This window comes from Dendropsophus ebraccatus, chromosome 7 (genome assembly GCF_027789765.1).
Source record: "Dendropsophus ebraccatus isolate aDenEbr1 chromosome 7, aDenEbr1.pat, whole genome shotgun sequence".
Lineage (NCBI taxonomy): Eukaryota > Metazoa > Chordata > Amphibia > Anura > Hylidae > Dendropsophus > Dendropsophus ebraccatus.
Window position 1 is genome coordinate 8809927 of NC_091460.1, and position 72089 is coordinate 8882015.

At 45.2% G+C, this 72089-nt stretch overlaps 2 protein-coding genes across 2 annotated transcripts; both read right to left on the bottom strand.

The window, feature by feature from the left end:
- Positions 1-24309: 24309 nt before the first annotated feature.
- Positions 24310-35233, bottom strand: LOC138796419 (vomeronasal type-2 receptor 26-like). The gene is made up of 5 exons (XM_069976019.1): positions 35180-35233; positions 34977-35099; positions 31337-32377; positions 28390-28513; positions 24310-25217 (listed from the first exon to the last, which is right to left on the bottom strand). Exons 1-5 carry the CDS (start codon positions 35231-35233, stop codon positions 24310-24312), a joined length of 2250 nt encoding a protein of 749 aa, XP_069832120.1.
- A 27714-nt stretch (positions 35234-62947) lies between these two features.
- LOC138796420 (vomeronasal type-2 receptor 26-like) lies at positions 62948-66335 on the bottom strand. The gene is made up of 2 exons (XM_069976020.1): positions 66332-66335; positions 62948-63855 (listed from the first exon to the last, which is right to left on the bottom strand). The coding sequence occupies exons 1-2, from the start codon at positions 66333-66335 to the stop codon at positions 62948-62950; spliced, it is 912 nt and encodes a 303-aa protein (XP_069832121.1).
- Between the last annotated feature and the right edge of the window lie 5754 nt (positions 66336-72089).

A 72089-nucleotide genomic window follows, 5' to 3' on the forward strand; every position in this document is an offset into this window, starting at 1 on the left:
CACACAAGTGGTGCACTTTTACCAATAGCTGTAAAAAATTGGGTTACGTTTTTTAAAAACTGCTGTACCACCAAATTCAAAATGTGGGCCAGGCATGGTACGTGTGGAAGTTCGCCAAGCTCCAGAGCCATTACCAGTTTGTGGTCATTATCATACAAAACCATGCATGGTCCTAGGCACAGCAGCGTGAGCCACAGATTGGTCTGCTGCGTTATGGTGTTCAGAACCTCTGAGGTGCTGGGCTTCTTTTCACCCAAGCTTATAAGCTTCAGCACGGCCTCTGCACGTCTCCCCACGTCAGTGCTGCAGCGCTTCCAGCTAGTGGCTGAGGCAATGGCAGATGAGGAGGTGTTGCGACCCAGTCCCCATCTCCACAATGTTCACCTAGTTTGCCATCAGGGAGATTAAGCGTCCCTTGCCACAAGCGCTTATCCATGCGTCGGAGGTCAAGTGGACCTTTGCGGCAACTTTGTTACTCAGATCGCTCCGAATGTTACGGGACACATGCCAGTGAAAGGTGGGGACAGCACAGCGGAAAAGTGACAGGGATCCATTAATTTTCAGTTTAGCATACGGGGCAGTGTAAAAGGCAGTTAAAAGGGTGTGTTCCATAAAAAGCCAATTCACTCAATCAATCAAATGCCTTCTCGGCATCGATGCCGAGAAGGACTAGAGAGGTTTTGGAAAGTTTAGCGAAGTGTGGGTTAGCTATCATGGCCATCACGACCTGGGACAAACCCAGCTTGCTCAAGGCCTATGAGGTCTGGAAGAAATGTGATTAATCTAGAGGCCAAAACTTTGGGCCACCACTTCACACCTGTGCTCAGTAAGCAAATAGAGCGATAGCCTAAAAGGTTATTACCTTCTTTCGTAATAATAGTGATGTGGACTTCCAGGTCCTGACCAGGGAGAGGGGAGCCTAAAGGAAAGAATTACAATCCGTCGGGGCCAGTGGCTTTCCCAGATGGGATAGAACTCAGAACCTTCTTGACTTCCTCTACAGAAATGGGGGCTAAAAGAGCGGTAATGTAATAGAGATTAGAGATGAGCGAATACGATTCGATCAAGATGGTATTCGATCGAATATTGCAGTATTTGAAAGATTCAAATTCAATCGAGTAGTGTGACGAATATGCGGGAAACATTGGAAAGCCCTTCCATCGCACTTGGTGCTTTTTTTAATCCAATCACCATGCAGGGAGGCCGTGAGGGACCCTGGGAGTACGCATACAGCACGAAAACGGCATCTACCCTTATTGGATGGCTGAACCACATGACCTCGAATATTTAATAATTGACTTTCGTCTCTCGACCGCAGATGCACTTTCAACCTAGCCAGGGAGAAATCTTGGAGCAGGGAGAGATAGGTTTTAGTAGCGTTTTGGTTAGGCAGGCTTACTACACAACCCAAAAGTCCTTTTCAGGGCTAATATCCAGCAAAAAAGTCATCTCTGAATCCAAAGCACTTCTCAGTGCTAAGACATAGATGATATAACAGCACCATCATCATCAGCATCAGCAGCTGTATTCATTCCAGTACCCAGTTGCCTATTAAAAGGCATGTGTAGCTATTGTTCCAGTAGCCTAGTAAAAGCCTAGTAACGCTGCGCAAGAAATACGAAGGAAATGTGTGAACATTGCCGTAAGCATTCGCAAATATTTTTCATTCGCAACAGCGGAGAGTGGCATTATACTGCGATTTTGGGGTGTTGGATGCACCCAGGCATGTTCCCCCTGATATCACAGTGTCATTACAGAGGTGTTGGCATCATTTAGGGAGGTTTCATGGAGGACTTGGTGACCTCCAAGTGGTCCAATTTGGATTTCCAACGAATATTCGAATCTCGGTGAGTATGGTTCCACCGCAATGGAGTGGTCACCCCCAACAATACTAACTAACTAACAATACAATACTAACTAACTAATTGCTAACGTACAGAAGGAATGCAGTGTGGTGCAGATCCAGGGAACTGGGTCAATATTAGACGCATACAGGCAGGCTAGTGAGTACATTTCCTGTGCTATTTTGCCTTTCAAGAAAAGGAATCTACCTTGGGTCTACTTGCTGAGATATTAGTATAAAGGGGAGGTGTTTGGAGACACCAATGCTAACACCGCCGGCTGCTTTAGTGGGGTGTGGACTATGAAACCAGTAGAAGTTGACATTTTGGGGATGTTAGGGGCCCTAAAATGGGTCTCTTGCAGGAATAGAACTGAAGCCCTCATAAGACCAAGAGTTTGTGAATGTTTTGAGGTACATTCAAATTCTTCTTATTGTAAGATACACATTTGATATCAGCCATTAAAAACACTTAAGGGTGCCTTCACACACATACCGACTCGCAGCAAAAAACTCGCTGCGAGTTTCTGCTACGAGCCGAGGTCCTGGAAGGCCCCTATCACTACATACAAGCAGTGGTCTGAAAGACCACTGCGTGTATGTAATGCAGCCGCCCCCTTAACCCCTTCGGCTCCCGCACCAGTCCCGCACCGATGTCTCCATACATTACCTGGCTCTGGCTGCATAGGGTCCCGGGGTCCTGCTCTGCTGTCCAGCCAATCGGTGGCTGCGGCTGGGCAACACACTGATTGGCTGGGTGGCAGAGCAAGACGCCGGGACCCCGTGCAGCCAGAGCCAGGTAATGTATGGAGACAACGGTGCGGGACCGCTGCGGGAGCCGACGGGGTTAAGGGGGCGGCTGGATTACATACACACAGCGGTCTTTCAGACCACTGCTTGTATGTAGTGATAGGGGCCTTCAAGGACCTCGGCTCGTAGCAGAAACTCGCAGCGAGGACCTCGGTATGTGTGAAGGCACCCTAAAGGAGACCCAGATAGCCACAAAACGGAGGTTGCCCTATAGCTCATTTGTTGGAAGGGAAACAAGGCAGGGAAGCCCGGGTATGGACTAGACTGAGAATTCTGTAATGCCCAAGGAGGGGATATGGATGGGAGAGGGAAGTAAGGAAGCAGAAGGGGAGGGGGAAAGGAAGGAAACAACGAACAAGAATAAACAGAAAAATATATACAAAAAACCTTGTGACCGGTATACCGGGAGAGGAATGCCTGGGGTACAAAGGAGACATCAACACACCGGGAACACAGGGTATCACTGGGGGGAGATGACATAGTAGTTGTCAGGATTGTGCTGAAAACTGGTGTGAACTAAACCTGTTTTTGCTTCTGTGTGCCTCACCCGCTTGCTTCTCTGCTACCTGGCAATGCGGGAGTTAATCTGATTTCCTAGGAGACTTGATCTTTCCAGCTGAGTAGGTCTTTAGACTGACAGGAATCTCTGCCTATCTGGAACCTGGATATCTGAGCGCCGGTCCAATGGGGGATTCGGACTGGGCTCTGGTTCAGTATAAATAGGAAGCTAAAACAGAGTTCCAGTGCTGGTTATTAGCTTAATACCCTGATCCCAGCTTCCCTTGTCTACTCCTGCGATCCCCACTCCTAATCCCTCTGTTTTGCTCGACTTGATCCCTGACCTCCTGCCTGACTTTTTGACTACCCGTTTGCTTGCTGATTTTGTACTGCATTGCCTGTTTGGATTTTGGACCCGGCTTGTTTGACTATTCTTTTGTGTTGTTTGTCCGTCTTGTTCCGTGTGCACGTATTTAGCGCAGGGAACGTCAACGTGGTTGTCCACGGCCGCCTAGGGCCGACTCAGGCATGTATGCAGGTGACAGTGGGTGGGTTCAGATCTAGGGCCCACTGTCACTTGTCTTGTCTACGCCTGCCAGTTCTGACAGAATAACCAGCCAAAAATTGCCTTGGGGTAATGGACGCCCTGACAACGATAGTGGACCGTATGCAGCAGCTCAATACCTCAGTCCAGGAGCTTGCTGAACGGGTCCAGGTACAAGAGACGGTTCCCCGACAAATTACCATGACCTCCCCGATACCTCCTGAGCCTCCCGTCCAGCTCCCAGAGAAATTCCAGGGGGACAGGAGAAGCTTCCAAGCCTTCCGGTAAGGTTGTAAACTATTTTTTAGACTGCGTCCTCGCTCCTCAGGTAACGAGGCTCAGAGAGTGGATATTGTTATGTCCCTTCTCCTGGGGCCCTCTCAGGAGTGGGCTTTTTCTTTGTCACCTGACTGCCCTGACTTGCAGACAGTTGACCGGTTTTTCTCTGCATTGGGACTGCTTTATGATGACCCGGACAGTGCAGCCAATGCTGAGCGATGCCTGACTATGCTACGGCAAGGTGACCGACCGGTTGAGGACTACTGCTCAGAGTTCAGGCAGTGGAGCGGTCCTTCCATGTGGAACGACTCTGCCCTCCAGTTCCAATTCCGGGCCGGGTTGAGCGACCAACTTAAAGACATGTTAGTGGCCTACCCGACGCCTGGCACCCTTGAGGAAAGCATGACCCTGGCCATTAGGGTAGACCGACGATTGAGTGACCGACAGCAGGAAAGGGGTACTTTAGACCATACCAGACCCTCCTTCCCTAAACCTTTCCCACCTGTGATACCCACTCTGGGAGAAACCATGGAAGCAGATGCCAGGGGGTCACTCAGGCGCACAGGTAACCTTCACCAAAAAGAACAAGCTCTTATTGCCTATTTCTCTGATGTAGGGGGGAAGATGTATTTCTGGGTATGCCCAGGTCGATTCTGGGTCTTCTGCAAATTTTATTAACCCCATTTTCTGGTCAGGTTTAGAGGTATGTCCCCTGCTGCTCAAGTGTCCAGTAAATGTCACTGGAGCAGACTCTGCCCCGTTTGCTCAAGGGAATGTACAGTATGTTACCCCCTGCCTTGAAGTTAAGGTGGGGTCTGTTCATGTTGAAACCCTGGATTTTTCTCATGCTAAATCTTTCTTCTGATGTGATTTTAGGTTTACCCTGGCTGGAAGCACATAATCCTGTATTCGATTGGTCCAGCAGGGAACTTGTTCGATTGGGACCTAAGTGTGCCTCCCATTGCGTTGCTGTGTCTCTTGCAGAATGTTCCCCTGGGGAGTGAGAAATTCCTGAGTTCTTGTCTGATTATGTGGATGTGTTTGATGAAAGTGCAGTGGACGGATTGCCTCCCCACAGACCATATGACTGTTCGATTGATTTAATTCCCGATGCCAAATATCCCAAGGGTCGTATCTTCAATCTGTCTTGTCCTGAGAGGGAGGCTATACGGGAGTATATTAAGGATAGTCTCCATAAGGGACACATTCGCTCATCCTCCTCTCCTCTGGGGGTGGGGTTCTTTTTTGTGGGTAAAAAGGATGGTGGGCTTCGGCCCTGTATAGACTACCGGGAGTTGAACAAGATCACTGTTAAGAACTAACACCCGCTACCCCTAATTCCTGACTTGTTCAACCAGATAGTGGGTGCTAAATGGTTCTCCAAGATTGACTTGCGGGGAGCATACAACTTGATAAGGATCAAGGAGGGTGATGAATGGAAGACTGCTTTCAATACCCCTGAAGAGCATTTCGAATACCTTGTTATGCCTTTCGGCTTATGCAATGCCCCAGCAGTCTTCCAGCATTTCGTAAATGATGTATTCCGAGAGTATCTGGGTAGTTTTTTACTTGTGTATCTTGATGATATTTTAAGTTTTTTCTCCCAATTGGTCCTCACACATCCTGCATGTCCGTACAGTCATGGAGCTTCTGAGAGCCAATCACCTTTGTGCAAAGCTGTCAAAATGCCAGTTTGGTATACAGGAAATCTCAATTCTGGGGTACAAAATAACTTCAAACTCGTTTGGTATGGACCCCCTTAAGGTCATAGCCATCGAAAACTGGGAGCGTCCCAATAACCTGAAGGCTCTGCAGAGGTTTTTGGGGTTCGCCAATTATTATAGAAAATTCATTAAGGGGTTTTCGCTTATAGCCAAACCCCTCACGGATTTAACCAGGAAGGGATCAGATCTGGTAAACTGGACCCCAGACGCTATCAGGGCATTCAACAAACTAAGACAATGTTTCTCAGAGGCTCCAGTACTGGCACAACCGGACTTTGAGCGTCCTTTTATTGTGGAGGTGGACGCATCTGAGGTGGGGGTAGGAGCGGTCCTGTCTCAAGGGTCAGCTACTCTTACCAACCTCCGGCCCATTGCTTTCTTCTCTAGGAAGTTCTCTAAGGCAGAGTGTTACTATGATATTGGGAACACAGAGTTACTAGCTATAAAAATGGCATTCGACGAATGGAGACACTTCCTAGAGGGGGCAAAACATAAGGTGGTTGTGCTTACTAATCACAAAAATCTAGTATACTTAGATAAAGCTAAACGTCTCACACCAAGGCAGGCCAGATGGGCCCTGTTTTTTACTCGCTTCAACTTCGAGATCACCTATCGGCCTGGCTCCAAAAATGTCAAAGCTGATGCTTTGTCTCACAGCTTTGACCTCGAGAGCACTCATAGGGACCACCCCGATACTATTCTGAACCCTGGTGTAGTAGTGGCCGTCTTACAACCTGACCTGGTGACTTTGATTGCAGTCTCAGTCCCTTGCACCCCAGAATACTCCAGAAACTCTATTGTTTGTACCCCCGAACCTTCGTCTCCGGGTCTTGGAGGAGATTCATGGTTCGGTGTTGGCTGATCACCTGGGGGTGGCAGGAACTAAGTATTTGCTCGCACGTCATTACTGGTGGCCTTCCTGGGCCCGAGACGTAAAGTCTTTTGTTGACGCTTGTGAGACCTGTGCTCGGTCTTAGGTTCCCCGTAGGCCACCTGGGGGTCTCTTACGTCCTCTGCCGGTGCCTACGAGACCTTGGACACACATTTCAATGGACTTTATCACTGACCTGCCGCTGTCTAAGGGTTGTTGTGGATAGATTTTCTAAGATGTGCCATCTCATCCCTCTGTGTAAACTGCCTAATGCTCGCACCTTAGCTACATTGTTTGTTAATCACATTTTGCGCCTTCATGGTATCCCTGAAAATATTGTGTCTGACCGGGGCGTTCAGTTTGTAGCGAAATTTTGGAGAGAGTTCTGTGGACAGTTGGGAATCTCCTTGTCCTTCTCGTCAGCCTTCCACCCGCAGACGAATGGGCAGACCGAGCAACTCAACCAGTCTCTAGAGCAATTTCTAAGATGTTTCGTGGCTGATGTCCAAGACAAATGGAGGGACTTTATCTCTTTGGCAAAGTTTGCCTTAAACAATCAGGAACAACGTTCAATTAAAATGTCGCCATTCTTTTGCAATTACGGTTTTAACCCTAGGTACTCTTCTACTCACTCCGCAGATTCAGTTAACCCTTCGGCTGAAGCCTTGTTCATGAAACTGTGCACAGTTTGGGCCCAAGCTCATCAGAGCTTGGTTAAAGCCCAAGAGTTATATCAAAAACATGCTAATAAAAGACGCATACCTGGCCATCAATACGTACTGGGGGGAAAGGTCTGGCCCTCTACCAGGAATTTAAGGTTAAGAGTACAGTCTGCTAAACTAGCACCCAAATATATCGGTCCGTATACCATTGTGGAAGTTATTAATCCTGTGACTTTTAGATTAAAACTGCCTGCATCACTTCCAATTCACAATGTGTTTCATAAGGCTCTCCTAAAAAAGTATGTTAATCCGGTGTCTCTGTCATCTCCCCCTGCTCCACTCATCATCCAGGGTGAGTTGGAGTATGAGGTGGAGAAGATTCTGAATTTTAGTTGGGTACAAGGTTCATTGCAATATCTAGTCCACTGGAAGGGCTTTGGGCCAGAGGAACGAACGTGGGTTTCTGTCAAAGACATGCATGCTCCTCGCTTGGTTCAGCGATACCACGTACTAAATCCTTCCAAGCCTGGTCCATTGGATAAGGGTCCTGAGGCCCCTCGTAAGAGGGGGGGTACTGTCAGGATTGTGCTGAAACCTGGTGTGAACTGAACCTGTTTTTGCTTCTGTGTGCCACACCCGCTTGCTTCTCTGCTACCTGGTAATGCGGCAGTTAATCTAATTTCCTAGGAAACTTAATCTTTCCAGCTGAGTAGGTCTTTAGACTGACAGGAATCTCTGCCTATCTGGAACCTGGATATCTGAGCGCCGGTCCAATGGGGGATTCGGACTGGGCTCTGGTTTAGTATAAATAGGAAGCTAAGACAGAGTTCCAGTGCTGGTTATTAGCTTAATACCCTGATCCCAGCTTCCCTTGTCTACTCCTGTGATCCCAGCTCCTAATCCCTCTGTTTTGCTCGACTTGATACCTGACCTCCTGCCTGACTTTTTGACTACCCGTTTGCTTGCTGATTTTGTACTGCATTGCCTGTTTGGATTTTGGACCCGGCTTGTTTGACTATTCTTTTGTGTTGTTTGTCCGTCTTGTTCCGTGTGCACGTATTTAGCGCAGGGAACGTCAACGTGGTTGTCCACGGCTGCCTAGGGCCGACTGAGGCAAGTAGGCAGGTGACAGTGGGTGGGTTCAGATCTAGGGCCCACTGTCTCTTGTCTTGTCTACGCCTGCCAGTCCTGACAGTAGTAACATAAATATGAACACAGAAACAAGGGGCACAACGAATTGTGAGGAAGAAAGGGACATAATGTAACGCCCAAATGAGGCGAAACAGTGCGAGTAAACAGACATGGGTTACCCAGAAGAAGTCAAATTGACTTCAGACAGGCCCAGGGGTCTTAGGAGCCCTTGGGGATAGAAAGTTTCAACAAGATGGTGGATGGCTCACGCTGGTTGGTGCGATATCTTCAGTCTGAGCGACCAGGTCCCTGGATCTGGAAGCTGGGGGAGTCCAGAATGTGGTGGCAGAGGTAGCAAGGATGGCACGTCAACAGGTTCCATGTCTAGTTTGTCCCAGACTGAGTCTCTCACTGGCCATCCTATGGAAAGGACCAGACTTTTGCTACTTAGACATGATGCTGTTATTGGTGATATCTTTGACAGAAAATGAACGTAATATGCCTCTGTGGGTTTACCCAAGATGGCCAGAAACTACGTTATTTATTAATAAGACACTTATGACAATGCCAAAATATATCCAAACAGGCAACAGACATAATGTTCCATGTGCCTCAGTGGGTTATCTTCACCGAAGATAGCCAGCAAAAATGTTGTTGGGAACAGTGACACATTAAGCACAGTGCCACAAACATGGAACTGATGTAACATGCAAGTTCCTCAGTCGGTTAAATGAAACACTGAGTGACAGCTTCTACACTAAAGAAGTCCTGCCTCACTGCAACCGACTCTAAATCGCCCTGCCTGAACCTATAATGTCCCTTTTATCTCTAACACCTGAAAAACGTTTTACATCGCCATTTTGACAAAGGTTCGATCGAACTAGGACAAACGTTTGGCTTAACAAATCGATCTTTTGAAGAAGTTTGAAGAGAACCTGGGTTTAACGGGTTTGCTTCGTTTATCCCTATTTCTGAACAATGGATCCTTTCACTATGTTTTTGGAGGTTGGGGAAAAGAACAATCTTAAGAGGATGTACCACCAGTTCCATCCTTTTTAAGCTGAACCCACGGTTTGAACGGTGCGGTCACGGGGAAGCCGTTGCCGCGGTCCGTTTTTCGAACCGCAGCCTGGTTCCCGTGTGCTGCGCCGTTTTATGCATCAGAACAGGCCGCTGCTCAGGCACTGGAGGCCGGCCAGGCCGCCCCCAGTGGGAGAGAATTCCCTCCCCTGTATGACGCGATCCATTCATTCTAAGGGAGCCGCGCCATGGAGGGGAGGGAATTCCCTCCCACTGGGGGCGGCCGGCCTGCCTCCAGTGCTTGAGCACCGGCCGATTCCGGTGCATAGAACGGCGCCGTACACGGGAACCGGGCACCGACTTCCCTGTGACGGCGCCGTTCGATCCGTGGGTTCAGCTTAAAGAGGATGTACCTGGTGGTACATCTTCTTTAACATGAAGGAATATAAAAACCCCATTTACATGTTGCAGTTGGTCAGATTTGAACACTGGGACCCTCAGACCCCATACAGGGCCGAATTGCTGTCCACTGAGAACACATGATACTGCTTGGGGAAAAAAAATGTAGTTTTTGATTTATTTCTCTCTTTAGTGCTTCCCCAGTGCGGATTTGTAATGCATAGATTAAAAAAAAAAAAAAAACCTTGGTAGCCCGAATAATACGAGTCAGAAATATAAATATCAGACATTTTAGTATGTTGAAAAAGGATGGAGGATTTTCTATGCCTGTCCTTAGATGATATACAGTACTTTATACTGTGCTACACTTCTTTGCTGAAAGTGCTATACTCATGACATGGGAAAAATGATCCCACCGTGGCCCACTCATAAAAACTCTACCCATACTCAAGCAATATGAAATGAAGACACCAATCCCTAGTTTTTTGGATAATTTCTGGCCACAGCAGCCAATCCTATTAACACAAATAACATACATATGAATAACAGTAATGTAAATATATAAATAGAAATAAATATGCTACCAAAAACTATCCCGAACTTTCTTAAACGGGAAGGGGTCCATTAACCCTTAGAGGACCGAGCTGAGCTGCTCCTGTTAACCCACTATGTTCCATTTTCCCTGTCATGCTGGCCTCCCTTAAACTGCGTTACGTCCAGCCTTCTCTCTACTGTCCAAAACTTAAATACATTTCTTTTTCTGACTAGTGTTATCCCTTTCTAGGAAACAAAGCAGAACAATCATTGTATTGGCAGGAGTCCTGGATCCACTGTACACCGCTAGCAATAACTAAGCCACACCAGGGAGTGGAGTCTAAGGTGCTGTTGGCTTTCACCAGTGCCTACCGCAGGGTGGAATGGAATTGCTGCAGCAGGTGGCACCCAGGTCGCTACCACTGACTTGGCTTTCTAACGGTGGTGGGTGAGGTGCAGCCAAAGACAAGTAGACAGGCAGGCTGTCAGAAACACAGTGGGACTCAAGGCTGAAAGCAGAGCTGGTACCACGAGCAGCTATCGCAGTGCAGGCACACTGACGGCAGGAACCACGGGAGGGCTGGGACCACACACTATGGGAAGCATGCAAAGGCTCCATTTCTAGGGTCATAGCAGAGCAGGAATTTATGGTGAGGTGTCAGTACACATAAACCAATAAGCAACACACTGTCCCTTTAAATCACAGACAGATTATCTGCGTGCACACTAAAAGGCAGGTGTGGTAAAGCCCTCGGTAGATGATGTGTCAGAGGATTGGCCGGTCACTTGCTAGGGAGTGAAGTGTGACTCCACTCCGGTGGTGGTTGGCCGAGATATAGCCGGACCTTGAGGTTTTACTTTGTGACGCCAGTGCCGGGTAGGCACACAGGTGAGATGACATGCCTGCTTTAATTTTACAAGGCCGGTTGCACCTTTCCCCCCTGTGGTTAGTGTCCCTTGGGTTAGTGTGATCACGGATGGCCAGAGTGGTATAGTGACCTTCCCGGACTATCAGAACCACCACCCACAGAAAGGGGAAGTTTCCCAACATTGTGTGGTATACTGTGTCGGTGGAAAGCGAAAGATCACAGAGTCTCTTTAACTTACATAAGCTTGTTTTACTAAGAAAGTACATGCTTAAGGCAAGCTTACATGACTATGCGGTTTCTCTTGATGAAGCACATAAGCACATAAGCACACAATAATACACTTGACAATAGTTACAGACAAATACTTGCAAAACACAGTAATCACTGAACTCAAGGAGATCAGTGAAAAAATTTCAATGAAGTACTCAATAGTCAATAGTCTCCACTAATGCGCCTAAAAAATTAAATATGCAAAACAAGAGACCCTGGAGCCTCTGTTGCGAGTCTCAAAACACGGGATAGCCAGATATCTCTAGCCTGTTGCCACGGGGTGTCTCCATGATGGGGAGAGCACCACACCATCCTGATAGGTAGCCCCTTAAGTCCCATTTGGTTGTGAGTATTGGAACATAAATAGAGAAACAGGGTGGCCCCTTCTTGTCAACGTCTAACTCAAGGTGCGAGTATTGCAATTGTGACAAGGGCTTGCCAAGGCAGGCATCCATCCACAGACAGCTGTTTTGGGGTATTTGCCCCTCGTCAGTGTGGAGCAGGATTCTGGCTAGTTGGGGCAATGACAAATCAACCAACAAAACACAGTAATCACTTACCTCAAAGAGGCACCCCGTGGCAACAGGCTAGATATATTTGGCTATCCTATGATTTGAGACTCGCAACCAAGGCTTCACGGGCTCTTGATTTGCACAGACAAATACTTGACAATACAGCAACCGAATCTGCAGTAGGAATACAGCATAAGATACAGTCGTGCCGACTGAGAAGCGTACTGAGTGATACAGAGTAGCAGAGAGCAGGATGTCGTGGGGCGGAGCCTGACCGCGGCCATGAGCAGTCGCATGCTAGCTTAGCTTCGTCTGCTACAGGAGAAAGCTGCCGCACAGAATCTCTTTATAGCCTACAGCATGAGCAGAATCGGCAGGGATTTGTTCAAAGAACCCTACAGCACCCCTGGAAAGGGCAAACAGCGCCAGAGAGACCTTAAAAGCTACCTTAGGAAGAAGACGCACTCTCCTGCAGACTCATTCAAGATGGCGCCGGGCTTAGCCTCACGGAACGAGATGGCTGACGAGTCTGACCGAGAGAGCGCTGCAGACAGCGAGCATGGTGAGCCGCTGACAACCTCCTTCTTGAAATCCTTCATGAAGAAAACACTCTCACAAGCCCTAAAACCTGTCCTGCACAAGCTGGCTGATATTAAAGCAGAAGTGCAAGCAATTGGACACAGAGTGGACTCGTTGGAGTCGGCGGTCTCAGACGTTACCACCCATGCTGCAGCGTTAGCTGACAATATACACCTACACGCCGATCAGATCAATAGAGCCTTCACCCTCCTTGAGGACCAGGAAAACAGGAGCAGGAGGAAGAACTTAAGTATCAAAGGACTACCTGAATCCTGGGCAGCCGATGCGCTCCCTAAAGTTGCGGCTGACATATTTTCTAACCTGCCGGGTGCTGATAGAGCCCAATCAGTCATCATTGAAAGGATCCATAGGGCTGTGAGGCCGAAGCCACGGCCCACTGATCCCCCTAGGGATATTATATGCAGCCTACACTCATTTGTGGACACAGCGGCCATCTTAACCGCAGCACGAGACACCTGACAGCTCCTGTATGGTGAGTCTGAGATCGCTATATACCAGGACATTGCTCCCTCCACGCTAGCCAAACGGCGCACCCTCAGGCCACTTCTCGAAGCTTTAAGAGCCAATAACCTACAATACATGTGGCTTTACCCTTTCGGCCTAGCAGTCATTAGAAATGGGAAGCGCATTGTCATACACACGCCACGGGACTTAGACGAGGCATGGCCGGCACTGGGCATCCAACCTATAGCGGTACATTCTTGGCTTCCATTCACCGAAGGATCCACACTTCCCACACTGCCGACCTTCTCGCCATGGATCGTCTCTACTAGACAGAAGACGCCGAAAGTGAAGAAAACACCTGCCAAACATGCCCCACATCCATCTTGACTGAAATCTTCCCACACTCAGAGATTGCTGTTTAATCTTATGGTCTGAGATCCAAGTCAATCTATTTCTGCACTGTTCTCTCATGTTACCTTATTACTGACCCCCACACGACTACACCTATACCATACCACAAGTAGTAGTCTGACCCCCTCTCCCTCCCTTCTTCTGAAACATTTGCCACCATCCTGTTTCATTGATGATCCTGGGACAACAGGAAAGCTCGGATGAGTGATGGTCGAATGACTACTGTACATGTTAGGCCTTTCCCCCTCCCCCCCCCCCTCCCTCACCCTTCCTCCCCCTCTTCTCCACCCTCCACCTTCTTGTTTATATATTACCTAATGTATCATTTCCTTCCTTACATTTTAAACCCTATGTATGTTAAAAAATTTTATGTGAAAAATCTTAATAAAACTTATTGAAACAGTAGTAGTCTGGCACAACAATTTGGTAATTGTATTATTATAGTTCAGGCATATCTAGTTTACCTACCAGTTTACCTAACCAGAAACCAAGACTAGCTAGCCAAGACAAGCCTCTACAACGGGCGGAAAGTATACCCATAAGCTTAAGCTAAACTCATTGAAACACGCATGCAAGGTTAGGTGCTACTGTATTCTCCGGATGTATTGAAATCGTTACTTAATGTTATGCAGTTATTTCTGGTTATATCTTGCATTGTTTCTCTTGTTTTTTTTTTGCCTACATACCCATAATACCCTGCTGATGATGCTCTCCTACCTTTCCCCCTCCCCCATCCATCACCCCCCTTACCTTACCACCTCCCTTTCTCTCTCCTCCCCCCCTACCTCCACCCGCTTTCCACAAATTTTCTACCAGAACACTAGGCAGATCTCCTGTCTTTCATGTTACAGGTCAGCGCTTTATTTTCCAGCTTTCCTACCCCCCCCCCCCCAACCCACCACCACCACCACCACCACCGCATAGGCCTTAGAGGATCTCACCTAGTGGGATTATCACACGCTCAAAACACTCACTCATCAGCATAGTGGGAACTTGTACATATGTTCTACATTACTTATGTAATTTGTTCACCTGTCCCCCTCCTCTCCCTCTACTCACACTCCTCACACCCCTCACCTTTAATCCTAACCCACTTTTTCCTTAACCCTCCCCCCTTACCCATACCCTCCTCTCCCTACCTCCATATATCCGTCTCTCTGTCCTCCCTCTCTCATTAGAGCCCTATCATATAACCCCTCCTCATGCCCTCTCCCCCACACCCATTCCTATCCAGAGTGTTCCAGAAGTACTGAAGCAGACAGGTAGCCATGGCAAATGTAGTACGCTAAATGTTCAATGTCAAGGGCTTCAATAGCCCCAGCAAACGTCATCATGTCATTGCTCTTATGCGTAAAATTAAGACTTCTATTCTTTTTCTCCAGGAGACGCATTTTAAACAAGGGAAGGTCCCTAAGCTACCAGAGAAGTACTTCTCCGGATGGTTCCACTCGTGCCACCCCTCCTCAGCCTCCAAGGGTGTCTCAATTGCTTCACACAAAGACCTTCTCTATCAGATCCTGCAGCAGCACACAGATGCATAGGGTAGAGTCCTCTTTCTGAGGGTCAACATTGCTTCTCAGACATACACTTTAGCCAATATCTACATGCCCAACACAGGACAGGTTGCTTGGCTCCTTAAGGTTTTGGATGACTTAAAAATATTTGCACAGGGCCAGATTATTCTAGGCACGGACCTCTGCACGAATACACAAACAGACGTTGTTCCTTCTCAGCATAGATGCCGAGACGGCATTCGACAGAGTCGATTGGGCATTTATGAAGGCAGCCCTAATGAAATTCGGTTTCCCCCCTCCCTTCATACAAGCAATATTTACATTATACAACCAATTACATGCTAGATTGAAAGTGAACGGCCTGCTGTCCCCAGTCTTTACTATATCTCATCTTTCAAAAACTCATCTTTCCCTTGGACCCCCCACGCCATAAAATATCTAAGCATAAAAGTATCCTCGCAGCTATCAGACCTATATCAACTAAACTATGTCCCCTTAATCTCCTCCATCACCTCTCTCCTTAAAGAATACGACATTCCTTTAATCTCCTGGCTGGGTAGGAAGAATCTCCTAAAAACCTACATACTCCCTAAGATCTTATATATCCTCCAAATGGTCCCAATAAAGCTCCCAGCCACATTATTGCATTCAATCAGAGGCATCTTTTGCCGCTTCCTCTGGAAAGGTAAACGACCACGCACCGCCCACGCTCTGCTCACCCAGCACAAGACCAAAGGAGGCATTGGCCTTCCAGACATCCATGTCTACTAAAACGCAGTTCAATTAAACAACCTGGTTAATCGTCTCTACCCTTTACCTCCCACCCCGACACACAATGCACCCCTAACGGCACCCTCCGCAGACATAGTGTCAGAAAGAGCAGATCTATGGGATATCAAACCTCCACTCGCATCAACCGTACCTCTTAACCCCTTACATGCGGGCATTAAATCAGTATGGAAAACACTTGCCCCCTCCTTAGCACCACATCTATCTCCTATCATGCCGGCGGCAGTAGCCCCCTATTTTGTCTCCCCAACCCCCCCTATGTACACCAACATTTGGGCCCGACTAAGCATAACAACAATAGCGGACATCTTTACAAAGGAATCCTCCCTTAACACAGAACACCTATGGAAACTACTGGAGCCATGCGGCTTGTCCTACTTACACAAAGAATACATAACCCATGTCTTCTCAGTGCTGCTCTCAGATCACAAACCTCTGAGAGACATCACGAAATTTGAAAAACTTTGCACTTCTATGAAACCGAAACAACGATCTATCTCAGCTATCTACCATCTTCTAGTAGAAAGCACTTACAGCTCAAAACCAGGTTACATGACCTCCTGGGAGAAGGAACTACATATCCAACTTACAGACACGGAGGTAGAAACCATCCTTCAACACTCTCATGGTCATTCGCGCTGTGTGCTGCTGCAGGAGAACCACTATAAATTGCTGACGAGGTGGTATAAGACACCAGAGTGGCTACATGCTTACAAACTTTCCCCGTCCAACCAATGCTGGAGATGCTTGGCACATAAGGGCTCCTACTCACATATATGGTGGGACTGCCCACTCATCGTCTCCTACTGGAAACAAATAGAAGAAATAATTAACTCTATTACAACCTATAAACAGGCTTTGTCTTTGGACCAGATTGTCCTAGGCAGACCCTCTTCTCATTACACTCCCTCAAAGAGAAATCTGATGACACACTTGATGGCAGCTGCTAAGGCCCTGATCCCACTCAAATGGAAACAACTCCTTTCTCCATCCCTCACTGAGTGGACCATGAAAATATGCAGAATTGAGCTGACTAGCTGGGCGACTAGGTCGCATGACTCTTTTCTAAAAACATGGAAACCCTGGGTCAACTCGCAGTACTACACGTCATGGCTACCTGACACCCACACTCCCCCCAAAGCCCACAGGCTTCTTCCTCCCTCGGAACCTCACAACCGCAGATTCAACCTTAAATCTCCTCGTATGAGGATCAAACCACTATCCCACTACATCACACTCTGTAAGTCCCCTCCCCCTTACCCTACTTCTTAGAACCCACCCCTTCCCCACCCTCCCCCCCTCCCCCCCCTCTTCCCTACCCTTCCCTCCCTCCCCTATCTTCCTCCCTCCCTTTTCTCTCCCCCCACCGCTATACCCCACAACCCAAACCGCTATTTTACACCTACAACTTCCCTCCACAACTGAACGCAATCACCCACCTATACCCCAAGGAGTCTCAAGCCTTGAATCTCAATAAATAAATGGGAATTGCATAATCAGGCATATCCCCTACTACCCCTACTCCCTCAACCCATTTACCCTCAAACACCTGTACTGTTGTGCATTGACCCTAGGCCAGGCGCTGTCTGTGACAGCAACAGCACCGCCTGCCCTTTACTTATATATTAATCAATGTCTGCACAAGTTCTGTTCCTGAGCTACCGTTTATTGTCTTATTGTCTTATTGTTATATTATTACACCAATATACTAAACTTTTTGTTATACCCCTCAGATGACAAATTCACGAAAACGATGTCAATCTTTCCTATCTACCATGTGTTTTTGTCAATGCTTGTCTTTTCTGTCATATCTAAAATACTAATAAAAAGAAAGTTGATAAAAAAGAGAGCAGGATGTCATGAGAGTCTCAACCCAAGTAGTACTGTGCTCTGCCGGGATGTTGGAGAATGAGGTATATAAATACTTCGAAGAAGAAGAAGAATACTTGTGCCCCTGTATTGACCTTTTGTTAGTCTTCATACCACATAATGCCCACTGGATTTGGCTGAACTGTCCTAGAGGGTGACACAAAGCCCCAGACCTTGTTACCTGGGATGAGCGGAATGCTGAAGATTTCCTGCTGACAACCAGATAGAGTTCATAGGCTTACTGCACTTTGCTCTATCCGGATCAGTTCCTAGCTTACTGCTGTCTGTGGATACTGTCCTGCTCTGTGACTCTCTGTGACTTGTCCTCCCTTGTGTAGGTTTAACACTGCATAGTATGGTGTAGCATTACTGAGAAGAAACTGTGAGCTGTGTCTTGCTTCCTACTCATACGAGGTTCTAGCTAAGACTGACCTAGGTAGGGGACCTGGCAGAGGGCCAGGGCCCAGGTAGGACCACTGTAGAGAACTGTTTAGCTTGCGTCCTTCCTCTACGCTGTTCACTACGAAAGACTTTTACACTTCCTACACCCATGTGACTTCCTTCCTCCAGGACATCTAACGTGCGCTGTGAGTGGGTGAAGAGTGCAATAGAAGAAGTAAAGAGAGTGCTGATAGGAGAGAAGAACAGATTCCTATTGGCCTGCAGATCCATGTGGCACACAAAGAAACAATAACCCCTTATACCCTTCAGCTGTGCAGCTTCTAAATACACATATACAATGCAGTGACATCTAGTGGCGAAACTCTGATACTACTTTCAACACCACATAATTACAATAACTACAGACTTTTACAAAGGGTGTATATAAGAGTAACACCCGTGGTAGGACTCACATGCTGAGCAGAATAGGAGCAAGCAGAAGCATGGGTACGTAAGGCGCCCTGAAACAACAGCAGTGCCGGGCCCCAGCACGTGGGCTCTGGCGTCTGCGGGAGACAGCGCAGGGGGAGCGGGTGCAGCAGTGGACTGAAGCACAGTACGCTGCTGCAGCCATAACAATCATCTGCCATGAACCATAGTACCAGTATCATACAGTCTAACAGGGGACATGGAGTGACAGTCTAGTGGTGAGGACTGAGTATACACTGCTGTATACTAGACTGTGACACGATTTTACTGACAGAACTAAACTCACTACTATCTAAAACTTTAAAAATATATAGTTTAAGGCTGTGTTCACACAATGTAAAACTACGGCCGTAGTTCTGCGGCGAAAACTACGGCCATAGTTTTACATTGTGGAAACATAGCCTTAAACTATATATTTTTAAAGTTTTAGATAGTAGTGAGTTTAGTTCTGTCAGTAAAATCGTGTCACAGTATAGTATAGTTTTGCGGGGTGGAAACATAGCCTATCTTCAATGGGATCCGGGCCGGAGCGCACACACATCGTATATGCTCCGGCCGGGATCCCATGCAGCGCCGGAAAAAACTGACATGTCAGTTTTCTGCGGCCGGAATTCAGTGAATTCCGGCGGCAGAAACACCTGTCAGTTCACACAGTGAAGAAAGCTCCGGCTCCGGCCGCTCGCTTCACTGTGGGCTATGGGAAGCTCTGATGCGGGAGCATGCTGATGTGCCTACATCAGAGCTCTGTGGCCAGTTGGATCACCTGCACAAATCCCGGACACATCATTTATTTTATACAAACTGGGAAGGAGTTCTATATTGTGTGGACTGTCCAGGAATCTGCAGATCCCTGTCATCTCTGGAGCCATAACCCCCATCATCTATTACAGGAATATTACAGATAGAAGCCTGTACTGTGTCTATAGATGGGGAAGCTGTGTCTGCAGCCGTCACACTATTCTCTCCCCTTCTCTAATAGACACAACACACAGGACATTATCACTTACTCTGTACATACTATCCATGTGGGCCCCTCTCCTGGCTCTTGTATTTCTTCTGTATTTTGATGGATAGTAAGCAGCCCCCCGATGATGAGGTCTCCATCCTGGTAACATTTTTCAAAATCATAAATTTTTCTGATCTTGAGAACACAGAGTAATTGTGTGGAAGGAAGCCATGGAAGTATCAGTATAATAAGGAAAATGATCATCTTATAAGAATAAGAACATAGGAACATAGTAACATTGTTAATAAGGTTGAAAAAAGACAAAAGAGTCCATCAGCTTTAACCTGGGGAAACCCTTCTGTGTTGATCCAGGCAAAAACCTAGAGAAGATGCACATAAGTAATATATAATGATGGAAGCAGCAGGAACAGCAGGGAGACAGAGCATGCGGCAGCTCATAGGATCAGTGACATTATGGTGGCTGCTCTCATCTCTCCTCTTCTTATACAGGATGATGGGATATATTTTACACTGTCTGGTCTCATCACACATTATTCTGGATCTGATCCCTGATGATTGTCGCCTGAACCGTTTTTACAATAGAGAATCGGATAAAAAATATGAAGAAGCAGAAATAACGTTCAGCCATCCTTGTGTTATACAGATAGATTTCTTTCCATATTCCACAGCGCTGTACACAGATTCCCATCACTTACATTAACCCCTGTGTCAAGTTAGGCCGCATTCACCCATTCCACCCGGGCAGCATCTGTGATAAGATGCTGGGAGCGGGGGAACTGTACAGATATGCGCTGTAATGGAGCAGCCGTGCGGTGTTGTCATTATAGCCTGACGCATATTATAGTTCCCCCGCTCCCATCATCGTATCACAGATGCTGCTTGGACGGACGGGAGGGGTAGGATGACCTAGGCACCTGTCGTAAAGTTCTCTCTTCAGTTAAGTGGTGATGAAGGTAGCATTCTATAGTTTCATTACTAGGTGTTTCTTTTGAATCTGTTGCACAGCTAAAGTAAACAAAGGGTTACTGTTGTTATTGTACCATGTGGTTTGTGCTGTCCTATAGGAGAAACTTTCTCTTTCTCAGCCTATCCCTGCTCTACACACACATACACACAGCCCCTGGGGAAATAGTTAGCCCAATGAGGGAAATAAGTCTAGTTCACTTCATTTTAGTATATGAAGTGAGGTGGTGAGACACACAAATGTATGAAGAAGCCAAAGACATGTAGTTTCTCCAATCTCTCTTATATTTACTATGCAGTGCTAGACACTACAGATGGATAAAAGTCGGGGATAAACCCAGCCCCTGGCGAGAACCACTCTACAAAGTGTAGGGCAGTATCCTGATAGACTAAGAAACTACCCTGGATAGAACAAAGATACCAGAAGGTCTATGTATTCTATCTCACAGTGCAGGTGACACCGGGACACCCTCGGACAATAAGCACAGTAGTACTTTGGGTTGGGACTCGTTTGACAAACTCCTCTTCTCTATGCTGCTCCACTCTACTCTAAACTCTACAAGCACCGCTACAACTACCTCTACTATATTCAGCAATTTCAAGTATCTCTGCAGCACAGACCCAGTTGAGTTCTATTACTATTACAAATTTATGTATCTGCTGCCAAATTGTCCTGAATTATTCAAAAACTGCACAGTATAGCTGTTGTATTTTATCTTTAGGACTCAGTCATCTCATCTCTATGGGTGGCGGTACTGGTACTCAGGACTATCGTGACAAGAGCCCAAGGACCCATCACAACCAGGCAGGTCACCGACCATTTCAGGGGGGGTACAGCCAGCCACTCTACAAAGCAGGTACTAACATCAACCCTGTGTGCTTAACTAGCACTGGCGTCACAACGTTACCACCTCTGATTGAGCTGTATCATACCACTGATAATGTCACTTCCAGTGGTCACCACACCGCCAGTTCAACTTTAGAGCCAGTCTCTGAAGTGACAGGCCCCTCAGCCAATCAATGGCCACTGCAGTCCTGACCTGGCCAGTGATTGGCTGGGTGGCCTCTCACTTCAGACACTGCCTGGGACGGGCTGAAGCTAACGGGATATCCAATGGGGAATAGGTATGTATAATTTAATATCTTCTTTGCGGATTCATCTGCCATCAGACACACATCAATATTACACGTGTAAGTGGCTATGTGAGCCTGGAGGCCGGAAGTCCTGTGTTTTCCCTGATAATTAAAAAATAAATAAATAAATTGGAAACATGCTTTACATAACATTCCGTTTTGATTTTGAAAGTTATCACAACAGTGGCACTTTAAATAAGTGGATATGGTTTAACATGAATAAACTGCTGTTAGAGAGTCCTGGGGTCCGGAAAGATGGCACTCCCTTTTCTCGACCCACAATCCCTGTCCCTGCCTACTTGTCCCCTAGGCTACCGCTAGGGCAGTAACTGGACAACAGTGCCTAGCCTAACTAGGGACATGGGGTGGAAGACAGAACACCCAGACAGGAAAAAACAATAATAAACAGGTTAGACAGTCAATTTCGGCAACAGGAGGTAAAGTTTAAATACAAATCAGCAAACAAAGGGTAAACAGAGTCTGGTCCAAGGTCAAGCACAAGAGGTATCGGAGTACAGAGGATGAGGCAGAGACGAAGTCAAAGTCAAGTTCCAGAAGTCAAATAACAAGTAGCACAAAAGGATCACAGTGGTGTCGATGGAGACCAAACATACACTGGCAACTCTAGGAAGTAAATCACCATCTTAAATGCTGCCAGAACTCCCGCCCCGGCAGCTGATAGGAGCAAGGAGTCTGACAGCAGTGTAGAGACCAACCGCAGCCAGGGAGTCCTCTCCTGTCCTCATAATACAGCAAGCCTCAGGAGCAGTTAGCAACACCTGAAAGCTTAACCCTAGGAGCACCGGAGAAGAGAAATCAGGAGAAAGCATGACAACAGGTGTCATCTACCTGGCAGCAGGGCATGAAGTGTGAATAGGTCAGAGAGAAATTGGGCATCGGCTTATTCTTCCAGCCGAATTCACACACACAGAATGAACTCTAACAACTAGGGATGGTCCGAACCGAGTTCGGTTCGGGTTTGTACGAACCCAAACCCTCGGTAATGATTACCGCTGTCTGCCTGCTCCGTGCAGCAGGCGGATCCAGCGGGAGGACCACCTGGAAAACTGGGAAACAGCCATAGCCTGTATCCCAGTTTTCCAGGCAGTCCTCCCCCTGTATCCACCCGCTCCACGGAGCGGGCAGACAGCGGGAATCTGATGCCGAGCGCTTGGGTTCATACGAACCCGAACCTCGGAGGTTTCGGACCATCCCTACTAACAACTTCACGCTGTTGTTGCCATCCTCTTCCAATCTGCAGGTTTATATGCAATCCAGAATTCTTGGAGAACTCCACAAGCTGTACGTCATGAAAGATTAATATTCTGCCCAAGCGAAGCAATGTCTACCCCGTCTACTCCTCAGCAACAAGTTGCACTAACTCGTGCCCCAGTGGTTGAGTCTGCATAAAGACTGCCTTCAATTGGAGAGACTCTTCTTGCCGATAGGTTTGAAGATACAGGATAATGTTGGTTCTTTCCTCCTCCAACTGCAGCTACATTTCCTTCAGAGCCACCTCCTGCACCGGACTCTGCTCTGCCTGATCCCACACCAGTGCCAGAGAACAGGGACTCTGCTATCTCTGCTCCTCCTCCAGCAGAAGCTCAGAGCGAAGACCCAGAGGTCAGCCGCCTGCCTGTTATAGAGAGTAGCGTGCTATATTCTTTTGGTGAAGAAATTGTTTTCAGCCTTCCCAACTGACAACACTAGCAGCAGAGGACTTGCTTCTGTGGGTAAAGAGGAGGGGAGATGAGGGGACCAGGCAGCAAGTTCTGGAAGATGGTGAGGGAGTATGTAGTGGACTGATTACTATTCATTATTCAAGAGAAGACTTGCCCCACTAGAAAGATATCGAAATAGTGAAGGGAAAAGTGTGACATGGGGGGGGGGGCTTCCAGTCCATTGCCCGTCTACGATGGATCACCCCTTGCACCTGTGATTTTCCGGTAATGTAATGTACTATGTGTAGCCGCCATTTTGAACTAACTTTGTATGAACTTTTGTAAAATTAGGTTAATTCGCAATTTAAATTCTTTACAAAGTTCAGAATAAACCTCGATTTGGGAAGTTCAATCTCTGCTTATAATCTCCTTTTTTTTTTATTAACTACCCAAATACTTAAATGAGAACACTGGGTAAATGTTAAAAATGTGAAAGGTATAGGCTGCTGGGAACATATCAATTAAGGGATACTTACTCATCCTTGCACCCCTGTAGCAGCTGCGCCACCACTCATAGTCCTCAGTCGATCCCCTGGATCTCCTGTTGTCAGAAATGCCTTCCCAAATGCCTGCAAGTCAGTAACATCTTTGCAGTCATTGACTGGTTGAGTGGTTGTTTCTGTGGAATTGTGATGACAAAATAAGCTGGGAGAACCAGAAAACCAGAGGGTAACAGTGAGTGGTGGCACTATGACTGCGAGGGCAAGGGAATGGGTAAGTATACCTAGATTGTTATGTATGATTGCTTACCTTTACCTGAAATATACTGTTAATGCTTACTGTACTATACAACAATGGTGTATAGGATGAATTTGTACGAACTCTGCGACTTTTTTTTTTACAGTACTAAAAATCGAATTATTAATGCAAGTGAATTTTTTTATATCAGTCAGAAAGTTCAGTTATTAAATATTTTTCACAATTTTTTCTACTTGCTACAACGTAAAAAAGAAAAAACAACAACTAAGAGACATCTTCCAAGTGAGCTTATTGCAGGGGTCTTGATAATGTTAGTGTAATGTTCACAATAAATCCCTATTATCAGACAGGGTGATGTTTCCTAGTCATTGCTTCCTTTTCCCCAGCAGGTCAGTTTTTCTGTTCATTTCAGATCTAAATAAAATGATAAAACATTTGGGGAGAAACACACATCCTAACAGTCCAGCACTGGACGCCATCACTGCAAAGACCTCCACAGCCACCATGGATTTCCCTGTGGTGCTCAGATAAGCCGGGATCATGGCGATCCAGACACTGCAGAACACCAGCATGCTGAAGGTGATGTACTTGGCCTCATTGAAAGTGTCCGGTAATGTCCTCACCATAAAAGCCAGAACACAGCTCACCGCTGCCAGGAACCCCAGATACCCCAACATGGAGTAGAACCAGATATCTGACCCTGCATTACACTGAATGATGATCTTCCCAGGATAAGACTGAGTGTCCAGGTCCTGGAATGGTGGAGATATAGACAACCAGATAACACAGATTATAACCTGAATGGATGAACACAACAACACTATGGTATAGGGCAGCTTCACACCCAGCCATTTCCTCCAGGGGCTTCCAGGCTTGGTGGACTTAAAAGCAACACAAACCATCACAGTCTTGGCGAGAAGTGAAGAGACTGCAACTGAGAAGAAGACTCCAAAACTAGTTTCCCGTAATCTACAAGTGACATCACTGGGACGACCAAGAAACAAGAAGATGGAGAGGAAGCTGAGGATGATGGAGACCAGGAGGAGATAACTCAGGTTCCGATTATTAGCTCTAACAATAGGAGTGTCCCGGTAGGAGATAAATATTCCCAATATGGAGCCGGTCACAAGACATCCGAAGAGCGAGACACAGGAGAATACAGAAGCCATTGTGTCATTGTGGTAAGAGATGAAGTCCAGGACTTTGGGCAGACATCGGTCTCTCTTCTCATTCGGCCATTCATCACTTGGACATTTATTGCAGGTGTCAGAATCTGTAGGAAGATTTCATAACATATTTCTATCAAAAGCATAAACTATCTATCTATCTATCTCTTCCCTTATGATGTCCCATTACCATAACTATTGGTGAAGCCATCTTATGTAATTGGATTATGGGTTAGGAGTTAGTAAGTAAATCATTGCTGTCGGTGTCTAAATATAAGGAGGGATTCAGTAGCTGCCTGTGTTATAGTTCCACAAAGCTTATTATACAGTCATGGCCAAAAATTTTGAGAATGATACAAATATTAATTTTTACAAAGTCTACTGCTTCAGTTTTTAAAATGGCAATTTGCATATACTCCAGAATGTTATAAAGAGTGATCAGCTCAACAGCAATTACTTGCAAAGTCAATATTTGCCTAAAAAATGAACTTTATCCCCCAAAACACATTATAACATTATTGCAGCCCTGCCTTAAAAGCACCTAACATTGTTTCAGTGATTGCTCCATTAACACAGGTGTGGATGTTGATGAGGACAGGGCTGGAGATCAATCTGTCATGATTAAGTAAGAATGACACCACTGGACACATTAAAAAGAGGCTGGTGCTTGGCATCATTGTTTCTCTTCTGTTAACCATGGTTATCTCTAAAGTAACACCTGCAGTCATCATTGCACTGCACAAAAAATGGCCTAACAGGTAAGAGTATTGCAGCTAGAAAGATTGCACCTCAGTCAACAATCTATCGCATCATCAAGAACTTCAAGGAGAGAGGTTCCATTGTTGCCAAAAAGGCTCCAGGGCGCCCAAAAAAGACCAGCAAGCGCCAGGACCGTCTCTTAAGAGTGTTTCAGCTGTGGGATTGGGCTACCAGCAGTGCAGAGCTTGCTCAGGAATGGCAGCAGGCAGGTGTGAGTACATATGCACACACTGTGACACTTGGAGCAAGGCCTGGTCTCAAGGAGGGCAGCAAAGAAGCCACTTCTCTCCAGAAAAAACATCAGGGACAGACTATTATTCTGCAAAAGTTACAGGGAGTGGACTGCTGAGGACTGGGGTAAAGTCATTTTCTCTGATGAATCCCCTTTCCGATTGTTTGGGACATCTGGAAAACAGATCCTGAAGAAGAAGGGTCAACACTGCAAATATTGACTTGCTGCAGTAACTCATTCTGTCAGTATAAGCTTTTGTTACTCATAATATGATTGCAGTTATATTTCTGTATGTGATAAAAACATCTGACAAACACAGATAAAAACCATTGGGCAGCAGATCATGTGAAAATATAAGATTTGTGTCATTCTCAAAACTTTTGGCCATGGCTGTATATTGGTGAGCCGCCTAGACGGAAGACCTGACCATATTCCTATCACAGTGTAACATCATATAGAAGAGGATATAGTGTAATACATTTGGCCTTCCATAAGATTTTTTATACTCTTATATTTAAATTTTACAGCCGCTCTTTGGGCAGAACTTTTGGCATGGTAAAAGAGTCTGGCAGTAATCCCTCAGCAAGATGAACTATGCGATGGGGGAACATAGTCCATATCCAATCAAATAGTTTGTTTAAGACTTGAAGCAACTGAAGAAGAACCATTTGGAGGAGGTGATCGCTGCTAAAGAGGAAATTACTTCTTCTCCCTGCACTGTAGACATTTACTCATTGTGGCCAATCATAGACATGAACAGTGCAGCTGCTTGTGTGTTATAAGTTTCGATGTCAGATCAAATTTTATCTTTGATCATTGCAGAAAGCCAGAGAGATGGAAATGGATGAATAAGAGTGATAATCTTCAATCCCCACCATTATAAGCAGTGCTCTCATATTAACTAGAATCTCACCATTTCTAAGTTTTATTTTCCTTAGTTTTTTTTTTCAGGAAAAAAAAATACATTCTGTACTAGAAGGTAAATTATTATTACATACAGTATTGGTTTTTGTCATATTGAGGAGCCCCCATTGTTCTCATATTTCCATAGCAGTGTATTGGTTATGATTAGGGATGAGCGGATTTAAGGAACTAGCAAAACTAATCACTTGTCAGCCAGCTGCCTTTGAGGTCGATGCCGCTCCTTGCTGCTCCACTCCTGGTGCCGGGAAAAGCTGGATTCAGTCTTACTCAGGGCTGGATCCAGTATTCCAGACATTGAGTGTAAAGGCAGCCAACTAACAAGCCGACCGGCGATACTGGTGAAACATTTAGCTAGTACTGTGCATTTGCTCATTTCCAGTTTTGATCTTCTAGCAATTCTTGATCATCATTGTGCCGTGGCCCGGGTTGCTGGAGCTGATTTTAAAACTGTAGGTAGGTTCTGATGTTTTGGAGGCTATTTGTCAAGGTGGCCAGGAGCAGTAACACCCACCCCTGGACACAGGGTAACCGGACCTTGGTTTGGACTAAGGTGAGGTGTGAGGTGTAGGTTCAGGTGTGGCTCTAGAGATGACAAAGTCCCACTTTGAACAACTTTCAAACTTTACTTAGAAAAGGTCAAAAACAGTGACAAACAGTGCTCAGGTACTTAGTGCAATAGAAGAGTTTGTAGAAGAAGTAAGGTAACAGGTGTCTAGTACTGGAAAAGAGGGCACTCTGCCAGGATGTGGAGAAATGTTGAAAAAGTATCCTCATACTCACATATGGATGAGCCTCAGTTATCTCACCTAACTGCCTTCTGCCTCACAGTGTTGGTTTTCTGTCCTAGCCCTTCCTCCAACGCTTCCTCCAAAGCTGAGGGTCTTGTCAGTAGAGAGCGGCTTTCTGGCACTGTGCTCTACTGCAGGTCCAGTCTTGAGTTATCCGTCCCTTTTTTCTGAGGTGATCGACTGTCCCGTTTTAGCAAGTAACTAAGAATCCCTTGTCTCCAGTTTCCCTAGGGGTCTGGTCTAGCAACTCATGAAGGTTGGGTAGCTAATTGCAGGGACAACTACATACATATCCTGCCTGGCCTGTAGCCAGGCGCTAACTAACTGAAAACTAAAGGGAAGTGGTTATTAGAGAAGGGAAAGTGTCTTTAGCTGAACCTAGTGTTATCTGCAGCTGCGCTGTGAGAGTCTGACATCTAGTGGTTGGAGTAAGGAACAGTGGCCTCCTGTACTATTCTGTGACACTGAGACACTTTAACCAATGTGTAAGAAGAAAGAAGAAAACATGTAGTGGGACACTACAATTGTATTTATCCACCCTGGTAATACTGTACTATTCCTCACACTACTATATACCTGATATATTGGATATCTCTCCCTCGGAGCACAGGACACAGTCATAGCAGCAGGTATGGATGGATTCTCCTGACTTTTTCCGGCTTCCAGGTAGACATGGGTCTGAGCAGCGGGATACTGGGACCTGAATGAAAAGACAAGAAACTTTACAAAATAACAAAGACTGAATGTACATGTGTGATAAATGTAATAGTGACCTAGGAGGGTGTATACTACAGGAAGTGATGTGTCCATTCATATACAGTATATCATCCTGACACCACAATAGGAGTTGGCTGTACCAGGTGTAATTCCAGATGGCGGCTACATGGACAATAATTATTAGATACTGAATGGAAACATTTATACGGGTCACTTTTTCAGCACTAGAGATGAGCAAATTTACAGCTGGATCCAGTCCTTGAAAACTGGGAGAAATTTCTCAGGAATGGATCCAGATTTTTCAGGCACCTGGAGTGGAGCGGCACAGACTTCAAAGGCAAAAGGCTGATAAGTTGACTGCCGAGCTGATAAATCGATTTGCTTCATTTTTACAGCAAATTAGCTCATCTCTACTTAGCACTGTACATCAATCAATCAATCAATCAATCAATCAATCAATCGAGACATGGGAGGGAGGGGCAGGGGAGGCCTGCATGCTGTGGCTCAGCATCACTTCTGTGGCACTTCAGCTTCCAAGAGAAAATGCAATTTTATCATTTTAAAAGGACATCAGCAAAAAAAAAGGAAAAAAAGACAAATTTGGTCAGCTCTCCTAGAACACCATTCACACTAGGCAGGAGCATGCCGCCACGGCTGAAACTGCAAACACAAAAAAACACTGAAAAATGCAACAGATTCAACGCAATAGCAAGACACAGACCCACCACAGACATGAAAATAGTTATGTAATGGTGTAAATTTGTCTTTTTTTCTGTGTTCCAGATGGGGGGAGTGGCTGCCTCTACTCGGTTGTGCACTCCACCTATCCCACCCAGGTGGTGTAATTACTTTTGCCGGTAGAAGACAGATCTTGCATGCCCAGAGCATAGGCGTATTTCATGCCATGGAGAGGCCATAGTACAGTGTAGGGTCCGTAACGTGGTGGGGTAGTTTACACCATTTGCAAATGGTAACCAAGAGCCTCCTTATTTTTGTGAAAGTTTTTAACTATTTTCATGTCTGTAGTGGGTCTGTATCTTGCCATTGCGGTGAACTGTTGCATTTTTCTGTGTTTTTGTGTATCAGCAAAAACAAAGACATCATTTCTTTTATGTCCCTAACCTCTGCCATCTCCATGTGTCTGCAGCTCTTTATCTGGTACGGACCTGGTAGATTCCTTACTACAAAAGAAGAGGTAGGAAATATGGCCTCCATAGGAACATAGCTTTAAAGTGCTACTGTTACTTTGTGGTGTGCCCCCAGATGATGTTGTAGCGATAGGACGGCCGGTCACTTGCTAGATGGAAGTGTGACACCACTACTTTTAGTGGATGGCCGAGATACAACCGGACCTGAAGGCTTTTCTCATCTGATGCCAGTGCCTAGTGGGCACACAGGTGTGATGGCACGCCTGTCTTTAAAGAGTAAGGCTGGTTGTACCCTTCTCCCCTATGGTCGGTATCCGGTTGGGTTGCTGCAGGGTCCCTTGGGATAGTGTAGTCACAGGTGGTCAGAGTGGTGTAATGACCCTCCCGAATAGTGGTAGGACCCACCACCCACAGAAAGAGGAAATGTCCCAAGGTTGCGGTGGAAATACTGTGCAGGTGGTAGTGAATAATCACAGACTCAGTTGCTAACGTTGTAAGGCTATGTTCACACTGCGTACAAATCCGTACGCATTTCTTACGGCGCCGTATGGGCGTAAGTTACAGCCTTCCGGCCGGAAATGATGGTCTGGTTAATTTCTTACGGCACCGTATACGATCCCGGCGTACATTCGTACCAAGTGTGAACTGTGCAGCCGGGATCGTATACTTTGCATTGTACGCTAACTACGTAAGTTTCCGGCCGCATATTCACAGAACGCACTACGGACGGAAGCTTACGTAGTGTGAACCTAGCCTAAAGGTGCAGCAGGTAATACAACGAATGTTGAGATACACTTGATGCAGTTCCAATAAATACACGAACATAGAACCACCAGATCTGTGTGATAAGTGCTAAGTAGGATGTAGGAGAGTTGATAAGGTTGTACTGAAGTAGTAGAGAGGAGAGTGCCGTGAGAGTCTCAACTCAAGTAGTAATGGGCTCTGCCAGGAAGTTGGAGTGCATAGAAGAATACTTGTGGAAGAAGAAGAAGAAACAACAACCTGTGCCTGTGTATTGACCTTTCCTATAGTCTTCACACCATCTTATGTCAACTAGCTTTGGCAGAACTTATCTTATAAGTAACCAACTTATCTTTAGATTAAAAGGGAGACTCTGCCTATTCTCCCTCTTAAAGCGCTGTAACATCACACTCGGCCATGGACAAGGTTGGCACTGTTTCAGAATAAAAAGCAGAGGTCTCACTATAATCTCATCCAAAACCCTGAACATTCAAAATAAACTGGAAAGTGATAAAAATGGGTTCCCTGTAGATTTCTCAGCAGTTGATTTTACTTTTCAAGAGCGCTTAACGTTACACCGCACTGACTGCCGGGGGTCTGAGCAACTGTAAAATTGTAACCAGTTTATTGGTCATTTGCATAATATATAATATGTCATGGGGGAGAAAAAAATCTCAGAATCTCTTCAAATAATTTTGAAGCAAAAGCATTCCAACATTATCATCACATAAACTGACACAACAGATGTGAAATATTAGGCCATGTCCTTAAAGTGTACCTGTCATTTGAAAAACCTTTGGCCTGTCATGGAGACATGTCAACATTTTATATCGGTCTCTATGACACGTCAAAAGTTTTTTAAAATGACAGTAAGACTTTAAAGAGTTTTAACAAATGTATAATGTAACACATCTAACCTCACGTGTATGTTTCCAGGTTATAGACTGGGGATTCATGTAAAGCTTCTGACCACTGACATCCCAGGGGGTATAATTTCCTTTATCCACCTTTCGTACATCCATATATTTGGTCTTATTTATAAATACCCAGTTTATTATCTTATATGGATGTGCAGCTTCTCCTTGCTCATTGAAGTAATATGAAGAGGCCATTGGATCCAGTGGAGACTTCATCCTCTGTAGGTAGCGCTGTAACCTCCGTGTATATTGTAGAAGTCCAGGGATAGAATTTTCTTGATATTTGTCTTTTATATATAAGAACATTTCATGTAGAGATTTTCCCAGGATTTCTACTGCGTGATAGACTCTTGTAGAGACCCCGGAGGAGAGGTAATTCCTCAGACTTGGCTTAGTGTGAAAATGAGTCTCTTTATTCCATTCATTTGTTATATTCCTGAAAATAAAGGAATCTTTATCTCCATTTCCTGCTATTAAATCTAATTCTGTCCATAACTTCTCAGCATTGTATATATTGGGGAATTTCCTGTAATTTTTCATAAAATCTTCCTCTCCCAGAAAAGGTTGTGAGGAAAAGTCCACGGCTAGACTCCCATTCATTTCTGGATATTGGTTTTCTGATACAATGCCATTAAAAGCCCAAGATGGTGGAAGGATGAAAGTTTTGCTTAGAAATATAGCTTCATAATTAAGTAATAAACCAACTATATGATCGGTGTAGGTGCCGCATATTATAATGACACTGACTTGTGGACTCTGTAACATCTGTGATATCCGCTCATTATCCTCCTTATTCTCCTCTGTAAGTTTTATAATGTAAGCGGCACAGATCCCGTCCTCTCTCATGTACTTTGTCAGTATCTGCAGCTCATTCTCTCCGGCATCATTATCCGATACTAAAATCCCAACCCAGGTCCAGCCAAAGTGCTTCACCAGTTTGGTTATTACCATATTGTGGACGTGGTGACTCTGGACGGTGCGGAAAACATGTGGATAGAGACGTCTATCAGATAGTGAGTGGTCGGTGGCTCCATAGCTGATCTGCAAAACGCAGAAGGAAACAGAACATTAATCGAGCCGCACTAAAACAGCTAACCAATTGCAGCTGAAATACTAGGACTATTGGGGGGTCTTTTTCTTTTTTTAAATCAGATAATTTTTATTAACATACATAGTAACATAGTAAATAAGGTTGAAAGAAGACAAGAGTCCATCAGGTCCAACCTAGGAAAATCCCACTGTGTTGATCCAAGAAGGCGAAAAACTCCTATGGGGCAGAAGACAACCTCCCCACCACAGGGAGAACCCCCCCACCCCCACCCCCCGACTGCAATGGCAACCAGAACAATCCCCGGATCAACGTATCACCAGAAATCTAATGCCCATAACTTGTAATATTATATTGTTCAAGAAAAGCATCCAGTCCTCCCTTGAACTTATTTAATGAATCGGCCATGACAGCATCATGTGGCAGAGAGTTCCACAGTCTTACCGCTCGTACAGTAAAGAACCCGCGTCGATGCTGATGATGAAATCTTCTTTCCTCTAGACGTAGAGGATGCCCCATTGTTACAGACCTAGGAGTAAAAAGACCACTACAAAGATCTATGTACTGTCCATTCATATATTTGTACATTGTGATCAGATCACCCCTAAGACGTCTTTTTTCTAGCGTAAATAACCCCAAGCTTGATAACCTGTCCTGGTACTGTAACCCACCCATTCCCTTAATGACCTTTGTGGCCCTCCTCTGCACCCGCTCCAGTTCACCTATGTCCTTCTTATATACCGGTGCCCAAAACTGTACACAGTATTCCATATGTGGTCTGACTAGTGATTTATAAAGAGGCAAAACTATGTTCTCATCTTTAGCATCTATACCTCTTTTGATGCATCCCATTATTTTATTAGCCTTGCCAGCTGCTGCCTGGCACTGATCACTAAAGTTGAGTTTACTGTCCACCAATACCCCCAGGTCCTTTTCGGAAGTAGTTTTACCCAGTGTTTTATTATTTAGCACATAACTGTACTTATTATTTCTATGGCCCAAATGCATAACCTTACATTTGTCCACATTAAACTTCATTTGCCATTTCACCGCCCAAGCCTCTAGCTTCTCCAAATCCCTCTGTAATATGATATTATCCTGCTCTGTACTGATTACATTACCCAGTTTAGTATCATCTGCAAAAATGGAGATTCTACTCTGTAGCCCTTCTACAAGATCATTAATAAAAATATTAAAAAGAAGTGGACCCAACACTGACCCCTGTGGTACCCCACTAGTAACTAAAACCCAATCTGAATATTTTCCATCAATGACCACCCTCTGTTTTCTATCACACAACCAGTTACTTACCCATTTGCATACGTTTTCCCCAAGTCCCAGCATCCTCATTTTGTAGACCAACCTTTCATGCGGCACAGTATCAAATGCCTTTGAAAAGTCCAGATACACAACATCCACAGCCTCCCCCAGGTCCAGTCTATAACTTACCTCTTCATAGAAGCCGATCAGATTAGTCTGACAAGACCGATCCCTCATAAATCCATGCTGGTGCTGAGTCATAAGATTATTTTCATTAAGATACTCCAGTATAGCATCTCTTACAATCCCCTCAAATACTTTACCTACTATAGATGTTAGACTTACGGGCCTGTAGTTTCCAGGATCATTCCTTGACCCCTTCTTGAATATTGGTACCACATTAGCTATGCGCCAGTCCTGTGGAACAATTCCTGTCGTAATAGAATCTTTAAATATTAGGAATAACGGTCTGTCTAACAAAGTATTTAATTCTTGCAAAACTCTAGGATGGATACCTTCTGGGCCCGGTGACTTATGGATTTTAATGTTTTTAAGGTGTTTCCCCACTCACTTCTTGTTGTGTTAGGCAGGTGAGATTTATGGGAGGATTAACATTATCCCTAGTTATGTCGTCTGTTATGGGATTCTCCTCTGTGAATACAGTAGAGAAGAATGTATTTAGTAGATTGGCCTTTTCCTCCTCCCCCTCCACCATTACACCCAGATTATTTTTAAGGGGACCAACATTTTCGGTTTAAAGTCTTTTGTTATTTATATAGGTGAAGAACATTTTGGGATTCCTGTTACTTTCTGTGGCAATCCTTCTTTCTGTTGCTATTTTTGCTTCTTTTATTTGCGTTTTACACATTCTATTCTTCTGTCTATAGTTGCTCAATGCTTTCCCACTACCTTCTTGTTTTAGTAGTCTGAATGCTTGTTTCTTATCATTTATTGCTCCCCTTACAGCTGAAGTTACCACATTGGATTTCTCTTATTTCTACTACGTTTATTCCCGTATGGTATGTTTCGTTCACACGATTTACCCAGGATGCTCTTAAATATGTCCCATTTTTCTTGTGTACTTTTATTTCTGAAGGCATTGTCCCAGTCTATGTTCCCAAGGTCCTCTCTTAGTTTTTGGAAATTAGCCTTCCTGAAATTTAATGTTTTTGTAGCCCCTCTACTAATAATTTTATTGAAGGATAATTGAAAACTTACTATGTTATGGTCACTATTACCTAGGTGACCCCCCACCTCTATTTTTGATATTCTGTCGGGCCTATTGGTTAAGATCAGGTCCAGAAGAGCCCCCCCTCTTGTTGGTTCCTCTACTAGTTGGGAAAGGTAATTATCTTTTACTATTTCCAAAAACCCGCTTCCCTTCCTGGAGTTGCAGGTTTCTGCCTTCCAGTTGATATTTGGGTAGTTAAAGTCCCCCATAATAATGACTTCATCCTTTTACAAGAGAAAAAAAAACCAAAACACTCAAAGACAGTGCCAAAAAAGAAGAAAAGAAAACAAACAAACAAACAAACCAAGATCATGTATTTCCCTACGCAGGGGGCATCTGCAAGAACAGGAACCGGCATACATGGGACAGTGTATGCATCAGTACAATAAGTCTAAACATTACGTTGGCATTGTATTATAATCCCTGAGAAGGAGTAAAGTTAAAATAAAACCATTTTGTCATACCGCAGCGTCTAGTGCCTTTGTGGGGAAAATCTATTTATCCAACTACGCATTACAGATTTCTATGCATATTAGTTAACGGCATTGTGAGGGGGGAGCGAGCAGCATTTCAATAACGCTCTTGACGGGAGGCCCGAGGTATCTACCAATCTCCCCCATATTTTCTCAAATTTTTTAGTGCATTTCCTTTTAATATATACTGCACGCTCCATTCTTAGGGTGTTGTTCATTTTGTGCATATACTCTTGTACAGGGGGATGTTTTTCAGCGAAAATCACAAACAAAATGTGTATTTTCCAGTTGTAAAAAAAGTTTCTCAGATGGGTTATTAATTTCTCATTAGTGGATGCAGCATATACGAGGGGTTACTGATAAGTCTTCCGCTTTACCCAGAAAGAAGATGAAACTTTACATTTATTCCACATACTCTCAAATGATGTTAACACACTTCCTACATCAGTATTCCAAGCTCTGTAAGCTTTGCAAAAAGAGGGATTTTGGTTGTGTTGAAAACCAGTCATCCGTAGCAGCCATGGCAGCAGACATGGTGTGAAATTTGTTACTGAGGTGTTTCTTCAGGTTTGGAAACAGATAATAGTCAGAGGGAGCTAGATCTGGTGAGTAAGGTGAGTGGTCAACCAGCTGGGAACCTATCTTCACTAGTTTTGCCGTGGTCCCTTGTGCAGTGTGAGCAGAGGCGTTGTGTTTCAGGAACAAGAATCCATTGGACAGCATGTTGCGCCTTGTGGCCTTCAAAGCTACCTTCAATTGATCCAAAAGTTCATTGTAATACCTTGCATTGATGGTGGAACCATTTTGAAGGCAGTCCACTAGCAGCATACCTTCCTTATCCCAGAACACAGACACCATCACCTTAGTGGATGATTTTTGCACCCTGAAATTCTTTGGACCCGGAGAACCACTGAGCCTCCACTCTTTTGACTGCTTCTTGGTTTCGGGGTCATACAAATAAATCCAGGTCTCATCCATGGCGACCAATCGATCCCGGAAGTTCTTATCAGTCCGGAAATGCTGACAAATGTACCAGAAAGTTGTCACTGGCATGCTTTTCTATTCTGTTGTCAAACGTTTGGGGACCCACTTTGCAGATAGCTTTTTCATGTTGAAATGTTCACATGGATAATGAAACAAACACATTCACGAGAAATCCCCATGATGTCTTCTATTCCTTTAGCTGAAATTCACTGATTCTCCAGTATGAGGTTGTGCACAGCATCGACGATCTCCGGAACAACAACCGCTCTCGGTCATCCAGGATTTTCCTCGTCATTGGAGCTGAAGCAGCCATTTTAGATTTGGTAACCCAGTGCTTAACTGTAGAATAGGAAGGGAATTGATCCTCCAATGTCTGCGACATATCACCATTAATATCCTTTGTGGACTTTCCTTTCAGAAACAAGAATTTTATCCCTCCTCTGCTCACATTTCCTGTGAAAATCATTTTAGACTCTGCCATCTTGTGTTCCTGTGTGCCTAGATCACTGTTGCTATGAGCACACAAAATTTTGAAAACATATATTAGACACATAAGGCTTTCATGTGATGTAACAGTCATTACCAGAGAAACAAAAAAAGAACACAAAGCCAAAGACTTATCTGCAGCCCCTCGTATAGAACATTAATCGCCGGAATGAGGTCAAACCCTGATGAAGAGTCGAAAAGTGCATTGGCGTAATGGCAGCATCCCAGGCTGATAGTGACATGGGTATGTGACCTGGATTAAGGATGATGTTTGATGACTACTTTATGTGCACACACTAATGGATGTTACTTACTATATGCGAGCAGACCTCTATCTACCAAAAGTGACTTCTTATTCGAAAAAAAAAATACCTATAGAAAAACAACTGAACCTCCATAATTCATAAAGTTACAAAAAATACTTTATTTCATAGAAAAACACATACATGTGAAAAAATCATAATACACAATGAACTGCGACTGAAAGAAAACATTAAAACCAACAGAAAAAACATACAATTGAGGGGTGCTACTATCAGGCTATATATAAAAAGAGATGATAAGGGACCAAATACAGTTCATCGGTATAATACCATAAAGCAAACCCTAAACCAGCTCTATCAATAAATTGGCCATACGAGATATGTTGCCTTACCCAAATGGACGTGATGTGCCAGCCGGACAGTTACCCCCACCCCAACGCACGTTTCGGCAAACAACCTTTATCAAGGGGTACTGATTAGTTGGAAGGCCCTGATATAAATACCCACATACCGGACATGGCGTCCAATCCGCTACGACCCCCAGCAGGTGAAATGGATGATTACATGTGCGGCGTCTGTGCCGAGCGGTAGCCGACTAGAACGTCACTCGCTCCTCCCCACACATCGTCACATGATCATTACATCAGCGCGACGTCAAAGATGTCATAGATGCGCGCCGATGCACCTATGCGCATGCATTAGGAGAGTCCGAGTCACGTGACAAGGCCAACGAGCATGACCAAGTCACATGACTCGCCCCCAGCGCGTAATATAAACAGTATACGCAAGCGCAGTATATCAAAGGCAGATAGATAAGCGCTCAGCCTAAAACGGAGTCATAATACTCGGGATTTAGAGGAAAAATCATGTAGTCTGGCCAGCATAGACTGATAGATATGTAATCGGGTGTACCACATACTCTAAGATAACAATAAAAGTAAATACCCATGATATGATTACATATAGACAAAGCCGCAGTATTGCCACCTAGTGGTCACACATGTCATTACATATTAAAATGTCATTGTTCTATGGAGGAACATTAATAAGATCTTAGTAAAATCTGGACAATGATGTAAATATAAATATTAGAATATTTGTGAAAATTATTAAACCAAGTATAAGGAATAAAGATCAATGAGTAAACATCGTGTTACTATCCATGTTATAACTACCCAGTTGATGTACTATAAAGTAGAATCCAAAACGGAATTGATGCTAAAAGGTAGAAGTGAAAAAAAGTGTAATAAGAAAACATGCAATAAAAATAAATAAAAAAATATATATATATTATGTATATATAAAGTGCAAAACAAGAAAGACAAAAGTGCAAATCAGTGCAGTGAAAAAGTGCCCAGTGCATTGTGACAAAAAATGTGGGGGTGATGTACAGTGGAAGACGAAAGTGTATTACAAATAGTGACGTAAATTGGATAATACATGAACATATATCTAAAAAAATTTGTCCATAGAAACACCGTAAACTGAAAAAATTCATATAATTATAAAATACACAATGCAATTATACTAGTGAACCAAAGAATACCTACAAAACAAATATCATTGTCATAAATATATATAATTATGAATAATTAATATGACTGTGCTAATATCATGATTATACATATAAAGTGCAAACGTGCTGTGTCCATAACAACAATGCCCAATTTTTGTACATTTATACATATAAAAGGGTGTCATAAGCATATCAGGGAAACAATAAATATAAACCTAATTGGAATTAAAGTCCATTATGACATTAATCTGAATGGCATGAACACGATATAATAAATGTCACAGAGTTTCCTCCAGGGGCCAAAGAAGTCGAAATGTATCCGGGGAAAGGAACAGGACAACCATATCCAGCGAGGGCAATATACATATCTATAAATAAATCAATACAAGAAAAAATTAAAATCACAAAAAAGGGGGGGTTTTCTCAACCAAGGATAACATCCTCGCAAATAAATAATGATAAATAATAATAAAAAGTATTATGACTATCTAGAGAACCAACAAGGAAAGAAAAATCATAAAACATGAAAAAATCATAAAACATGAATCAAAAAACATCTTTCCTATTTTTCTTTCCTTGTTGGTTCTCTAGATAGTCATAATACTTTTTATTATTATTTATCATTATTTATTTGCGAGGATGTTATCCTTGGTTGAGAAAACCCCCCCTTTTTTGTGATTTTAATTTTTTCTTGTATTGATTTATTTATAGATATGTATATTGCCCTCGCTGGATATGGTTGTCCTGTTCCTTTCCCCGGATACATTTCGACTTCTTTGGCCCCTGGAGGAAACTCTGTGACATTTATTATATCGTGTTCATGCCATTCAGATTAATGTCATAATGGACTTTAATTCCAATTAGGTTTATATTTATTGTTTCCCTGATATGCTTATGACACCCTTTTATATGTATAAATGTACAAAAATTGGGCATTGTTGTTATGGACACAGCACGTTTGCACTTTATATGTATAATCATGATATTAGCACAGTCATATTAATTATTCATAATTATATATATTTATGACAATGATATTTGTTTTGTAGGTATTCTTTGGTTCACTAGTATAATTGCATTGTGTATTTTATAATTATATGAATTTTTTCAGTTTACGGTGTTTCTATGGACGAATTTTTTTAGATATATGTTCAAGTATTATCCAATTTACGTCACTATTTGTAATACACTTTCGTCTTCCACTGTACATCACCCCCACATTTTTTGTCACAATGCACTGGGCACTTTTTCACTGCACTGATTTGCACTTTTGTCTTTCTTGTTTTGCACTTTATATATACATAATATATATATATATTTTTTTTTATTTATTTATTTTTATTGCATGTTTTCTTATTACACTTTTTTTCACTTCTACCTTTTAGCATCAATTCCGTTTTGGATTCTACTTTATAGTACATCAACTGGGTAGTTATAACATGGATAGTAACACGATGTTTACTCATTGATCTTTATTCCTTATACTTGGTTTAATAATTTTCACAAATATTCTAATATTTATATTTACATCATTGTCCAGATTTTACTAAGATCTTATTAATGTTCCTCCATAGAACAATGACATTTTAATATGTAATGACATGTGTGACCACTAGGTGGCAATACTGCGGCTTTGTCTATATGTAATCATATCATGGGTATTTACTTTTATTGTTATCTTAGAGTATGTGGTACACCCGATTACATATCTATCAGTCTATGCTGGCCAGACTACATGATTTTTCCTCTAAATCCCGAGTATTATGACTCCGTTTTAGGCTGAGCGCTTATCTATCTGCCTTTGATATACTGCGCTTGCGTATACTGTTTATATTACGCGCTGGGGGCGAGTCATGTGACTTGGTCATGCTCGTTGGCCTTGTCACGTGACTCGGACTCTCCTAATGCATGCGCATAGGTGCATCGGTGCGCATCTATGACATCTTTGACGTCGCGCTGATGTAATGATCATGTGACGATGTGTGGGGAGGAGCGAGTGACGTTCTAGTCGGCTACCGCTCGGCACAGACGCCGCACATGTAATCATCCATTTCACCTGCTGGGGGTCGTAGCGGATTGGACGCCATGTCCGGTATGTGGGTATTTATATCAGGGCCTTCCAACTAATCAGTACCCCTTGATAAAGGTTGTTTGCCGAAACGTGCGTTGGGGTGGGGGTAACTGTCCGGCTGGCACATCACGTCCATTTGGGTAAGGCAACATATCTCGTATGGCCAATTTATTGATAGAGCTGGTTTAGGGTTTGCTTTATGGTATTATACCGATGAACTGTATTTGGTCCCTTATCATCTCTTTTTATATATAGCCTGATAGTAGCACCCCTCAATTGTATGTTTTTTCTGTTGGTTTTAATGTTTTCTTTCAGTCATAGTTCATTGTGTATTATGATTTTTTCACATGTATGTGTTTTTCTATGAAATAAAGTATTTTTTGTAACTTTATGAATTATGGAGGTTCAGTTGTTTTTCTATAGGTATTTAGTTTGTAACTAGAACCCAGTGATAGTATACCAACACCACATCCCCTTCCCACTGAATAACGTATAAAGGTTGTAGTGTAGGGGAGATCTGCTATACCTCTTTTTGTATGTATTCTTATTCGAAAAGCAGATTTTAAGTGTGACATGTCTCTTATCTATACAACTGTCTTTTTTTTGTTGCATCTGTAACGTGAGATAGAAGTGTTTCTACAAATGGTACAGGGATAGAATGGGGCCGTCACGGGCAAGCCGGTGCCGTGGTCCGTTTTTCAATCCGCGGCCCGCTTCCTGTGTACAGCGCCGTTCTATGCACGGGTATCAGGCCAGTGCCCGGGCCCGCCTCCAGTGGGAGGGAATTCCCTCCCCTCTATGATGCGGCTCCATTAGATTCAACACCAGTGCATAGAACGGCGCAGTGTACGGGAACCGGGCCGTGGATTGAAAAATAGACCTCGGCACCGGCTTGCCTGTAATGGCGCCGTTCTATCCCTGTGTCAGATTAAAGAAGATGTACCTGATGGTACATCCTCTTTAACAGTGAACGCTACTTCTTGTTACAGCTAGGGTTTTGTGTAAAGCATAATAGCAAGCTCCACCCACCTTCTAGCAGGTTCTAGTAAGAGCTGGGCACTTCTACACTACCTAAAGCAGTTCCCACTAAAGACTGTTTATTATTGGACACAAGCAGAAAGGGGGAGGGGATGATGCGCAAAATGTCCGTCCCACCACAGCACCTGCACCTGTTTGTGTCCTCCTCCCTGCTATGCGTGCGTGTCCGATAATAAACTGAGGTTGAACTCAACATTGTACTCTTTTCATTCTATTCTATATCATACTATAAGACAATGTGTAGGCTATCTTATACCTGAGGATATCCATATAGTCCAAGGATCTGTGCTGCAGTAATAGTGGTAGATGAGTGGTGATCTCCAATGACACCGGCCAGCTGGCCACGGCTCCTACAAGAGTAATTCGGTATCATCTTATCCGGACTGGAAAGAAGATGGATTACTTGTTTTACTGCAAATCTTACATCTAAGCAGGAGTCATAGACATGATATCCCAGGGTAATGTTGGGTAAAATGTCAGGATTTCTGTTAATGTTATCAATAGCAAAGAAAAATATCAGGAAATGTATGAATCCCTGAAAATGTGGCCTATAAATAGATAAATGTACAGATGAGTGATTGACTGGATCCTGTTTCGTTTATTCACTAGAATATTTAAGTAAGATGAGATATTGCTGCTGATTGTGGGTTAGTGTTACCTGTTACCTCACCACCTGCCGAGCTCCTGCCTCCTCTTCTCTCCTAGGTACAGCATGGAGTAAGATGGAGTCCGCATGCTACAGCCCTGGGACACAGACATGCCCTGTCCTCCTCTTGTAGGTCACAGCCATGTAGAAGCTTGTGGTCTTCAAGAGTAAGTGGCAGGGTTATACATCTTGAGGCTGGGTTCACACTACGTATATTTCAGTCAGTATTGTGGTCCTCATATCCTTTCTGTGTTTTTAATCCACCTCTGGTTTTGGTTGCAATATGAGGACCACAATACTGACTGAAATATACGTAGTGTGAACATAGTAAAGAAGCACAGAAGGTTATAAGCAGTGCGTACTAGAGATGACAGCACTTTCCGGTTAGAGGAATTGTACCGCAAAGTTCAGGTTTGATTCTAACCAAACTTCCAGAGATGAGCGAGTAGTGATATATTCGAAAGCTTGAAATTCAGTTTGATGCTTGAGTATTCGATCAAATATTGAACCTCATTAAAGTCTATGGGAGAAAAATGCTTGTTTCTTAGAAACCTAAATTTGACCACTTGGAGGTCACCAAGTCCACAATAACAACTCAGAAAATGAGGCTAACACCTCTGGAATGCAACTGGGACAGCAGGGGAAGCATGCCTGGGTGTATCTACCACACCCAAGTCGCAGTATTATGCCACTAACAAAGCCTCCCAACAAAACATTCCAAATACAATTTTAGACACCTTATAGTGTACTCTATGTACAGTGTTGTTTTCTGGTGGGCACTTGTGGATGGAGGGGGGGGGATGGCCTAACACAGATCAGGAGATGCTGATAGAGGACTGTAGACAGGATACTGAAGAGGAAGAGGAAAAGGGGAGGGGTTATAGTGCATCCTACTCTCAACCCAGGTATCCTTTTTCCCTGCCTTTTGGGGAACCCACCTCCTTAACAGGGAGGCCCCAACCACAATATCAGTCCCTCTCCTGTTGTGAGTTCCCAGGAGAAAACAAAAAACTAGAAACAGAAAAGAGAAAAGAGTGCATAAATGTGACAACTCAAACCACCTGCTAAACAAATAAATACAGCAGCAAGGTATATAATTAAATATGTACAAAGTACATGTTCCATACACAGTACTCGTCCAACGCGTTTCTGCTGTCCAGATACCAGACGGATTCATTAGGGAAGAAGCATAGCACTCCACAAGGATGTGCCCTAAACAGATTCCTGCTATAAAGATCTCTTCTCAATCCAAAAATGGACCTCCTATGATAGGGTATAATAGTCTATGATACAGGATACAAAAGGTAGCTCGTGATATGTATAGTGGTGGAGAATACAGGCCAATTACCCACCAAAGGTGTCTGTGTATCCACCCACAGCAAATGAGCAAATATAAACAAAGTGTAAGTATAGCAATGCTGTTAGATAAACCAAGATCTTAGAGATGTATAGATGTTACTGGTATTACTAAGCTTGATTGATGGTGGGTAGAATAGTGGTACTGGCCCAATGGCTACATCCCTAAGGAGTCCATGATCCCCCCCATGATGAGAGGGAGATGCCGAGTGATGATGCTACCGGTCTTTTTATACTTTTATACAATACTAACTAACTAACAATACAATACTAACTAACTAACAATACAATACAATACTAACTAACAATACAATACTAACTAACAATACAATACTAACTAACTGCTAACGTAGAAAAGGAATGCAGTGTGGTGCAGATCCAGGGAACTGGGTCAATATTAGGCACATACAGGCAGGCTAGTGAGTACATTTCCTGTGCTATTGTGCCTTTCAAGAAAAGGAATCTACCTTCAGGGTCTACCTGCTGAGATATAAGTAGAAAGGGGAGGTGTTTCGAACAGATATCCTATTCTGTACTGTGCATGCGCATGAACTATATGTTTTAGTTAGTCTTGGGGGAGGAGCATGAGGCGGAAGTAGGTCCCGCCTCCCCGCACGGACCTCCGTTTGCACGTGTGCAGCTCTATGGCCCTCGGTGAGGAATAAATCACATACCCGACTTGCTGGGGACCCAGACGGCCAGTGGGAAAGGTGGTGACGGTGCTTCCCTGGAGGAAAGAATTGGACCCTGTGGGGGTTTGACTGGTCATCACGCCCAGGGACTCGAGTTCGGAGAGTCACGGTGCACCATGTGGTGCGGGCAGGCCGGTGAGAGCCGCTGCAGAGTACCGGAACTTCCTGACTGGTGTGACTTGCCTCCTTCTTAGGAGAGGGCTAGTTGCGCGGTGAGAGCGCGCGGACAACTATTGCTGCCAGACGAGGAGGAGTGCATGTGCCCGGGGAAGCCCTGTTTGCAGTCACAGCATGGTTTGGAATTCCCCGCGGAGTGGAGGGCAAAGAACTCAGGGAAGTAACTTTTGACCATTGGTCTTGTTGTGTCTCCCTGTTCGTCCCCCGCTTTTGTGATCCTGGCCTGTACAGTGCCCAGTGGGGTTCTATGCTTGGGCGGTCTCCCTGCTATGCTGGCACGTGAGTGTACCCTGAAGTCATGGTCTCTTTGATGCCCGCTGTAGAAAGGCTTTCAAAGGCATTTGCTGGCCCTAAGTCGTATGGATGCTTTGTGATTGGACTGGAGTATATCAGCCTGCACCATATATATGAATAAGCCGGATGAAGTAACAGGAGGGCTGTGTGTTCCCTGTACTAATCTACTAACCTCTGCAGGACAATTAACTGTTTTTGCGGTGTATAGCTTGTGGTCCTAGTTCCACAGCCGTATGCATTTGGCGTTCGCATTAGCCTCCATAACGGTTCAATCTGCACTATTGTCTGGAGCATGAAGTAACTGCTTTGACTATTCGTTCCCTGTGGTGTGTGATGGAGCTGGATGCCATATTCCTACGAACTAAGTGGCTAATGTACTTAACAGGGCCCTAATCCTCTGGCAGGAGCCGGACGCTATAACCCCATGTACTTAATGGTCAATGCATTTAACTGGTTACTAACCCTTGTCGTGGTAGGTCCTCTCTTGATATTGTTGCCGCAAGGGTTTTTGAAGCTACTTGTTTGCTTTTGGGCAAATAGAGATTGTGTGACTAGATTGGAGTTCATTGGAATGCACTTAACGTACGAATAACGTTGTATATCAGATCTCTCTGAAATGACTTGACTGGTCCAATTTGTACGACTGTCTGGAGCATGAAGTTACAGCGTTGACTATTCGCTTTCTGTGGTGTTTGATGGAGCTGGATGTCACATTCCTATGTACTAAATGCTTCTGTCACTAATCTTCTGTCTCGCAGGATCTGGATGCTATAATCTCAAGTATTTAATGATCAATGCATTTAACTGATTACTAACCCTTGTCCTTGCATGTCCTCACCTGATAACGTTGCTGCAAGGGTTTTTGAAGCTACCGGTTTGCTTTTGGGCGAATAGAGATTGTGTGGCCTAGATTGGAGTTCATTGGCCTGCACTCAACATATGAATAACATTGTATATCAGACCCCTCTGATATAATCTGTCTGTTTTGTACATCAGTGAGGTGGTAACACCGTTCCCCCAGAATTCTTTGTCAGGCATATCAGCAGGACCTTTTCTGTGTACCCTTTGTTTGCGCCCAATTCATCAGACGGACATAAAGCAGAAAAATGTTTTTTTTTTTTTTTCTGTATGAATTGTTTCTGAATGTGAACTAATCTGTGGGGGTGCTCACCAAGAGAATAATCAAGAGGTGGTGGTGGACCAGGGATCCGGCTCGACTATTGGATCTGTTGTTTTTTTCCTCTGGTGAGAAGCTGGCTTCTCTGGGCCACAATGGCGTCTCGGAAGACGCAAAAGGGAAGTCCAGGGAAAGACCCTAAAGAGGCTAAAGGTCCTGGTAAAATCGATAAGCTTTTTGGGTCACCCACAGTTAAGGGCAAAGGAGCAGATAAGGCTAGTGAGGCTGATAGGAGAGAGTCTCTTGGGGCGGAGCAGCCTAGCTGGTTAGGTGAGGTCTTGGGGGCAATTAAAAAATGTGACACTTCTATTTCAGGTCTGTCAGTGCAAGTTGGTGCGCTGGGCTCCGAAATTACCATCATGAGGGGAGATCTAAATAAGTTCAGGGAGAGATTTGAGCTAGTAGAACAACGGATCAGCAATCTTGAGGATGAGCTTAAACCTATGAAAGAGAGCTGGGAAAAGTTGACCCTTGAGAATAAGAGCTTGAAGAAGAAGGTGACTGATTTAGAAGATAGGTCGCGACAAAATAACCTCAGGATGGTAGTGGTCCCTGAAGGGACTGAAGGAAGGGATGTAGGCTGCTTCGTCCAGAACTGGTTAATCGAAAATTTAGGTAGGGAAAAATTTACCGAGCAGTTCGCGGTGGAACGAGCTCATCGGGTTCCATTGAGACCCTTGCCCCCGGGCAGTCCACCTAGAACTATTCTTGTGAGGTTCCTAAATTCCAGGGATAGAGAATTAACTCTGAGAAATGTGCGTGAAAAGGGGGATCTAAAAATAAATAACAACAAGATTATGTTCTTCCCTGATTACGCAACAGAGACCCAAAAGTTAAGAGAAGCATACATTGGAGTGAAGAAAAAACTACAACAAAAACAGAAAGTATGCGCTCCTTTTTCTGCTAAGCTTAGAATTATATACGAAGAGAAGACATTGTTTTTCGGGTCCCAAAGTGAAGTACTGGAGTGGCTAGAAAGGAAGGGCTTAGCCTAAGACCTAGAGTTACTGTCCATGTTCTATGTAGATAAATGGTATTGGGAGGCTCAATTTCATGCAACCTACTCCAACTATGCTATGTGTCTGTACTCGTCCACAGGAAAATAAGATGGGTGTTGATGGATCAGTTCCTGGACAGTGAGGGAAGATTTATTTTTTTACATTGCCAAGTCGAGGGGCTAGAGTGTATCCTCGCCTTCATCTATATCCCCCCCCCCCCTCCCCCTTTAAGTCAGAGGTACTGGAAAAAACTGTTTTTGTTTAGTAATAAATGGAATGAATGCCCAATTATGGTCACTGGGGACTTTAACTCAGTTGTGTCTGAAAATGCGGATCGGCTTAGGATGACCCCTCCGGTTCGTGGGGTTGGTCATTCCCCCCTCCCTCTATTGATTGGGGAGTTGGGACTGATCGACCTCTGGCGAGAGAGAAACCCAGTGGCAAAGAGCTTCTCATGTTGGAACAAATCCAGCAATACCCAATCCAGAATAGATATGGCCCTGGTTACCACAGATATGGTAAAATGGGTGCGGGATATTAGATACCTGCCTCGCTGTCTATCTGATCATGGCCCATTGTTGGTTGAGTTAGATACTCAGCGATGCAGGGGTAGGCACATGTTTAAATTAAATGCACATTGGTTAACTCTGATAGAAAATTCACCCACTATAGATAATGAATTGGAGGAGGTATGGAAGATAAATGTAGGAAGTGCACCTTTAGATATAGTATGGGATACTATTAAATCAGTAATTCGGGGAAAATACTTTGGGATTATACATGCTAAAAAATCACAATTTAAGTGTAAAGAAATTGAGCTACAGGAGAATGTTAAAATATTGGATGAGAAATATAAAGGGGATCCGTCACCGACAACACATCACAATTTAGAGAAGGGCCAGGAAGAACTGGATAATTATCTGCTTAATAAAGCCAAAGCGCAGATGGTTTTTTTGGCTAAAGCGAAATTTAAAGATTCAGGAACTCTAAATAGGGGCTTATGAGGATAGTTAGAAATCAGAAAGGTGGTGGGGATATACATGCTATCAAAACTGTAGAGGGGGATATAGTTAAATCACCTAGTGGCATCTTGGAAGTGTTCAGAGAATATTTCCAGGAGACGTATAAATCCAACTGTAAAGAGTATGATGACCCCCTGAAACGATTGTTAGAGTCTGCTAAGTTACCTCGCCTTACACAGGAACAGGGGGAGATACTCAGGTCACCTATTACCTTGGAGGAACTTGAGGAAACCTTGGCCGGTACACCTGGTGGATCCTCCCCGGGACAGGACGGATTACCATTTGAGCTCTATAAGAGATATAAGAAATTCTTGCTCCCAGCACTCCTGCAGGTACTGGAACACTCAAAGGCGGTTGGGAAGCTACCAAGTACGATGAGGGAAGCAGAGATTATTTTGATTTTGAAAGATGGTAAGGATCCCTTGGAGCCGATATCGTTATTAAATACGGATGTTAAGTTACTTGCGGGAGTGCTGGCTCGCAGACTAAATAAGCTGGTTGGGAGCCTTATAGGGGAGGATCAGAAAGGGTTTATCCCCTGGAGACAAATCCAACCTCAGAAGACTCAGAAGAATGTGCAGCTTTCGGGGTCGGGTGGCACCCACTCCATCCTGTCGCTTGATGCCGCTAAGGCGTTTGACAGGGTGGAGTGGGGGTACCTATGGGCCATGATGGATAGCTTTAATTTGGGTGGGGAGTATATAGGTATGGTAAAGCTGCTGTATGCAAGTGCGATGGCCGTTGTGACTGTGAATGGGTTGCATTCTCTCTCCTTCGGATTGGGTCGCGGCACTAGGCAGGGTTGTCCCCTCTCCCCCTTACTCTTTGCCCTTTGTATTGAACCTGTAGCAAGTCTGATTAGATTGGACCCTGGTATTGTTGGGTTCGGGGCGAGGGGTGAGGGGGATAAGGTGTCTTTATATGCTGACGACATGCTGTTGTTTCTCCGTGACCCAGTCACAGATGTCCCTAGAGTTGTACAGTTAATATCTACAGTGGGGCAGTACTCGGGTTTAAAGATAAACTGGGAAAAGTCGGTGATGTTAAGGGTGGGCTTAGAGGGTACGTTGTCTTTCCCTCAAATGAAGGTTATGAGTCCAGGGGAAGCGTTTAGATACCTTGGGATTTGGGTGTCTCTGGACATCTCGGCCTCAATCTCGGACTCAATCTGATCCCACTGATAAAAGAAACTGAAAAAAGGTCGAGGTGTGGCTTGGACTTCCACTTACTAATGGATCGTTCCACTTATGGATCGTTTGATTCTGCTGAAGACCCTCTTTCTCCCTAAGTTTTTATATATTTTTGGTGCTGCACCAGTCTGGATAGACAAGAAAGAGTTTAAAAGGATTAAGTCAATCTTGAACTTTCTAATTTGGGGACGTAAACGAGTCAGAATCAGATTGGAACTGCTGACCGCTCCTAAAGATAAGGGAGGTCTTGACCTCCCCTCAATGGAGCTATACTTTTTGGCTTCCCAGGCTTTCTGGCTCTTGGAGTGGAGGGATAATTTTTTTTTCTCTCACTTGAGTCAGGAGGTCAGTGATACCCAGCTGGACATATATCAGATGTCAGATGCCGGTTGCCTTAAAGATAGAACAAGATCTGAATGGCCAATGGTTTATGCCTTGGTTAAAACATGGGGAGAACTGAGGAAGCTTCTAAATGTTTCAGTTTTTTTTTTTTTTTTTTTTCCCCACTATGGGACCACTCCCAATTGTTGGAGGTTAAAAAACTAAAGATAGCACGAGAGTTCACAACCTTCGGTGTGAACTTAATAACTTTTGTAGTTGTGGCTGGGAAAATAAAGTCTTGGGACCAGTTCAGGGCAGATTATGGTCTCTGTGAGACCCATTGGTTAAGTTTCTTGAGGCTATCTTCTGCCTTGAAGTCTGACTTGAGACGTTTGAATTACAAACTTACAGTTAACATGACAATAGAGAAGTTGCGTGGGGCCGGATCTAGTTATAAAGGAGTTTCAACACTGTATAGAAGTCTCCTTCGGGAGAGGACGGTGATCTTTGGGAGTGAGAGAGCTTAGGAAGTAGAGTGCGGAGGGAGTGTGAACTGGCCCATAGTTTACCGTAATATTAGTAAGGTGGCCCCATCGGGGAGTCACCAGCTGATTCAGTTCAATATAGTCCACAAGCTGTACTACACCCCCTCCTTTTTTTGTTTAAAATAAAAAAAGAAGAAACGATTTGTGCCCGAGATGTGAGGGGGCGGTTGGGGATATGACCCATATGTTGTGGTCTTGTGATCGCCTGAAGTTATACTGGACTGGGGTGATGCAGAAAATAGCGGGCTGTACGGGAGTAGAGTTGGACGTAGACTTCCGACTAGTTATATTAGGTGACACCTCCCGCTTACCGAACAATAATTTGGGGAAGATAAGAAAGAGAGTGCTGGAAATTGCTAATTATGAGAAATGGATATCAGATCAGCCCCCAAGTCTGGCCGAATGGGAGCAATTGGTGAAATATTATGACTCTGTTTAGAGACATGGATGTATAGGTAATATTCCTTTTTTTTTTTGGCAGCCCGTACGTGCTGGGACCGCGGGCGGGAACCGGGGTGGGTGGGATTGTTGGGGGGTTGTGGGGATTGTTATATTATGTATAAGATGTTTTGATTTGTTTTATATGTTAGAAGTAAAAATAAAAAAATCTTCATAATAAAAAGAAAGGGGAGGTGTTTGGAGATACCAATGCTGACACCGCGGGCTGCTTTAGTGGGGTGTGGACTATGAAACCAGTAGAAGTTGACATTTTGGAGACATGTTAGAGGTCCTAAAATGGGTCTCTTGCAGGAATAGAACTGAAGCCCTCATAAGACCAAGAATTTGTGAACGTTTCTGAGGTACATTTAGATCCTTCTTATTGTAAGATACACATTTGATATCAGCCATGATAAACACTTAAAGGAGACCCAGATAGCCACAAAACGGAGGTTGCCCGATAGCTAATTTGTTGGTGGGGAGACAAGGCAGGGAAGCCCGGGTATTTACTAGACTGAGATTTCTGTAATGCCCAAGGAGGGGATAGGGATGGGAGAGGGAAGTAAGGAAGAAAAATGGGAGGAGGGAAGCAAGGAAACAACAAACAAGAATAAACAGAAAAATATATACAAAAAACCTTGTGACCGGTATACCGGGAGAGGAAAGCCTTGGGTACAAAGGAGACATCAACACACCGGGAACACAGGGTATCACAGGATGAGGGGGGGGGGGGGGGAGATGACATAGTAACCAGCCTAGTACAGCTGTCAGCAAATAGGACTGCAGTAACATAAATATGAACTCAGAAACGAGGGACACAACAAATTGTGAGGGAGAAAGGGACATAATGTAACGCCCAAATGAGGCAAAACAGTGCGATTAAACAGACATGGGTTACCCCAAATTGACTTCAGACAGGCCCAGGGGTCTTAGGAGCCCTTGGGGATAGAAAGTTCCAACAAGAGGGCGGATGGCTCACACTTGTTGGCGCGATTTCTTCTTATAGCGGGGAGACTTTTGCCTTCAGTTTGATCGACCATGTCCCTGGATCTGGAAGATGGGGGAGTCCAGAAAGTGGTGGCAGAGGTAGCAAGGATGGCACGTCATCAGGTTCCATGTCTAGTTTGTCCCATACATGATACTGTTATTGGTGATATCCTAGACAGAAAATGGACGTAATATGACATTCACCTCTGTGGGTTTACCCAAGATGGCCAGAAAGGATGTTATTTGTTAATAAGACACTTATGACAGTGCCAAAGTATATCCAAACAGGGAACGGACATAATGTTCCATGTGCCTCAGTGGGTTATCTTCTCCCAAGATAGCCAGCAAAAATGTTGTTGGGAACAGTTACACTTTTAGCACAGTGCCACACACATGGAACTGATGTAACCTGTAAGTTCCTCAGTCAGTTAAATGGAAAAGAGAAGAGTGGAAGGGCGCTTCTTGGTACAATATTATTAGATATCGGTGAAACTCACACTAGGGGCAAGGACAAATTATCCCTAGGGACTCACCTTCTAGGGTTGTGCAATTAGGCACAACTCTAGTCACAGCATACACAAAAACAGATCACTGCTGCACATCGGGGGGAGCTCAACAACCGACCGTTGTGAGTATGCAATAGGAAAGGGTCTGACAGACCCTGCAGAAGCGATATTCCCCTCTTGTGGATTGCGCAGATGATGGATTCCAGACTATTGGACGGACACATGTATTCCAATAGTCGTCCAGAGTCAGTGGTATATCTTAGCAAGTATTAATGGTGGCAACGCGTTTCAGCCCTCTCATGCTGGAGGGCCTTTCTCATAGCACCGACTGCCATTACTGTAAAAAGTAATGGTGGTCATGGTGCCACCGGCCCGATCGCCGGTGGCACGGCGATCAAAGTCCCCCAAAGTAATAAATACCTGCTCTGGACCCCTCAGCTAGGTAGCTGAGGGGTCCAGAGCAGGTATTTGTACATTACTCACCTGTCCCGGGGTCCTGATCACAGTCTTCCGGGTTTGCAACGTCCTTGTCTTTTCTTCGGGTCTTCGGCTTCTTCCGTGAGTCCCGTTCGGCTTTTTTCGGCTCCAGCTTCGTCTTTTTCCGGATTTTGCGCTCTGCTGCCCTCTAGCGGCTGATACGTGTAATACACTTATCAGCAGCTAAAGGGATGTTCAGAATGTAGTAAAAGTTTTTTTTTCCCCAATTTTTTTTCCACACACTATCGCCGCTGAGTGTTGATCAGCATCGCACGAAAGTGCGCTGCTAATCAGCAACTCCTCCTTTTTGGCGTAGGGTGTTTTTTTTTTCTATATCCTACTGCCACGGTCTGCTGATAAGTGCCGCACATAAGTGCGGCGTTTATCAGCAACACCATTTTTGGCGTAGGTTTTTTTTTACTTACTATAAAAAAACACGTAAAAACACTATGTTACACCACACTACACTACATTGAATAAAGTTTGACACTACACCACTACATACCCCATATACCAATCCCCGTATAAAGATGATCCCCAGGGTGTTTTCAGTATCAGACGCATACGCTATTATTGCCTCGGACACCGAAACAGCCAGTGAGGATGAATAGGGGGGATTCCTTTTTTCCTCAATTCATCCTCATCGTCCTCATCATCCAGTGACGTGTCTGGGGGGTAGCATAGCGTACGCTTGCCCCCCAGACACGTCTTTTCTGCCAGTACCCTCCCAATAAGAGATGACGGTATGGTGTGAGATTCTACAAGCTCTGTGAGAGTACCTGAGGGTACACTTACAGATTTAGGGTATGTGCACACTGCGGAATGGCGAAGGATAACCCTTTGCGCATTCCGCAGCTGGCACCCGCCGGCGGACTGATGCGGGCGCGTGTCTCCACCCGTGTCATAGACTCCATTCTATGCACAGGCGGAATCCGTCGTCCACCCAAAGAATGAATACGTTGGACGGAGAGCGAAATCTGCCTGTGCATAGAATGGAGTCTATGACACGTGTGGAGACGTGGTTGCCCGCATCAGTCCGCCGGCGGGTGCCAGCTGCGGAATGCATAAAGGGTTATCTGTCGCGATTCCGCAGTGTGCACATACCCTTAGAGTGTATGTAGGAAGGGACACCCGAATCCAGCCCCCAGATGCCCCCTCCCCCCATCCTCGGAATAAGTGGGGAGATCGTCCGGGAACTGATCTTCCCACTGCTGGATAAAGGTTACCACCTGTACGGGGATAACTTTTATACCAGCACCCCCTCTTTTGGTCCCTCGCTGCCCGAGCTACTGTAGCTTGCGGCACAATCCGAAAATATCAGAAGCCGTAATAGAGCCCTAATATTTAGCAGCCATGGAGCGGACCCAGCACTTCTGGATATGAAAGACCCCGTATCGCAGCAGGGCAACATTTTCCAGGTGACGTCCCCCACATAGGAGAACAGGAGACCCCAGAAGAAGTGCAGAGTGTGGCGTAACAGGGGGATCAGGAAGGACACCATTTTCCAGTGTGACACCTGTCCTGATCACCCCGGCCTCTGCATACAGGATCGCTTCAAGGCGTACCACACCTTATTGGGGTTCTAAATTTTCTAAATTCTGTCCCTTATTCCTATTTCAGGGGTCACGTTGATCCAGGGATTATTCTGATTGCCATTATGGAGTCGGGAAGGAATTTTTCCCCTGTGATGAGGCTACTGTCGTCTGCCTCACAAGGGTTTTTTGCCTTCCTCTGGATCAACACAGGTTGAGTTTGATGGACACCTGTCATTTTCAACCTTATAAACTAATAAGTGGCCTAATACCCCCAAATAAATTATTAATTGTCCCTTTTCCCCAGCTAAATAGGTATGGCCGCCATTCCCATTAGAGGATGCCATGTTGCAATTACAAAGCCTCTGTGCGACCAGGACAGTAGAAACCCCCCACAAGTGACTCCATTGTGGAAACTACACCCCATAAGGAATCTAACAAGGGGGGCAGTGGGGATATGGCCCCCTAGTGACGGCCACATTTGGGAACGTGAAAATGAAAAAAATTGTAATTTTTATTTTCACGGCACATGTTCCACATATGTGCCCGTCACCAGTGGGGTCCATATGCTCACTGCACCCTTTGTTGGATTCCTTATGGGGTGTAGTTTCCAGAATGGGGTCACTTGTAGGGGGTTTCTACTGTCCTGGCAGCACAGGAGCATTGTAATTGCGACATGGCCTCCATCCTCCATTCCAGCCTCTAAATGGCACTCTGTCCCTTTGGTGGCTTGCCCTGTGCCCATATGGCACATTATGTCCACATGTATTTTCGTACTCAGGGAAAACTACCCTACACGTTTTGCATTTATTTTCTTTTTTAACCCCTTGTGGAAATGGAAAAAATCAAGGCTAGACCAACATTTAGTGTAATTTTTTTTAAATTTTTACTCTCAATCATTGATCTTGTCATGATTTTTTCATTTTCACAAGGGGCTAGAAGATAAAAAAAAAATTAAAATGTGTAGAGCAATTTCCCCTGAGTATGGAAATACCCCACATGTGGACATAAAGCGCCATGCTGGTGCAGGGTAAGCCTCCGAAGGGAAGGAGCGCCATTTGGTTTTTGAAGGCTGGATTTGGATGGAATGGATTTCGAGGGGCCATGTTGCATTCAAAAGGCCTCTGTGTTGCCAAGAAAGTTGAAACCCCCCACAAGTGACCCCATTATGGAAACTACACCCCTCAAGGAATGTAACAAGGGGTATATTGAGCATATGGACCCCACTGGTGACAGGCACAAATGTGGAACAATGTGGCGTGAAAATGAAATATTAGATTTTTTACGAGAAACAGGGTGGCCCCTTTTTGTCAACGTCTAACTCTAGGTGCGAGTATTGCAATTGTGACAAGGGCTTGCCAAGGCAGGCATCCATCCACAGTCAGCTGTTTCGGGGTATTTGCCCCTCGTCAGTGTGGAGCAGGATTCTGGCTAGTTGGGGCAATGAAAAATCAACCAACAAAACACAGTAATCACTGAACTCAAGGAGGCACCCCGTGGAAACAGGCTAGAGATATCTGGCTATCCAATCTTTTGAGACTCGCAACCGAGGCTTCACGGACTCTTGTTTTGCACAGACAAATACTTGACAATACAGCAACCGAATCTGCAGTAGGAATACAGCATAAGATACAGTCGTGCCGACTGAGCAGCATACTGAGTAATGCAGGGTAGCAGAGAGCAGGATGTCGTGAGAGTCTCAACCCAAGTAGTACTGTGCTCTGCCAGGATGTTGGAGAATGAGGTATATAAATTCTTAGAAGAAGAAGAATACTTGTGCCCCTGTATTGACCTTTTGTTAGTCTTCACACCACATAATGCCCACTGGATTTGGCTGAACCGTCCTAGAAGGTGACACAAAGCCCCAGACCTTGTTACCTGGGATGAGCGGAATGCTGAGGATTTCCTGCTGACAACCAGATAGAGTTCATAGGCTTACTGCACTTTGCTCTATCCGGATCAGTTCCTAGCTTACTGCTGTCTGTGGATACTGTCCTGCTCTGTGGCTCTCTGTGACTTGTCCTCCCTTGTGTAGGTTTAACACTGCATAGTATGGTGTAGCATTACTGAGAAGAAACTCTGAGCTGTGTCTTGCTTCCTACCCATACGAGGTTCTAGCTAAGACTGACCTATGTAGGGGACCTGACAGAGGGCCAGGGCCCAGGTAGGACCACTGTAGAGAGCTATCTAGCTTGCGTCCTTCCTCTACACTGTTCACCATGAAAGACTTTTACACTTCCTACACCCATGTGACTTCCTTCCTCCAGGACATCTAAAGTGTGCTGCGAGTGGGTGAAGAGTGCAATAGAAGAAGTAAAGAGAGTGCTGATAGGAGAGAAGAACAGATTCCTATTGGCCTGCAGATCCATGTGGCACACAAAGAAACAATAACCCTTTATACCCTTCAGCTGTGCAGCTTCTAAATACACAAATACAATACAGTGACATCTAGTGGCGAAACTCTGATACAACTTTCAACACCACACAAGTACAATAAGTACAGACTTTTTCGAAGGGTGTATATAATACTAACACCCGTGGTAGGACACACATGCTGAGCAGAATTGGAGCGAGCAGAAGCATGGGCACGTAAGGCGCCCTGAAACAACAGCGGTGCCGGGCCCCAGCATGTGGGCTCTGACGTCTGCGGGAGACAGAGCGCAGGGGGAGCGAGTGCGGCAGTGGACTGAAGCACAGGACGCTGCTGCAGCCGTCATCTGCCATGAACCATAGTACCAGTATTATACAGTCTAATAGGGGACATGGAGTGACAGTCTAGTGGTGAGGACTGAGTATACACTGCTGTATACTATAATGTGACACGATTTTACTGACAGAACTATACTCACTACTATCTAAAACTTTAAAAATATATAGTTTAAGGCTGTGTTCACACTATGTATGACTGCGGCCGTTCTGTGACCCGGCTGAGTCACAGATCGTCCGGTGTCGGTGAAGATCATCCTCGCCGGTACTGCAGTACCAGCCGGATGATGTTCATTTGTGCTGAATCGGGATGCGGGCGCATCTGTGTGCGCCCGCACCCCAATTCATCATATCACGCAATGGAGAGTGTGGCCGGGGGCACACTCTCCATTGTGTGAACTGACATCTTTGCGGCCGCAATTCAATGAATAGCTGCCGCACAAAATTGACATGTCAGTTTTTTGCCAGGCTGCTTGGAATCCCGTCCGGAGTGTATACTATGTGTATACGTGCCGGCCGGGATTCCATTCATTCAATACAATGTACCTTTGCATTAATCATGTCCGTTGTTGCAAATTGCAACAACGGCCGTGATTTATGCAAAAGATACATTTTGTGAACATGGGCTAATGTTTAATACATCCATGCATGCTCCCCCTGCTGTGCCAGCTCCATTTCCGGGGTGTTTCCATCACTTCCTGGGGTTTTCAGGTGACCAGACCACCCCTCTTCTGAATACGAGGCCCCTGGAAAAATCCTTAGGTCTCCCATTGACTATAATAGTGTTAGTTACTCCAGTTGAGCACTCCAGCAGCGGAAAATACTTGACTCAAGTAAGAAGCATTTGAGCATTTTAGCCCTCGCTCATCTCTATTGTCTATAGCTGAGAACAGTGATATGGAGACATTAGCAGCGTTTCCTATGACCTGTGATAGGATGAGAATTACTATCACAATAACCTGCACAAATCCCGGACACATCATTTATTTTATACAATCTGGGAAGGAGTTCTATATTGTGTGGACTGTTCAGGAATCTGCAGATCCCTGTCATCTCTGGAGCCATAACCCCCATCATCTATTACAGGAATATTACAGATAGAAGCCTGTACTGTGTCTATAGATGGGGAAGCTGTGTCTGCAGCCGTCACACTATTCTCTCCCCTTCTCTAATAGACACAACACACAGGACATTATCACTTACTCTGTACATACTATCCATGTGGGCCCCTCTCCTGGCTCTTGTATATCTTCTGTATTTTGATTCATAGTGAGCAGCCCCCCGATGATGAGGTCTCCATCCTGGTAACATTTTTCAAAATCATAATTTTTTCTGATCTGGAGATCACAGAGTAATTGTGTGGTAGGAAGCCATGGAAGTATCAGTATAACAAGGAAGATGATCATCTCATAAGAATATGAACATAGGAACATGGTAACATAGTTAATAAGGTTGAAAAAAGACAAGAGTCCATCAGCTTTAACCTGGGGAAACCCTTCTGTGTTGATCCAGGCAAAAACCTAGAGAAGATGCATATAAGTAATATATAATGATGGAAGCAGCAGGGGCAGCAGGGACACAGAGCGTGCGGCAGCTCATAGGATCAGTGACATTATGGTGGCTGCTCTCATCTCTCCTCTTCTTATACAGTATAATGCGATATATTTTACACTGTCTGGTCTCATCACACATTATTCTGGATCTGATCCCTGATGATTGTGTCCGGAACCGGTTTTACAATAGAGAATTGGAGAAAAAGATGAAGAAGCAGAAATAACGTTCAGCCGTCCTTGTGTTATACAGATGAATTTCTTTCCATATTCCACAGCCCTGTACACAGATTCCCATCACTCACATTAACCCCTGTGTCAAGTTAGGCCACATTCACACATTCCACCCGGGCAGCATCTGTGATAAGATGCTGGGAGCGGGGGAACTGTACAGATATGCGCTGTAATGGAGCAGCCGTGCGGTGTTGTCATTATAGCCTGACGCATATTATAGTTCCCCCGCTCCCATCATCGTATCACAGATGCTGCTTGGACGGACGGGAGGGGTGGGGTGACCTAGGCACCTGTTGTAAAGTTCTCTCTTCAGTTAAGTGGTGATGAAGGTAGCATTCTATAGTTTTATTACTAGGTGTCAGTGTTACTTTTGAACCTGTTGCACGGTTAAAGTAAACAAAGGGTTACTGTTGTTATTGTACCATGTGGTTTGTGCTGTCCTATAGGAGAAACTTTCTCTTTCTTCGCCTATTCTGCCTTCTCTCCACACACATACACACAGCCCCTGGGAAAATAGTTAGCCCATTGTGGAAGTCTAGTTCACTTCAGTTTAGTAAATGAAGTGAGGTGGTGAGACACACGTGTATGAAGCAGCCAGAGACACTTAGTTTCTCCAGTCTATCACTTGTATTTACTATGCAGTGGTAGACACTACAGATGGATAAAATTCAGGGATAAATCTAGCCCTCGCCGAGAACCATTCTACAAAGTGCAGGGCAGTATCTTGATTCACAGAGGAACTACCCTGGATAGAACAAAGATACCAGAAGGTCTACGTACTCTATCTCGCCGTGCTGGTGACACCGAGACACCCTCGAACACAGAGCACAGTACTAGTTTGGGTTGGGACTCATTTCACAAACTCCTCTTCTCTCTGCTGCTCCACTCTACTCTAAACTCTACAAGCACCGCTACAACTACCTCTACAATATTCAGCACTTTCAAGTATCTCTGCAGCACAGACCCAGTTGAGCATTATTGCTTGTACAAAGAATATCTATCTGTTGCCAAATTGTTCTGTATTATTCAAAAACTGCACAGTATAGCTGTTGTATTTTATCATCAGGACTCAGTCATCTCATCTCTGTGGGTGCCGGTACCGGTAGTCCGGGAGGGACTTATTTGATTATTGTGACTAGAGCCCAAGGGACCCATCACAACCAGGCAGGTACAGGGTACAGCAAGCCACTCTAAAAAGCAGGTACTAACATCAACCTTGTGTGCTTAACTAGCACTGGCTTCACAACGTTACCACCTCTGGTTGAGCTGTATCATGCCACTGATAATGTCACTTCCAGTGGTCACCACAACTTTAGAGCCAGTCTCTGAAGTGACAGGCCCCTCAGCCAATCAATGGCCACTGCAATCCTGACCTGGCCAGTGATTGGCTTGGTGGCGTGTCACTTCAGACACTGACGGGGATGGGCCGAAGCTAACGGGATATCCAATGGGGGAGAGGTATGTATAATTTAATATCTTCTTTGCGGATTCATCTGCCATCAGCCTCACATCAAAATTACACGTGTAAGTGGCTATGTGAGCCTGGAGGCCGGAAGTCCTGTGTTTTCCATGATGAATAAATAAATAAATAAATTGCAAACATGCTTTACATAACATTCCGTTTTGATTTTGAAAGTTATCACAACAGTGGCACTTTAAATAAGTGAACACACAAAAACACAGAAAAATGCAACAGCTCACCGCAACAGCAAGATACAGACCCACTATAGACATGAAAATAATTAAAAGCAGCCCCCCCCCCCAACTGCCCAAAAAATTCCCACAAAAATAATGAGTCTCTTGGTTACTATTTGCAAACAGCGTAAACTTTAAATAAGTGGACATGGTTTAACATGAATAAACTGCTGTTAGGGAGTCCTAGAGTCCAGAAAGATGGCAGTCCCTTTTCTCGACCCGCAATCCCTGTCCCTGCCTACTTGCCCCCTAGGCTAACCCTGTGGCAGTAACTGGACAACGGTGCCTAGGCTAACTAGGGACACGGGGCGGAAGACAGAACACCCAGAGAGGAAAAACAATAATAAACAGGTCAGACAGTCCAATTTGGCAAGAGGAGGTAACGTCTAAATACAAATCAGCAAACAAAGGGTAAACAGAGTCCGATCCAAGGAAAAGAACAAGAGGTATCGCAGTACAGAGGATGAGGCAAAGGCAAAGTCAAAGTCAAGTTCCAGAAGTCAAATAACAAGTAGCACAAAAGGATCACACTGGTGTCGATGGAGACCAAACATACACTGGCAACTCTAGGAAGTAAACCACCAGCTGAAATGCTGCCAGAACTCCCACCCCGGCAGCTGATAGGAGCAAGGAGTCTGACAGCAGTGTAGAGACCAACAGCAGCCAGGGAGCCCTCTTCTGTCCTCATAATACAGCAAGCCTCAGGAGCAGTTAGCAACACCTGAAAGCTTAACCCTAAGAGCACCGGAGAAGAGAAATCAGGAGAAGGCATGACAACAGGTGTCATCTACCTCGCAGCAGAGCATGAAGTGTGAATAGGTCAGAGAGAAATCGTTTGTCGGCTTATTCTTCCAGCCAAATTCACACACTCAGAATGAACTCTAACAACTGCACGCTGTTGTTGCCATCCTCTTCCAATCTGCAGGTTTATATGCAATCCAGAAATCTTGGAGAACTCCACATGCTGTACGTCATGAAAGATTAAAATTCTGCCCAAGTGAAGCAGCATCTACCCCGTCTGCTCCTCAGCAACAAGTTGCACTAACTCGTGCCCCAGTGGTTGAGTCTGCATAAAGACGGCCGCTAGGTTTGAAGATACAGTATAATGTTGGTTCCTGCCTCCTCCAGCTGCAGCTACACCTCCTTCAGAGCCACCTCCTGCACCGGACTCTGCTCTGCCTGATCCCACACCAGTGCCAGAGAACAGGGACTCTGCTATCTCTGCTCCTCCTCCAGCAGAAGCTCATAGTGAAGACCCAGAGGTCAGCCTCCTGCCTGTTATAGAGAGTAGCATGCCATATGTAGACCAGGAGAAAAATAGGAGCGAGCACTAAAGCGCATGCAAGGCTCAGCAAACACTCTGGGTCAGGACTTAGAGTAGAGGATGTATAGGCAATGGATATACAGCTAGGTGGTGCATATAGCTATCGATAGAACAAATCCAATACAGTCCAATGAGAAGATAGAGCTAGCACTCACCGTCTGCTGTAAAACATAATCCAGTTTATTCGGGGTTCACTTCAGCATGGATCGGGGGAGGGAGATAGAGGCAGGTGCGTCGGGCGACAGGTGAAGAAATTGCTTACAGCCTTCCCATCTGACAACACTAGCAGCAGACGACTTGCTTCTGTGGGCAAAGATGAGGGGAGATGAGGGGACAGGCAGCAAGTTCTGGAAGATGGTGAGAGAGTATGTAGTGGACTAATTACTATTCACTGTTCAAGAGAAGACTTGCCCCACTAGAAAGATATAGAAATAGTGAAGGGAAAAGTGTGACATTGGGGGGGGGGGGCTTCCAGTCCATTGCCCGTCTACAATGGATCACCCCTTGCACCTGAGATTTTCCTGTAATGTAATGTACTATGTGCAGCCGCCGTTTTGAACTAACTTTGTATGAACTTTTGTAAAATTAGGTTAATTCGCAATTTAAATTCTTCGCAAAGTTCAGAATAAACCTCGATTTGGGAAGTTCAGTTTACTCATCTCTGCTTATGATCTACTTTTTTTTTTTAACTAACTACCCAAATACTTAAATGAGAACACTGGGTAAATGTTAAAAATGTGAACGGTATAGGTTGTTGGGAACATATCAATTAATGGATATTTACCCATCCTCGCACCCCCGTAGTAGCAGCGCCACCACTCATAGTCCTCAGAAGGTCCCCTAGGTCTCCCGGTGATGTGACATAACAACCTGGTCAGAAATGCCTGCAAGTCAATAGCATCTCTGCAGTCAATGACTGCCCAAACGGCTGTTCCTGTGGGATTGTGATGACAAAAGAAGCTGGGAGAACCAGAAAACCAGAGGGTAACAGTGAGTGGTGGCACTATGGCTGCGAGGGCATGGGAAGGGGTCGGTATCCCCTGATTGTTATGTACAATTTCTTACATTTACCTGGAATACACCGTTAATGCTTACTGTACTATACAACAATGGTGTATAGGATGAATTTGTAAGAACTATAAGCCTTTTTTTTTCAGTACTAAAAAGAGAATTATTAATGCAATTGAATTTTTTATATCAGTCAGAAAGTTTTTATTAAATATTTTTCACAATTTGTCTACTTGCTGCAAAGTAAAGAAAGAAAAAACAACAACTAAGAGACATCTTCCAAGTGAGCTTATTGCAGGGATCTTGATAATGTTAGTGTAATGTTCACAATAAATCCCTATTATCAGGCAGTGTGATATTTCCCAGTCATTCCTTCCTTTTCCCCAGCAGGTCGGTTTTTCTATTCATTTCAGATCTAAATAAAATGATAAAACATTTGGGGAGAAACACACATCCTAACAGTCCAGCACTGGACGCCATCACTGCAAAGACCTCCACAGCCACCATGGATTTCCCTGTGGTGCTCAGATAAGCCGGGATCATGGCGATCCAGACACTGCAGAACAGCAGCATGCTGAAGGTAATGTACTTGGCCTCATTGAAAGTGTCCGGTAATGTCCTCACCATGAAAGCCAGAACAAAGCTCACCGCTGCCAGGAACCCCAGATACCCCAACATGGAGTAGAACCAGATATCAGACCCTGCATTACACTGAATGATGACCTTCCCAGGATAAGACTGAGTGTCCAGGTCCTGAAATGGAGGAGAGATAGACAACCAGATAACACAGATTATAACCTGAATGGATGAACACAACATCACTATGGAATAGGGCAGCTTCACACTCAGCCATTTCCTCCAGGGGCTTCCAGGCTTGGTGATCTTAAAAGCAACACAAACCATCACAGTCTTGGCGAGAAGTGAAGAGACGGCAACCGAGAAGAAGACTCCAAAACTGGTTTCCCGTAATCTACAAGTGACATCACTGGGACGGCCAAGAAACAAGAAGACAGAGAGGAAGCTGAGGATGATGGAGACCAGGAGGAGATAACTCAGGTTCCGGTTATTAGCTCTAACAATAGGAGTGTCCCGGTAGGAGATAAATATCCTCAATATGGAGCCGGTCACAAGACATCCGAAGAGCGAGACACAGGAGAATACAGAAGCTATTGTGTCATTGTGGTAAGAGATGAAATCCAGGACTTTGGGCAGACATCGGTCTCTCTTCTCATTCGGCCATTCATCACTTGGACATTTCATGCAGGTGTCAGAATCTGAAGGAAGATTTCATAACATATTCATATCAAAAGCATAAACTATCTATCTATCTATCTATCTATCTATCTATCTATCTATCTATCTGTCTATCTATCTATGAAGCAAAGAGTATGGACAGCACTATAGTTAGATAGTTACATAGTTAATACGGTTGAAAAAAGACACATGTCCATCAAGTTCAACCAAGGAGGGGATGGGTACAGGGAAGGGGGAGGGGTGATAGGTTCTATACATATGCATTTATATTATTTTGGTCTAAGAACTTGTCTAGGCCGGTTTTGAAGCCCTCTACTGTTTTTGCTGTGGCCAGATCCTGTGGTAGACTGTTCCACAGATTCACAGTTCTCATGGTAAAGAAAGCTTGTCGCCTCCGGAGATTGAACCTTTTTTACTCCAGGCGGAGGCAGTGCCCCTTGTCTCTCCAGGCGGAGGCAGCACCCCCTTGTCTCTCCAGGCGGAGGCAGTGCCCTCTTGTCTCTCCAGGCAGAGGCAGTGCCCTCTTGTCTCTCCAGGCGGAGGCAGTGCCCCCTTGTCTCTCCAGGCGGAGGCAGTGCCCCCTTGTCTCTCCAGGCGGAGGCAGTGCCCCCTTGTCTCTCCAGGCGGAGGCAGTGCCCTCTTGTCCTTTGAGGGGGTTTTACCTGGAACATATTTTCCCCATATTTCTTGTAGGGGCCATTTATATATTTAAATAAATTAATCATATCTCCCCTTAAACGTCTCTTCTCCAGACTAAACAAATGTAATTCTTTTATCCTCTCCTCATAACTTAGATGCTCCATTCCCCTTATTAGTTTAGTTGCCCGTCTTTGTGCCCTCTCCAGCTCTAGAACGTCCTTTCTATGAATTGGGTTCCAAAACTGGACAGCATACTCCAGATGAGGCCGCACCAATGCTTTATAGAGCCGTAATATTATATCCCTGTCCCGTGAGTCCATGCCTGTTTTAATGCATGACAATATCCTGCTGGCCTTAGAAGCAGCTGACTGACATTGTTTGCTGTTCTGTAGTTTATTATCTACAAGTACACCCAGATCCTTCTCCATCAGCGACTCTCCCAGAGTAACTCCCCCCAGGACATATGATGCATGCGGGTTATTAGTACCCAGGTGCATAACTTTACATTTATCCACATTGAACCTCATTTGCCAAGTGGACGCCCAAACACTCAGTGTGTCTAAGTCATCCTGTAATATCTGCACATCCTCCATAGACTGTACTGTACTACAAAGCTTGGTGTCATCTGCAAAGATAGAAACATTGCTGTTAATTCCATTCTCAATATCATTAATAAACAAGTTAAACAGAAGAGGGCCCAGTACTGACCCTTGGGGTACACCACTTATTACCGGGGACCATTCGGAGTAGGAATCATTGACCACCACTCTCTGGGTACGATTATTAAAGCGTAACTATCATGTTTTTTTTATTGCAGAAATCAGTAGTATAAGCGTTTTTAAGAAACTCTGTAATAGGTTTCATCAGCCAAAAAAGCCTCCTTCTGTACTCAAGAAGCAATCTCCCTGCCTCCCCCCCTGACTTCTTATCTGTGCATTATCAGGCAAATCCGTCTTCATTACAGAGAAGCCAGTGAAGACGGGCTCTGCTCTCTCCATTGTAAGGGCCCTATTCCACCGGACGATTTTCGTTAGCATAATCGTTAACGATTAACGATCTCAAACGACCGCTATTGCGAAAGACCTGAAAACGTTCACTCATTTCCATGGAACGATAATCGTTACTTATGATCGTAATTGCGATCGTTTCTTCTTCCGTATTTCTTCGCTATTGCGTTCGTATCTATTGCGAACGACCGAACGATGTCTTATTCAATGCGAACGATTTGCGAACGTTTTGCGAACGAGCAACGATAAAAATAGGTCCAGGTCTTATAAAGCGATCAGCGATTTCTCGTTCGGTCGTTAATCGTTACTGCATTTCAACCGAACGATTATCGTTTAGATTCGAACGATTTAACGATAATCTGAACGATAATCGTCCGGTGGAATAGGGCCCTAAGCCTATGAAGGGGGGAGGGGCTGAGGGAGATGAGGGAGCAGGAAGAGGTGACATGAAGGTCAGCTGTTTGTAGACTCTCTGGGCACCTAAAACGCTGGATTCAGGTTTCAGAAAGGTCAGTGCTTATCTATGAATTTACCGAGAAAAGATTAGAGAGTGTTGTGCTTTGCAGAAATCCTCCGTGCTCAGTCACTCCTAACAGCCCCTCCCCTCTCCATAGACACATAATGGGCACAGAAATCCTGCTTCTTTTGCAGTGAGGCTGGGAGATTGCTTTTTTAGTCCAGAAGTTAACTCTTTCAGTACATAAAACCTATTACAGAGTTTCTTAAAATCGCTTGAACTGTTGATATTTAATGTTTTCAAAAAAATGACCCTGAAATGACAGTTACGCTTTAAGGCAGTTTTCAATCCAGTTACACATTAAACTTTCCAAACCGATAGACTTTAACTTACCCATCCGACGTCCATGAGGGACTGTGTCAAACGCTTTTGCAAAATCCAGGTACTCGATATCCACAGCCGCGCCGCCATCCAGGCTTCTACTTACCTCTTCATAGAAACATATCAGGTTGGTTTGACAGCTTCTGTCCTTAGTAAAACCATGCTGGTTATCACTTATAATACTATTAGCCACTACATATTCCTGGATGTAGTCCCTTATAAGCCCCTCAAATAGTTTCCCCACAATGGACGTTAAGCTTACGGGTCTATAGTTACCTGGGGAAGTTCGAGAGCCCTTTTTGAAAATCGGCACTACATTTGCCTTACGCCAGTCCCTCGGCAATACCAGTAGGTAAAGAATCAATGAATATTTCATACAAGGGTAGAGAAATACAGAACTGATTTCCCTAAGAACTCTGGGGTGTAATCCATCAGGCCCTGGAGCTTTGGTTACATTGAGTTTATTTAATTTATCTTGGACCATATCTATAGTAAACCAGTTCAGTACATTACATGTGTTAGTAGCACTGGCCCCACCCACCTCAGTACTGGCCCCACCCACAACAGCTCCATCCTCTTCTTTTGTATATACAGAACTGAGTTCCCTAAGAACTCTGGGGTGTAATCCATCAGGCCCTGGAGCTTTGGTTACATTGAGTTTATTTAATTTATCTTGGACCATATCTATAGTAAACCAGTTCAGTACATTACATGTGTTAGCAGCACTGGCCCCACCCAGCACCCAGCACTATACCAGCGTGTCAATCAGAGTGCCAGCAGGAACAATTCTGACCAGAAACCAGGTAGCTAAATCAAAGGTGTCAGGGACCGGACAGCAGGACAAGACAACACAGTGAGCCCTAAGCTCAGCCCCGCCCACTGTCCTCTACCTATTTGCCACAATCCGCCCTAAGATGGCGGCGAGCAACTGGGCGTCAGTCCCTGCACTGTCTAGGTGGGACACAAAGACAAGACAGACAGACAAAACACAATAAAGAATGGTCAACAGTCCGGGTCACAACAATCAGGCAGCAAAAGTACAAAATCACAATCCAAAGGCAAGGTCAATAAACAGGCAGTATGGTCAGGGCAGGCAGCAAGCAGGAATGGTCAGAAATACAAAGCAGAGTCAGAATGAACAGAGCAAGAATAGCAAACACAGAACCAGGCAGAGACGCGCTCAATATCCGGCAGTGAGAGGCAGGCTGGCAGACACTAAATAGGAGACCAGAGGTCCAGTGCAGGAGCTGATAGGACCAGACCTCTAATATCCACAGAACACCTGGGGCAAGAGCAACCTGACTGGCAGGGAGAACAGTCTATCAGACTAGCTAACCTGCATCAGAGTTAACTCCGGAGTGGCCAGGAGTATCTCAGGCAAAGCGGGTGTGGCTGAACAAACACAGAAGGAAATAGAGCTATGTTCAGACAAGGTTCAGGACACTGCACAAACATACAACAACACTGAATATCAGCGCCATCTCAGCCGCGCAGCACGAGCTGAGGGGCGCACAGAGTTCATCCCAGGCACATTCATGACAAAAGGATTTCCCGCAGCACGACTTTGTAGTGTAGAACGAGGTGATATACTGTATTTCATAATCAAAAGTTTAAACAGCAAAACAGTGCAGCACAGCAAAGCAAGGTATGTGTCAGGCTGGGGAGACACAGACAAGACTGTGAGCCCTGAACTTGCCCCAACCAATGTCCCCTGCCTACTTGCCACGCACAGCCCTTAATGGCCGGGGACAACCACGGAGTCGGTCCCTACACTGAGTAGGTGAACACACAGAACGTAGACAGACAAACAAACAAAATAGAGGAGAGTCAGCTAGCCAAGTCAAAACCAATCGGACAACGCAGTACAAAATTAGAGAGAGGATAGTCAGAGGTCAAGCAAAAGGTCATAAAACTGGCAGAACAATAGCAAGGGTATTAGGACAGGGAACGCTGGGAAAGGAGCAGGGGATCTGGGACTAGTAACAACTAATAGCCAGCTCAGAATGCAGGACTTACCTACTATTTATACAGGATCAGGAACTCAGTCCAGCAGCTGATTGAACCAGCCCCTGATCCTCCACACAGCTCACCTGCACAGCAGCAGGTTAACCCTCAAGCTGCCAAGGCACAATAAGCAAGACAGGTGGGGCTGAACAAACCTAAAATAAATCTGTGTTCAGACAGGATTCTGGAATGCACCAACTCAGCGCCTTCTCGGCCGCACTGCTTGAACCGAGGAGTGCCAGCGCACAGTCCTGACATTACCCCCCCTCTTATGAGGGGACTCCCGACCCACTTTCAAAGGACTCAGCTTAGAGGGATTGCAAGCATGGAACTGGCGTATGAGACGAGGAGCATGAATATCTTTGCTCGCCACCCAAGTTCGCTCCCTGGGCCGAACCGCTTCCAATGGATGAGGTATTGGACAGAGTTCTGCACCCGCCAAGAGTCCAGAATCTTTTCCACCTCAAACTCAAGATCCTCCTAAATGACCAGAGGAGCGGGGAGAGTAGATGGCAACACCGGAGTAACATACCTCTTTAATAAAGATTTTATGAAACACATTATGAATGCGCATTGTTCTTGACAGTTGTAACCTGAAGGAAACAGGGTTAATGATTTCAGTAATGACATATGGAACAATATATTTAGGTGCTAGCTTACCGAACGGAACCCTAAGCTTCAAGTTTTTGGTGGAAAGCCACACCTTGTCACCCACACAATACTCTGGACCAGATATGCGTCTTTTGTTGGCTTGTTTTTAAGAAGATTCTTGAGCTTTAACCAAGCTCTCAAGAGCTGGAGCCCAGACTGTGCACAGTCTACTACAGGGCTCCAGATGGCGACCAAAATGACATTTTGCAAATGGCGCCCAGATTTATTAATCTGAGCGCCATTCGCGACTGGCCCGGCGGCGGCGCGCTGTCTCTTTAACCCCTTAACGACATTGGCGTAAATTTACGCCCTGATGCCGGTAAGGACGTTCAGAGGGGGGCCGCGCGGCGACCACGCTCTGAACCGCGGCGGTCCCGGGTGCCGCTTGTAGCCCGGGACCGCTGGTATTAGCGAGCACGGTCCGATCGCCGTGCCCGCTAATACAGTAATCAGATGCAGCTGTCAAACATGACAGCTGCATCCGATTACCGGACGCAGCGTCATCCCTGGTGTCTAGTAAAGAGATCGTAGTAAGGAGATGTTATCCCGGAGGAGCGATCTCCGTAACTGAAGCCGGCCAGGGACCGCTCCAAGATAGCGCCGTCACCGGCTCGGCACTCGTTTACTTCTGGCTGCAGCAGCCGAAAGCAAACGAGTGCCTATCTCATGGATCTCTGCAGCATATCTATGCTGCAGAGATCTCTGAGAGATCAGAGCACTTATACTAGAAGTCCCCCAGGGGGAATGACCCTAACCCCAGGGGGGAATAACCCTAACCCCAGGGGGGCTTCTAGTAAAGGTGTAAAAGTAAAAAAAAAAGTGTCATTATTAGTAAAAAGCCCCCTCCCCTAATAAAAGTCTGAATCACCCCCCTTTTCCCAGGTTATAAATAAAAGTAAATAAATAAATAAACAAACATGTTTGGTTTCGCCGCGTGCGTAATCGCCAGAACTATTAACCCCTTAGTGACCGCCGATACGGCTTTCTACGGCGGTCACTAATGGTCCTTATTCTGCTGCCATCAGCTTTTTACGGCGATGGCAGAGAATAAGGCTGCGGGGCCGGGACGGCCCCCACCCCATCCCCCCGGCTACCGGAGGTAGCTGAGGGGTTGGGGCAGTGTGTGGGGTCCGTCCCGCCCCCCCCCTTACCGACGATCGCCGCTATTAACGTTATAGCGGCGACCGTCGGTAAATGAGATTACCGGTGCTGCCGCCGGCTTTCATCTCCCCCCGCCGTGAATGTACGGCGGGGGGAGATGAAATAAGTGTCCCCCAGACCTCAGATCAGCCCCCCTAGTGCCCCAATAACTAACCCCCCTCCGTCGGTTCACAGCGATGAAAAAGTTAAAATGAATGAAAGCCCCATGCTCTCCACCACCGGAGGTAGCGGAGAGCATGGGGCAGTCATCGGGGACCCCCCTGTTTGGTCCCGGTACAAGCGATCAGCGGTATATACTATATACCGCTGATCGCGTGTACCATGTGCTCCCGGCACTTTTTATCCCCTGTCACCATGAATGATTGGTGACAGGGGATAAAAAGTGATGTGCCCCCCACCCCCCAAGTCACCCCCCCACCCCCCCCGTCACCCCCGTCCCCCAGTCACCCCCCCCTTCCTTCCTCCTCGACGTCCTGGCTGGTTATGAAGTGCGCATGCGCTTCACAACCAGCCAACTCTGAAAATTTAAAGTGACAGAGACCAATTTGGTCTCTGTCACTGACTATGATTACTGTGATAGAAAATATCACAGTAATCATAGTAATACAGTGAAAATGAATATGTAAAGTACAAAAAGTGACAAACATACAAAAAATAAAACACACACTTTTTATTATAGTAATAATTGCAGTTTACTCCCAAATTACCCCTAACCCCTCCCCAGATTACCCGTAACCACCGCACGTTGCCCGTAACCACCGCACGTTGCCCGTAACCACCGCACGTTGCCCGTAACCACCGCACGTTGCCCGTAACCACCGCACGTTGTCCGTAACCACAGCACGTTGCCCGTAACCACCGCATGTTGCCCGTAACCACCGCACGTTGCCCGTAACCACCGCAAATTGCCAGTGACCCCCTTCAGATTGCCCGTAACCACCCCAAATTACATGTACCCACCCCAGATTACCTATAAGCACTTCAGTTTATCAGTAACAATCCCAGATTGTCTGTAACCCTTCCAGGTTGCACATAACCCCCCCAGGTTCCCCGTAATCATGCCAGATTACATGTAACCCCCCCCAGATTGCACGTAACCCACGCGCGTTGCCTCTGACCACGCCACGATACCTCTGCCCACGCCACGATGCCTCTGACCACGCCACGATGCCTCTGACCACGCCATGATGCCTCTGACCACCGCACGTCGCCTCTGACCACCACACGTCGCCTCTGACCACCACACGTCGCCTCTGACCACCACACGTCGCCTCTGACCACCCCAAATTGCCAATGACCCCCTCCAGATTGCGGTGCCCATGTCAGATTACAGGTACCCACCCCAGATTGCCTATAAGAACTTCAGTTTATCCGTAACCACCCCACATTGCCCGTAACCACCCCACGTTGCCCGTAAACACCCCACGTTGCCCGTAACCACCCCAGATTGTCAGTAAGCACTGCAGGTTGCGCGTAACCACCCCACATTGCCCGTATCCACCTCAGATTGTCTGTAAGCACTGCAGGTTGCCCGTAACCAGCCCACGTTGCCTGTAACCACCCCAGATTGTCTGTAAGCATTGCAGGTTTGCCCGTAACCACCCCACGTTGCCGTATCCACCCCAGATTGTCTGTAAGCACTGCAGGTTGCCCGTACCACCCCCACGTTTCCCGTAACCATCCCGATTGTCTGTAAGCACAGCAGGTTGCCCGTAACCAGCCCACGTTGCCCGTTACCAGCCCACGTTGCCTGTAACCAGCCCACGTTGCCTGTCAAACCAACCCACCGTTGCCGTAACCACAGCAGGTTGCCACGTTGTGACCACCACACGTTGCCCATAACCACCACACGTTGCCCATAACCACCCAGCGTTGCCCGTAACCACCCCGCGTTGCTGTAACCACAGCAGGTTGCCCGTGACCACCCCATGTTGTCCGTAACCGCCCAGATTAC

Excerpts from the sequence above, each read along its gene's own strand:
- LOC138796419 (XM_069976019.1), bottom strand. The coding sequence starts at position 35,233 with ATGCCGGTTCCTGTTCTTGCAGATGCCCCCTGCGTAGGGAAATACATG. Across the intron at positions 32,378-34,976 it reads ATAATTACCTTTCCCAACTA|ATCAGCTATGGAGCCACCGA; the intron begins GTAGAGGAACCA and ends TGCGTTTTGCAG. Across the intron at positions 28,514-31,336 it reads CCTGGAAACATACACGTGAG|GTCCCAGTATCCCGCTGCTC; the intron begins GTTAGATGTGTT and ends CTTTTCATTCAG.